This window comes from Dunckerocampus dactyliophorus, chromosome 12 (genome assembly GCF_027744805.1).
Source record: "Dunckerocampus dactyliophorus isolate RoL2022-P2 chromosome 12, RoL_Ddac_1.1, whole genome shotgun sequence".
Classification (NCBI taxonomy): Eukaryota; Metazoa; Chordata; class Actinopteri; order Syngnathiformes; family Syngnathidae; genus Dunckerocampus; species Dunckerocampus dactyliophorus.
The window spans coordinates 11,700,323-11,772,411 of NC_072830.1; the positions used below are offsets into that span (position 1 = coordinate 11,700,323).

The 72,089-nt window shown below is 41.2% G+C and overlaps 2 protein-coding genes across 2 annotated transcripts; both read left to right on the forward strand.

Annotated features, from left to right (window-relative positions):
- The first annotated feature begins 2,983 nt into the window (after window positions 1-2,983).
- On the forward strand, window positions 2,984-8,210 carry linc.pou2af1 (lnc RNA pou2af1). The gene is made up of 5 exons (XM_054794566.1): window positions 2,984-3,063; window positions 4,446-4,546; window positions 4,717-4,768; window positions 5,833-6,086; window positions 7,638-8,210. The coding sequence occupies exons 1-5, from the start codon at window positions 3,057-3,059 to the stop codon at window positions 7,908-7,910; spliced, it is 687 nt and encodes a 228-aa protein (XP_054650541.1). The 5' UTR covers window positions 2,984-3,056; the 3' UTR covers window positions 7,911-8,210.
- An 811-nt stretch (window positions 8,211-9,021) lies between these two features.
- On the forward strand, window positions 9,022-58,382 carry LOC129191467 (POU domain class 2-associating factor 1). Its single transcript, XM_054794847.1, has 4 exons — window positions 9,022-9,052; window positions 41,961-42,047; window positions 55,970-56,250; window positions 57,739-58,382. Exons 1-4 carry the CDS (start codon window positions 9,022-9,024, stop codon window positions 58,162-58,164), a joined length of 825 nt encoding a protein of 274 aa, XP_054650822.1. The 3' UTR covers window positions 58,165-58,382.
- The last annotated feature ends 13,707 nt before the right edge of the window (window positions 58,383-72,089 follow it).

Sequence of the window (72,089 nt, forward strand, 5' to 3'; positions counted from 1 at the left end):
TGATACTCACTAAGCAAACAGCTCATTGAGATGGATGGCCCGTTGTAGCGATACATCCAGATGTGGCAGATTTGCCCCTGAAACAAATGTAAGAAAATTGATCAAACTTAGTCAAGCGACTTTCTACAAAGTTTTTGCCCTTTTGGATTGTAGAGTGAAAAACAGGATGAACGATCGGCTGCAAAAGAATGGAACAGTGTGTGGCACACCATGGAGCTGAAAGTCCGCCATGATGGGGAGCGAGAGAAGTGGGCGGGGCTAGACGAACAATAGTGTACAATGTATTCACAAGCTCTGAGCTGAGTATAAAATAAAGTCAAACGCTGTGTGTACACTTTGATCAAATGGATGAATGTTATTTCGTGAACACAATGAATATATTGTTATATATATATATATACATATATATAAATGTGTAAAAATCCAAGATACTGCAGAAATATGACCTACATATAGATAAATAAAAACAGCAGTATGACAGATTTTTTTTCCTTCATTAATTTACTTTTTTCCTTCCTTTCAGTGTAACCAACACTTAACAATCAACATTCAAAATAATAATAAATCATAATAATTGTAATTAATAAAATAAATAAATAATAAGAAATACAATTTTATTTTTACAAATATTTTTCCTCCCTTGCAGTGTTACTAAAGCTTAACAAGCAACATTATTATTATTATTATTACATATTATTTGGTATGTATATAATTAAACAAGAACATTATAACAAAATAACCTGCAAGTGTGGAAAGGACCACACATGGCATCATTCATTACCATTCCAATAATCCATTAATTACCATTCCAAATTGATTTTTACATTTTTTTTTCATGACCATAATGAACAACAGAAATTAGATTTAAAAGTACTTATATTACATGGATATTTAACTGGAAGTATTTACACAATGCAACATTTATTTCAGCAATGGCATTGCTAATACATTTGATAGACTATAGTCTAAATCATCATCATCACTCACGTATCATTAATTCAACTAATGACCCAGAGAAACAAATTAGCTTAAAGATCTATTGTGTGGGAGTCCCATACAACAAGTCTTGTCCAATGTCCTGTTAATTTACAACATGTAAATCTACAACATTTTTATCACACGTACTGGTCTTTGTTTTTGGGGAACTTGAATATTTACAAATCTGGGCTTTTGGAACGTCTATTAGAACAATTAATGGCTGAGCAGTGTGCCAAGGACATGTTGTCAATACAATGTTTCTGGATTCTGCTCTCATCATGGCGGCCAAACCCACGCAGGGTTACCAGGGTTATGGAGGTGGATGCCGAGTCGGCCCTCCTGTTTAGTCTCCTTAGTTTCTGGAGGCTGGTTTTACCGTGGGAATCCACAGCATTATGCCACAGCATTTTATGCCACACAGTCAAAAAATTGTGTTGGTAAAATTATGTCATAATGGCCAAATACAATTAAAAAAAAGGATTTTTTCAGCCTTACCTGTGAAGAGTAATCCTGTGAGATCTTGTTTGGACTGTAAACCGGTTGGTACAATTCCATGCACAACAGAATTAGGCATCTTCCCCGTTCCCTTTTGACACATTCAATATGGCGGTGAGGTCCACGTATGATTCAGCGCTCAATGCGGCCATCGACATACTGTATATAGACGCCGCATCGAGCGCTGAGTCGGAAGTCAACGTCGCCGCCATATTGGCTGTGTCAAGGCTGCGCTGTAAATGAATACAAGTAAATGTACCTACTTTCATAAAGCGCCTTTCTACAAAGAAATTTAAGTGAATTCCTCTCGTTTATACATTCACACACGCACTGATATGCTTGGGAAACAGTTAGGAAAGAACTGACGATTTTTTTTATTTTTTAAGATATTTTAATAGAGTATACAAGTTTGTAAGTGAAGTTCTCATATTGGCCAGCAGAGGGGGACAATGCATCGCCGCTGGAGTGAGATCGGCTGAACGTCAAGTAAAAGTAAGGGGGGCGGCGGCGGGTGGGACTACCTGAATGCTGCAAAGGAGAAGTTTATCAATGGAGAAAAGTTCAACAAATCTCAAAAAACAATTTTTAATGTAAAATAAAAGCAATGGAAGCAGTCACATAGTTCAAGTATATTGTTTTCTATTTGAAGTGTTGTTTTTTTAAAACGAATCATGTAATTATATAATATTGTCTATTAATAATGAAAAGTAACAAAATCATTTGTAAAGCTGTGTTAAATGGAACACGAGTGCATTGATGATGTTTTGATGTGCACTTTATGTCTTCATTCATGTTTGTGCTATTGAAAGCAATTATTGACTCATTTCTTTATAAACATAATCATAATTATCTTTTTTACCAAACGAATTAGATGTGTTTATATGTATAAATGAAAATGTATAAATAATACAACGAGTTTGAAGGTGATGGTGTTTCTGCAGGTTGAAGGCCTGTCCTTCCAAGATGGCTGCTACCTGGGCCACGCCCACCCAATTCCCAATTTCCTCGGCTTTTTCCAATATTAAAGTGTAAAAAGCATGCGATGAGTGTGCCGACGCGAGTGCAGCGAGTGTGGGGACTTATCGAACGAAGTAAACAGTCCTCAAGTTGCACACGAGACGATCTTTGGCGCAGTGCTCGACGAGGGGCTGTGCCTCTGTCATATCGCAAAAGGTGCATAAAATGAATAAAAGTAGCATTTCTTGGGCATCAAAATGTCAAAAGAGCTTGTGATGCATTAAAGTGATGTGTGTAGTAGATGTAGTAGTGGGAATATTTGCTGAAAAAGGCATATAACTTGCTTGCTTCTGAATATTCAAATTGAAAGTAACGCGCAATCAAATCATTGTCAAATCATGGACTTCTTGGCCTTTTAAATAGTCGGCATGGAGCAAGAAATTCCCAAACTAAAATCTTCCCAGCTATATTACAATATTCTTCCATGCTCTCATGCCGCTCTGACACTTTTGCCTGCACTTTTTGGGAGACTTTTGCACAATTTTCGTTCTTGTGTTTGTGTTGAGGGGCAGAGGAGGACATTCAGGAAGGTCTCCAGCAGGAAACTTCTCACCACCACCATCATCATGTCTGGTGAGTTCCCATCACGTCGAATGCACTTGCAGCTTTTCTTCTGTTCCACACAAAAAAAGACAAGATTAGTGAGGATGTGGTGGGGTGAGAGAAAAGAACAATTCGTGCAGGAGATACCATACTGTCCTTCACTTCACCACAATTCCCGTGAGGGACAATTGCTTCCCTTTAGCGGAGAAAATTCATTCCCTTTATTAACTACAAGCAATTACCAAGCTTTATTGGAAGAAATAAGAACATATCTTTGCATTTTCATGCGCGTGCATCTTCAGTGACGATTTTTTGTCATACTGAAATTGTATATACGTGTATATAAATACATATACGGATGAGGTTGTTCTTCTATATGTGTGTGATATAGAGAATCTGCTTTATAAATCGGCGTGGATGTTTGCGGCGCAGGCTGTGTTATGAAACGGGAGGACTAAAAAGGTGTGGGACGTGTCTGTAGAATTTAAGACAATGTCTGAATATGAATATGAATATTTATCAGCTTCCTGCAGGAGGGTTAGCGCTATCACCTTTTCTTGCAGGAGCACTTCTTTCCCTGCACCATTTACTTCTTTATGACACATATTTATAGACATTTACGTGTATATTTAGGGCACTTTACTACATGACATTTATATGCATGGCATTTATTGCTGACAGATCGAACATCGATGTGATTTTTTTAACGAAAGTGATCGATTAAACAACATGAATGATTAAAGTTAGGATTAAAAAAAAACTGGCGTGCGGAGGAATTCATTTCCTTTCTGCGTCTTTGTTTGGATTTGGAGGTGAAAACGCCGCGCGTCGATTTGAAAGTAAATGACCCGAGAAAACTTCAAGCACTTTCTCATGCATTATCATCCACGTCTGTCTATATTATACATATATCCATATCTATTCCAAGAAATCAATGGGATGATCGATACTTACAGCCGCGTGTGCTTTGGCGGAGGTCTTTGCGCTAGCGCGCCGATCCCACACTTTCTCTGTCGGGGGCTTGCTGCTGACTGGGCCGGAAAGGGAGAGCACAGACCCGGGAGGAGCACAATGAGGCTCCGGGTGAATAGAGCTGCGTGTTTAAGCATTATTTTACGCGCACACACGCAACTTTATTTTTATTTATTTTATTCCAACACCATTTTATGACCGAGTGTATCTCGTGTGACATCAAAAACACATTCACATTTTTCCAAACCAACAAATGAGAGAAATGACCAAAGTTTGATTATTCTTTTATTTACGGAGGTCAAAAGTGAGGAATGTGGTTGAGGCTGTGTGTTGGGGGAGGGTGTGTGTGTGGGTGTGTGTGTGTGTGTGTGTGTGTGCGTGTGTGTGTCTGTTTGTGTGATTGTCCTGTGTTGGCTAAACATGCTGTTGTCTTCATGCAGATAAAGGTCGGGTGTATCAGGGTGTGAGGGTGAAGACTACAGTCAAAGAACTCCTGCAGAGGCACAGAGCTCGAGAGGCCAACCGTAAAAAAGTCAAAACGGTATTTAATTTTTGATTTTGTTATTTTTATGTATGATTCCACAGTAAATAATTGTGACTTGTGGTATAAAGTAAATGTAATTTATTTATCCCACAATGGGACATTTAGAAAAAAAAAGTGTGCAATAAAGGTATCTCATGGAATAAAAATATATTCTTGCTGATCTTCAGATATCTCAAGCTTGTTTGGAGCTTCAGGCTCTTTGTGCGTCAACTCTTCCAAGTAAGTGTGCACCAAATCATTCCAATATTCTTAAAAATCTAGTATATTTATTAGGGGTGCACGATAATTATCGGGTTGATAGGCGGGAATTATGACGTCACACCAATAAATCCGCCAACATGAAAAATAGCTCCGATAACCGATCATTTAAAAAAACGCTCCAATGAGGCATGGGCAAATGAAGTGCTGCGTTTTTCTCCCGCCTGTGTTGTAAAATACCCTGAGCTCACTTGTGACGAGCCCAAATATAGTGCACCTTCCTGGGCCACGGCAGGGTGGCTCTCTCCGCTCTATACTCTGGTTCTCCTGATAGTAGTGATACAAATCAGCAAGTACAGCTGGTCAAATCCTAGTTTGTTCCAGTCCTTCTTACGTCCAGGTGTGCACAACATCCAGTTCAATCTACATTAAAAGAAAGTAGATATAAAAATATATTGGTTATTGGCATCGGTTTGAAAAATCGTGCATCTCTAATATTTATATTATGCTTATTATATATATTAAACATCCTTAGAATATCATTGTAAAATCTCTTAGACTGACTCCACACAGAGTGAAATATTACAATGCATTTCTGCATTTCATCATAATTTTGCTGATTACAGCTAATACAGCTAATCTTTTAAAGTGTTTAAGTTTATTATGACATTTTCGCAGAGCTGTTGGAAATGTCAATTTCTCTTGTAGATAAATAAAGTATCTATCTATCTATCTATCTATCTATCTATCTATCTATCTATCTATCTATCTATCTATCTATCTATCTGATCAAATGTGAAAAATGAAATTGAATATTGTACATTTTATGCTGGTATTTGGTGGCGCAGTTTATTGTATGTTTATAGAAACAAGCATACTTTACAATCATGCATTTTGCTTGAAATTAATGTACACTCATAAAATGAAATCAAAATGAAAATGAAAATGTTCTTAGAGGGACATTTTGTAGGCTGGTGCTGTGATGACGTCATCATCTGACATGATTGACACGTGATCCTAGCAGCCTTATTGAATCCCCACATACAGGATCATATCTGGTTGCTGACTTTTCGCCATACTTTCAGATGTTGCTCTAGAGGCTCCCCCAGTGAACCCCCCCGTGGACCCCGGCCCTCGCAGCGCTGCAGCCCACTTGCTGCGCCCCGCCTCCGATATCCAGGAGCGTCAGAGCAGCTTCTGGTGCAACCAGCAGCCTTTTGGAGACACGACGAACAACTACAACAATACCTACAACAACAACTACTACTACAACACCGACACGTGCCTGCCTGCTTTGCCGCCATGGAGCCTCCCCGCTGAGAATGACGACTTTGTGATGGTAGGTTGAAAAAAGTATTGTGTATCATCATTTACCAACACTCTTTATTGATTATATATCAGACAAGAAGAGCAATCGATGTGTTGTTGACGGTACAGCACTAGTACTACTACCACTCTACTCACAGCCATAACTACCACACCGTTCTATCGCGGTTTTTTAAAAATTAATTAAGAAATAATTGCTGTTTCGTGGTTGACTACAGCCCATTATTAATCCAAAAATGCATACTTAAGCAAATGTTAAGTATTCCTGGCCTAAATTAAGCATTTTCATTTGATGAACTGTAGTCTACTGGCCATGAGGTGTCACTAGTAAGATGCACCAGACGCCAACGACAGGTTTTTATTGTTTTATAATATTTTATCTCAGGCACAATATAATAACATAATAATAATGCAGTTGTGGCGGTACTCTACCTAAAGTTCAACTCAGAATCCCCCAACGTCGCTTCCTGTCCACATGTCAGGAAGACATTTATTGAAACACACACGAGCATGAGTCTTATTTACATTCTAAATGGCTTATTTTATCCGATTACGTCTAGTATATTGTGTACTAGATGTCTAGTAAATGTCTCGAGGTGCTCTAATGGTGTTAAAAATCATATTTAGAAAGTCATAAACAGGTTTTTCCATGCTCTAACTATGAAAATATTCCCTTTATTAATATTGAATCCTATTTGGCGGAAATTCAGTTATCATGATTGGGGTCTTGAGGCAATTAACCGCCACAAACGAGGGATTATTCGTAATGGCGGCCGAATAACTCAACGTCTGTACATCACTTTGGCCGTTTATGTGAAAAAAGCTGAGCACTCAAACTGTCTTGCGAGCAGAAGCTAGCTAGACACAGCATCAACAGTAGTGATGTGTCGGTCGTGAACAAATCGGCTCTAAGAGCCAAGGCTCTTTGAAATGAATGGCAGGAGCCGGCTTGTGTCGTTTGAAGTCAATTAGTTTTTCCTCGTCTTTTTTTCTGTTAAAGGTGGATGTCATTGGTCAAGATGTGTGGGGGCGTCTCCGTGTGCACACTGAGCAAGGGGAGGGGCGGGGTTAAACACACGTTGTGGTGCTCTTAGAGCCGATTTGTTCATGAGAAATTTGCATGAAGAGATTTGACATTTGATTTAAGACAACAAAAAAATATAAGGAGCCACTTTGGAACCGAAAGTGACAGCTCTTTTCAATGACTGAGCCAAAAGAACCGTCTATCCACAAAGAGCCGAAATTTCCATTACTAATCAACAGTGCAAAAACTTCCTGATTCTGTTATTCTACTGACTTTGTCTCCAAAAGCTTACTCTAACCAGCATGCGCAACATTACTGCCCCCTACAGCCCACACACTAAACAGCAGCTTGGAAACACAATACACTTGTCGCTACAGTATTCTACAAGTATGTATGTACTGACAGTACTTTTATTTCTACAGTGTCTTCTAAACACATTTGTATTACAATGAAAGTTTGTCTTGGAAAGCAACATTGTGATTGATGATTCTATGTCAATGAAGAAAAAATAAGTAAAATATGAATCCCTCTTCCATGCAGGCTCTTTGCTCCTCACCGGAGTCACTGAAGCTCTGCAGCCCCGCGGATTCTTTCTCCTCCTCTCCCTCTTCCTCCTGCTACGACTCTCCTCCCAGGATGGAGAGCAGCTTCAGCGGCTTCACGTCAGAAGATTGCTCCTGCCTGCCCCCCCAGGAGAGCTTCTGTGCTCCTCAGTGCTCCTCTTACTACACACAGTACACAGACTTTTACTCCTTCCCGACGGAGGAGAATTGCTACAAGATGAGCACCGACATGTGTTACAATGTCCTATGATGCATGAATGAATGAATGAATGAATTTGTTTTTTTTATACTCAGATTTATTTTCGTACACACGTGTCTTTCTTAATAAAAAGAAGCAAACACATTTTGGCTCTGTTACTTTACAAAAACAAGCTTTTTTTCTTTTTGTTTTTAAAGGAAAATGAATGAAATGCAATAATCACACACACTGCATGCTACCACATCAGTACTTCAAAGTAAATTAAGTACATTATTCGTGTAACTATACTATTTTCTGATTCATTCGTTACATTAGTATTGTTAAATATGCTATTTCATCATTCATTAATTACAATCATTAATTACCTCTTTGTTAGGGAATTATATTATTATTAGATTTTTGATGTCATTGTTTCATTGCATTATTAATCTGCAATATTTGATTTCATTTTTATTAATTCCATTATTAATCAGAAATATACAATTTGTTTATTACATATTAATATTACATATGTGTTTTGCGCTAGCCATATTAAAAATATGTATTTGTTAAAGAATTACATTATTCATATTCAATAAATTATTTCATTATTCATTAATTGTCCTGTTAATATTAGATATATGATTTCATTGTTAATGATATTAACAATTAATTAATTACGTGTATGGTTTCACCAGAGATGTCCGATAATATCGGCCTACCGATATCGGTCAATATTGGTATGAGGAATTTTCCCTATAATGAAAGCCGATGATAAACATAATGCTTTTTATAGGCCTATGGGCTCCCGTATTTTCCGGAGTGCATATGATGAAAGCCGCCTCTCAAGCGTGTAAACAACCGTGGGTGGCTAGTAGTAGCAAGCTAGCTCTCGCCTTCCATTCCATCCATCAATTTTTTATGCCACTTATCCTCACTAGTTGGAATGTTGCAATTCCTGGAAGTAAGCGACTGTAAAATCTGACACTGTGTACGTGCGCTCGATTAGGAGAGTTAGTGGGGACGTCCATGAAAACGCTGCTTTTTCATATGATATCGAGTGTATTTTCAGTTGCATACATGTTTGTTCGGTAGATTACTTCTTCCTCTTCAATTCTGTATCAGATTTGCAGAGTGTTGGACGGATTCAAATATTAAGTCCAGCTTTAAGACTTTCGAACTCATGAATCGGAGCTTCAAGACAACATTAAAAGGTATGTAGAATATAAATTCACTTTAATATCTATCTGCAGATGAAATTTCATTAAAATCTGATGGTACCAAATATGTTAATTTTGGCGCGGAATTACTGTGTACATGCAATTGTGTGGCGTGGAAACAAATACAGCGAATACAGTCCCTGGACTTTTTGATGATCAAAAAATGTAAGTGGCTACTCGCTGACTTCTAAAACAAATGTCATGTTATTCATTAATTGTAATATTTATACTAAATATATTATTTCATTGTTTGTTGTTCATTTTTAACATGAAATATTTGATTCCATTGTTAATTACCAGCCCATATACCCATCACAACTGAACTAACAGGAAGTATTATTATTATCAATGGGAAGCCTTTGAATCTTTTACTTCACAGTAGTGTAGAACGGCATTACACTTTGATATATTTGTATTATTTGAATAACAATATATATACATAACATCAAAATATATAGTACATAATAATCATACAACTCTTAAGACTGTTGTGCTTTTTGACACCACTGCAAACAATAAAAAATGCATGTGTGATAAAGTTAAGATGACTTTTCTCTTGACTTCCTCGTCCCGGGAGGGACTTTTTCTAGTTTTTGGCCCCAAGGGTGAAAGCCCAACCACCAGGCACTCGTCCATCCCCCGGGCCTGGCTCCACACGCAGGTCCAGTGTGTCCTTTGGCGTTTCTATGTGAGGACCACTTTGCCTTGGGTAGTCCTAGCAGGGCCAGACAGCGCCAGCATAAGATAGTGACTCCATAAAGCAGCCATAAAGTAGTTTTGTGTTTGTGTTGTGTGAAAAGAGAGAGAGAAGTATTTGGTGTCTTGCATGCCAGCTGCAGCTCACACCCCATTCCTCATCTTGTTTGCACTGTCAAGTTAAACATTAAGAGATTCAGTTGGAGCATGTGTGTGCATGGTTAGCATGTTAGCTTGCAAAATCCAAAGCACACGTGCATGTCCTCACATGTGCGGCTGACATTCACTTTGGCTTTCTTTCAGTCAACACTTACCAGCTATTCAAACACAATAAGTGTTTTGAGTCATACAAATTGCTATTATGGGGTGACTTGATTCTATTTGCTCTGTTCAGTCCAATCGACATCTTTCAATTCCAAGTATTGGCACTAAAAGCTAATATGTCTATGCATGTGTTTTAGTATGACTCTATTTATCTTTATGGAAATGTTGATTGATACGCCATAAAACCACTTTAGCACAGTGGGAGAGTCCCTGCATGCATGAAGGTGACACTTTAGGGAAGCTGATGTTTTCAGGAACAGTGAATGCACCTGCACACTGCTTACTTTACAAATAGGGAACTTCCACCACTTCCTGAATATAACACTACGGAGCCCCGGAGGGGACATGGAGAAAAAAAATATGATGGGTAAAAAAAAAAAAAAAAAAAAAAGAACGAACTTTTGCGTTCCCTCGCAAAACTTTTGCGAGATACGCAAAACTGTTTTGCTTCCGGGATCAATAACTCCCAAGTGAATGGTTCTAACACAGCAAACCATACCTATTTCCAACTGTGGCAACACAGACAAACAGCTACAATCCAGTTTTTATCAAAACGAGCCGTGTTCTGTGCAATCTGACTTCTATTGATCTCTAGGAGAAGCCGGCAGCGAGACCGGAGCGGAGGGACCGTCTACAAATGTCTTCTTTTTCTTCTGTATTATGGCGGTTGGCATCAATGTTGCCAACTCCTCAGTAAGACAAGTATCTATTGGCTGTTCTGAAAGGCGATATATGGCGTCATTGGCTACAAATATATTTATACGAAGCAACAAGTTTGTGAAAATGAACTTTTGCATAATTTTGGGCAATTTTTATTAGGTTGTTAATAAATTCACTTCTGGAATGTGTAGGACCACAAAACTCACCTCACACATCAACGGCATTCTTCTGTTCATACTACAGCAAAGACTTTGGGAAAATGTGCTTTTAAATAATTTTGGGGAAATGTTATTGTTTAATAAATGCAATTGTGTAACATGTCCGGTCAATAGCTTCACTTGGCCATTGATTTGTGAGGTGAATTTTGTGGTCTTACTCTTCACAGAAGTGAAGTTATTGAACGGAATTTATTAACGATAATTGTTATGAAAATTCCCCAAAATTATGTAAAAGCACATTTTCCAAACTAGTGGTCATTGTGGAGGTGTGTTTGGGCTCCTTATCATGGAGGTAAACAATCCTGCTGCTCACTCTCAAGGTCTTGGTAATCTTCTTATGGCCTAAAATGCCACTATGTAGAGCAACTTTTTTTTTTTCCCACATCCTCACGGAGTTCTTTGCAAAGAGGTGCCATGTTGAACTTCCACTGGCCGCTTGAGATAGTGTAAGAGCAATACACCTGCTCCCCATTCACACCCGACCGCCTTGTAACACTAACGATTCAAATGACCCCAGGATGAAGAAATGGCTAACTGGACCAAATTAGTACAGTTTAACATTAAGGTGTACATTTAAGGTGTACTCACCATTGGTTGCCAGCAGTTTAGACATGGATGGTTGTGTGTTATTTTGAGGGGCCAGTAAATGCACACTTTTCATGAGCTGAGCTCAAATTGGTAAAACTTTTTGTATACACTCTAAGTGACCTAGTGACCTAAGTGACCTAGTCCTAATGAGGCTTGAGTGTAATAAGTAGTAATTTAATGAAGATTAAGAAAACATTTTGTTTTAGATCCCGCTCTTCAAAACAGGGTGATGTCCACCCTCGCGAATGTGTGATTCATGGATGCATGGATCTCCACTATGCTCTCAGTGTGCCGCAGGAGCTGAGTGCAATGCTTGTGACTGCTTTGGGGAGGGGCAGTACTGCTGCTCAGTGAGAACAAACGGTACACCGCCTCTCGCCAAAAGTCAGCTGGGATAGGCTCCAGCATACCCCCGCGACCCTAATTAGGATAAGCGGCATAGAAAATAGATGAATGGATGGAATTTTACATCCATAGATTTTTGTCTGTATCCATGATAGATGTGGTAACAACAGTCAGGAGTTGACTGAAATATGCCCTGGACAGACTCGGCAGCGGGGGAAGACCGAAGAACTACAATTAATAAATGTGATGAATTAAATGTATTTTCATGATAATGTTGTTCAAAATAAAACATTGTTTTAATGTTGCAGTACAACGTTGCTTAAACGTTGCATGTCAACACTGTCTCAATGTACAATTAAAAATATTGTGCAACTAAATGATCACCATCATGAACGTTTATTCAACACTGTATCAATGTTGTGTGCCTGCTGGGATACAACTTCATGTCAAAAAAATCTATCCCTTTAAAGTGTCTGTGTAGGCTCTCAGTCGTACAGGAGTTGTCCATCGAGGGAAAGGCTTCTTGAGACGTCATCTGTACTTCTGTGAAGAAGGTGTCGGACGTTTCGCTCCTCATCCGAAGAGCTTCGTCAGCGAACTAATGAGTGCTGGTAGCCTAGGCCTTAAATACAGTAAGAGTGGGCGGAATTGGTGTGCCAACACCCTCCTCCTATTGGTTCCTTACACTAAGCCTGGGCGGAGTAGTGGTATAATCCTCTCCTGCTATTAACACCTCCGATAAAAGGGAAGTGTCGCTCCCTGAGTTGGGTATGAACGACTCTGATACTGGTTTGTTAGCATCTATTGTTCTGGCTCGGCCCTGGCTTCACCTCATTTGCAAGACTAAGAGCTGTGGGTTTTGGTCTCAGTAACCTGCTGAACACAGGGTCCAAATTAAACCTCAAACCACCATTCCGATTCAATGATGGGTTCTGTTGTTTGACAAAAATAGCTTCCTTTACTCCTCTTTCAAACCATCTGTTTTCTTTGGCCAAAATCTTTACCTCGCTGTCCTCAAAAGAGTGATTGGTTGCTTTAAGGTGTGGATGTACTGCTGATTGAGGACCACTAGAATTGTCCCTGCGATGTTGATAAAGCCTTTTTTGGAGCATTTGCTTAGTTTCTCCAATGTAGTGCTCTTTGCATTCCTCATCTTTACAGTGGATCGAATAGACCACATTGCTCTGTTTTTGGTTTGGAGCCTTGTCTTTAGGATGCACTAATTTTTGTCTCAGGGTATTTACTGGTTTGAAATAGGTAGGAATTTTGTGTTGCCATAAGATCCTCTGGAGTTTTTCAGAGACCCCCGCTACATAAGGGACTACCACTCCTCTCCTTTTTGCTTCTGTGGGTTTTTGGGTTTCTTCCCCTACTCTCTTCTTTTGACATTTGTTAAAAGCCCACCGCGGGTACCCACAGGTTGAGAGTGCTCTCTGGACATGTTGTGTCTCCTTTTTCCTTCCCTCAGCACTAGTTGGTATTTGTTCCGCTCTGTGTTGGAGGGTCCTAATAACCCCTAGTTTATGTTGTAGTGGATGGTTTGATTCAAAAAGCAGGTATTGGTCCGTGTGTGTGGCCTTTCTAAAGACCTCTGGAAGTAGCTGTCTGTCCTCTCCTATAATTACCTTGCAGTCTCAGAAGGCTAGTTGGTTTTCTTTAGTGTCCTCGCTAGTAAATTTGATATTGGTGTCCACCGCATTGATATGATCTGTGAAAGACTGAATTTCCTGTTTTTTGATTATGACAAAGGTGTCATCCACGTATCTAAACCAGTGCCTTGGTTTTGTCCCTGAGAAGGATGTGAGAGCCTGTTTCTCCATCTCTTCCATGTACAGATTCGCCACTATGGGTGAGACTGGTGAGCCCATAGCACAACCATGAATTTGTCTGTAAAGTCCCCACCTCAGCAGCAGTCTCGGTGGTGAGGAAGAGACTGCTTGAGGACTCAACTCTGCATCGGAGAACAAAACTTAGTGCTGACCACATCTGCCAATTATTGGAAATTTGCCTTAACACTACATATTTTCAGTTTCAAGGGAAATTTTACAGACAAATTCATGGTTGTGCTATGGGCTCACCAGTGACGCTGACCTCTGATGGCTCCTCAGTAGTGCGAGGAAAGCACAACAGAGTTGCAGCTTTTATTCAAGCGGAAAACACCACACCTAAAATTATCTTTCCTCATAATATAAGACTTTATTCTCATAAAATTGTGACTTTTTTTCTCTTTAGAATACAACTTTTTCTCTTAATATTTTCACTTTGTTCTCATAAAGTTACAGTTGCATTTTCCATTTATGCTGTTTTTTTTTTCAACTGTATATTTCAACTAAATATTTTCCAACTATTTAAATTTTCCACATGTACATTTTCTTGCCATAATTATGACTTATTCACATATTTTGACATTTCCTATATTATAACTTTTCCCAAACGTAATTTTCCAAAATTTACAACAAAAAAATGCATTTTTCCTTTAATATTTCAACATTATGCTAATAAAATGACATTATTTTTCCTCATGTTATAATTTATTCTCAGAAAATTGCAACTTTTGTATTTAGAATCTAACCTTTTCTCTTAATATTATGACTTTGTTCTCGTAAAATTACAAAATTACAGCTGCATTTTCCATTTCTGCTGTTGTTTTTTTTATTTCCTCCTATTTAAATTTTCTTCTTGAAATTATGACTTATTATGACTTATCCTAATATTTTGACTTCATTCAAGATTGAGCATTGATGATGTGCCTTTGATGCGAGATGTGGATTTATCTTCTTAGAACTGTATATTCTGTATATTCCACAATTTTAAGTGGTGAAGTGAAATTATATGTTAGAAATAAACATGCAATGGAAATCAATAAGGATTTATCCATCATTGCATGGCAACATCAGGCTGACTGTAGTTTCTGGACTAAAAGATACTAGCATTTTCACTCGCCTGAACTTGAAAAGGAAGAGAAGATCACAGAGGAGGCTTTATCAAATCAACTCCACTAGAATTACTTGAGTTTTATTTCACACTTCAACTATTTACAGGAGCACATGTTAGGTTGATAACCTTCGAATCAAAGAGAAATAGCATGAAATTAATACTCATTACTACAGTTTGTAAGTTAGGGACAATACTAGTTGTTACACACCAGTGGTATTTCCGGTCTTCTCTTGTTACTAACATTCAAATAGTTTTCATAGTACTTTCTTTTGTCTGCTCCCTTTACCAATTATTTACTTTGTACAACCGCCTAGTTAATGCGTGTCATAGTTATGTCACATGGGTTTTAAACAAGTCATCATAATGGGACACCACTTGATTCTCTCAAAAAAACTCAACAAATGTAATAAATTAAACAATAAAAAATCAACAAATGTATAAACCTTATCAAGCATCATTTAAGGTTTAACAACCTCCCTGTTTGGCTTGCTCTCCTCTTGTCGTTGATGTTCTCCCTCAGATTGTTTTTTAAGAAAGCCCAGAATGTCATTTTGGTACTGGAGTGCTGGATTGTGTAGCAGAGGGCTGACGTTCGGTTAGCTCAGCATCTCCTGCAGAAATGACTCTCCTGATCGAAATGTTAGGACCGGTTGAAAAATTGCTAGAATTTGCATTTTGCACATTTGGATCTTAATGAGCTACAATATGCAAAAGACAAAAACAATGTGGAGCTTGTAAATTTAAAAAAACAAAAAAAAACAACCTGAAATAGGTTGTTTATCACCTGATCAAAAGTTTAGGAACACAGGCTATAAAAGCCAAAATCTGCTCAAATTTGTCATTTTCTGTCAGCCATTCGCTCTGATGGCTAACCTGATGGCTAACGCTAAGAAGCTTTATCTTTTTGAACGTGGTCGGATTGTCGAGCTGCTTAAGCAAAGCCTCTCACAGCGTGCCATTGCTGCTGAGGTTGGGTGCAGTAAGACAGTCATTCAAAATATTTTGAAAGATCCTGAGCATTATAACCAACAGACGACATCTGCGGGAAAAGGGTTTAAAAAACAAATTCAAAGACCTCGTCCCCTTCAACGCCACAAAACTGCCTGTTTAGACTTTGCCAGGAAGCATCAAACATGGGACATTGAAAGGTGGAAAAAAGTTTTCTTCTCTGATGAGAAAAAAATGTAACCTTGACGGTCCGGATGGCTTCCAACGTTACTGGCATGACAAGGAGATCCCACCTGAGATGTTTTCTACCCAGCACAGTGGAGGGGTAGACAAATAATCATATTCTGGGGTGCTTTTTCATTCAGTGGAACACTGGAGCTTCAGGTGGTGCAGGGTCGTCAAACGGCAACTGCTTACGTGCAGATGTTGCAACGGGCATCCCTCATGACTGAGGGCCCTCGTCTGTGTGGTAACAGCTGGGTTTTTCAACAGGACAACGCTGCAGTTCACAATGCTCGCCTGACCAAGGACTTCTTCAGGGAGAATAACATCACTCTTTTGGAACATCCTGCATGTTCCCCTCATTTAAATCCCATAGAGAACATTTGGGGATGGATGGCAAGGGAAGTTTATTAAAATGGCCATCAGTTCCAGAAAGTTGATGCCCTTTGTGAAGCCATCTTCACCACTTGGAGCAATGTTCCCACTAGCCTCCTGGAAACACTCACATCAAGCATGCCCAAACCAATTTTTGAAGTGATTAACAAAAACGGTGGAGCTACTCATTACTGAGTCCTACTGAGAACAATTTTTGTTCTGGTTTGGAGAGTTTTTTTGTTATTTTTTGAGCAAAGGTCTTAAACTTTTGATCAGCTGATAAACAGCCTATTTCAGTTTAATTGTTGTTTTCAATAAATTACTTTTTCAAAGTGCTTTTTGTCTCACTCCCCCTTCTTGAGGGAGGGAGGGAGGGAGAGGTTCCGCAGGTCCTTCATACCGACCGCTGTCAGGCTCTACAACACCTGCACCACCTGAACCATGTTGTAGACACTATGCTTTCTTTACACTGTTCTCTTTACTTGTCTTGCTTGCTTGCTGCTGTAACAAGTAAATTTCCCCGCTGTGGGATAAATAAAGTACATACATACATACATACATACATACATACATTGCTTTTGCATATTTTAGCGCTACTTAAAACCTCATTAAGATCCAAATGTGCAAAATGCAAATTCTAGCAATTTTTAAACTGGTCCTAAGATTTCGATCAAGATGAATGTATGATTGATGGGCTACAACTATTAACTCACAATAAATACAATAGTAATAGTAATAGTAGTAGAGTAATAGTGTGCTGAAAACAAATACATAGTGATGGTAAAATAATAGATGGAATAACATTTGTTAGATTCCAAATTTGAATAAAGTTTGATAATGTGGTGTGCTGTCCACATACGGCCATTTTGCTAATAACTAAACCTAAACATAGATTCTCCTCGCTAGTGAGTGATTTTAAAATACAACTTTACAATGAACAGGCTAATGTGGTCGCTATCTAATCATTGTCTAATCATTTATGAAATGCAGTAGATTGCAGTGAAGTTAGATATCGGTGTTAGCCGGCTAGTTATAACTAGCGAAAACCAACAATTCACGTGGATTAGCAAATGATTGAATATATAATAAGACATGAGTGACGTTACTGTGAAACTCAATAATTATGCGTAATTACTTACATTTATATGCTTCTTGACGTCTCCACGCTTCCATCTTCTTAGCGAGTGTTGTAGTTCCGCCTACACACTTGTTTTCTAGGGGTGTACACCCCGTAGCACTTACCGCTTACTCCTCAATTTAAGGAGAATTTGGACACCACTTGATTCACGTGAATGCACAAAACCTAGGGGTAAGGACTAGAATTGGGAATCAGCCTCTTGCCTTTTCCACAAATGATGGGCTTTTCTTTTGTTGCGCATTGAAATAACACACATTAGTTCCTCATAAAATAATTATAATATACCTAATACTTTGATGGTGTTGATGTCATCATTAAGTTAAATAATTAAATTAAAATATCCGCCTGGAATTACAGCAATTCATTTTCAATGTAACTTCATCCCCGTTTTCAGTCTTTGCGTCCACCTTTGCTAAGCTTATATTCATCTAAAATGTGGTATCAATTAGGAAAAATGTAGAAACATGCTCACTATAAATGGAAATGTGTGCCTTGATGTCGGACCGTTTTTTTGCCTCTGTTGGCTCTGCTCCATTCACAGCAATGGCAGCTGTCCCTCATTCTTTGTTATATGACCCTTTTCCAGTATTTCCACCTCCATTTCCTTGAAAGTCCGCTTCTTCATCCTCGTAGTCTTCCCACCAGCCGTGATTCCAATGCAATCAAGGCTCTTCAAATATGGACGCCACATTCATGAGTTACTTTGCATTTACCTGCCATGGTGAAGTGGGGCGAGGAAAGGGCGGAGTTGCGTACCTACACTTCTCCTCAAGGTGGAATCTATGAACCACAAATTGTGTGAATGTGTGCGTACACCACTTTTTTTTAGGTCTGAATATTTTTGTCCGTACACACATTTTGGGTTTTTGGCATACGTAGACTTTTAGTCAGATTTCCACGCACATTTTTACAGGTGAGGCTGATCTTTAGGCTCTCAAGTCGATTCTCAAATCAAAATATCGATACTTTGACACGTCAGTCATGTATATCATTAACAGGAACACAGTGGAAAGCAACTGAATTATTGAGACCTTGCCTAAATGATATGCAGTTGTATAAAATCAATGAATAAATTCCTCTGATGTCTTATATTGTTTATTTTATGAGCTATGCTATGATTTGAAATACACTACTTTTTGAAAATGTACCCCACATTTTTGGTGCATTTTCACAAAGTATCGGTATCGGATTGGTATCGTCTATATCAGCCTGAATTTGACTCCGTATCGAATCAGAAAAGAAATCAGTGTCACTACTCGGTAGTGGTATGAGGAGCTGTGCATGAGGTGCTGTGTCACGATGCCAGAAAAGCAGTTCTTCAGTGTTAGCTCCTACAATAACAATGTTCCTCTAGATGGTTAATATGCAGGTCATGTTAAGTAAATGGAACACAGCTGGCATTTTTGGAGACTTTTTTTTTAGAGGGCTTTAAAGGAAATCTGCACTTTCAAAAATCAAACAATGTAGAACATAATTACAAACAATATAAGATATTTAAGCAAAGTCGATAAATCATGTCAGGGACCCTTTAATGATGAATATCCATAAATGAAACCTGTTACCTATTATAACCTGTTACGACTATGAAGCCCTCTAAAAAACCTTATATACATGCTGTGATCATGCATTAAGAGGTACATTGATAATAACGTGTAATACTTACAGTATCTTGCTGTATTTTGATGATTTAAAACCGGATTTATTACCGGAACATTTTTCCTAGGCGCATTGATTTCACACAGCCCATAGGAGCTAATACTACTTCCGTCAACAGCAGCATAGAAACAGCGACACTTACAATGTCCGCTTTCATTGGGATGGCTTTGTCTATTTTAATAAGCGATATAACTTGTTATGATCTCATGTGTGATACTGGTGTAGCGACAGTTGCACGCAGGAGTCGAAGGAACTCTTCGGGAGTTTGTGTGTTTGCTCAAGCACATAAAAAATTAGAGGGAACATTAGGTTTGCACTATTGTGGTTCGATTTACTGCAGCACACAGGACCGTCTGGTGTCCACAAACACGTTGGACATTGTGATGGGGGGCAAGCAGCTGTGCAAGCATGGCCCCGCTAAAAAGCTCCAAGTGATTGTTTGCGGGCTTCTCAGCTCAAGTTTGGATCTGCTGCACAAGTCAAGGGCCAACCCGTCCTTGCGCTGAATGTCCTGAGGACAGGCAACAAGAACGTGTATTGACTGAGCTGCTGAGAGGTGAAAGTGAAGAACAGATTTGTTTGCTCTGCAGGTGGAGACACGTACCTGAACCGTACCTGCTGACATGCTCGCACAAGTCAAGACCAGGTGGAACGGCTGCAATCACACACCAACACACACACACCATTCAGTTTGCACACAGTGATATGATCATATTACAGAAAGGTGTCATACATGTTCATTCATACAATGTCTATTTCTTGTGTTGGGCAAAATGTTAAAAAAAAAAAAGATGCATGTTGGCTTCATCGGAGACTCTAAATTGTTTGTGAATGTTTGTTTGGCTATACCACACGTGTCAAACTCACTTTTATGTGGCCCTTAAAAATAAATCACTTAATCTTTCTTGCTAAATGTATTTGTTCCTTCAGTTTGCTTTCATAGGTCTTTTTTTGCCACTTTTCAAGTGTACAAAACCCCCATCCCCATTTATATCACCCAGTACCACAACCTGGGTATTGGATATAAATGTCCCAGGGTATCTTCAACTGATAAATAAATAAAAAATAAATAAAAGTATTAACTTGAAGTTGAAGTTCACTCTGACAATCGTGATACAGCCATAATACAATGATCAACAAGGATCAAAATCACCTCGCAATTTAAATTCAAATGTTGATTCTTACAGGAGCAGCACTGGGATATCTAAATGAATAAATAATAAAGAGGGAAGATTTAGATATACCGTATTTTCACGACCATAAGACGCACTGTATTAAAAGGCACAGTCTCAGTTACAGGTGCTATTTCTGTATTTAACACATACGTAAGGCACACCACACTATTGGGCGCAGGTATGGTCAAACAAACAATAGCACGTGTGCACGCTAAAACATACTGTGCCACTCAGGAATCAGTGAGGAAGCGGTTGTGCTTTATTTCTTTGGACAGATTAAGAACAGAACTCTCATTATCAAACCCACTTGAAATCAGGAAGGTCATCACTCAACATAACAGTCTCAGTCATGGTGCACAACTAAAAACATCACACAGCAACGCAGCAGATAGACAAAAACAGACAAGACATTACCGCTATTTGTGGAGAACAATAACTACCAACTATGTAGCTCAAACATGTAACTTTAAGAGCATTTGCACCAAAACAGGACCGCAAAGTACGCTGGGGAACAGGAAGTGCTCCCAGCGATGCTACAACTCGCCCGGCACTGCCTCCCAGTCTTAGTGAAGCTGTGTTCGCCATCTGTCATCCATCGCTCCCACGCCGATCGCAACTTCACTTTAAACGCCTGTTTACACCGATGTCCAGCGGTGGGAGTTCCTTCGTCAAGCCTCCCGGAATGATGGCAAGCTCTGAGTTAATTTGCTGCACTTGTTTTTTCACAGCAGCTGTGAGATGTGCGGGCATGGAGTCAGATGACGCGTGGAAAAAAACATCCGGTCTCTTTCCGCACACGTCACTCAGCCACTCCGCCATTTCCTCCTCGTCCTTCCAGCCCTTTTGATTGGTGTTAACGATGACTCCGGCTGGAAACTTTTCTTTAGGCAGTGTCTTCTACTTAAAAATCACCATAGGTGGCAGTTTCTGTCCATTACCATGGCAACCAACCACAACAGTAAAAGCTGACTTCTCGTTCCCCGTCTTGTGGTTCACCGGGATGTCGAAAGTGAGCGGCACGTCGTCCATGTTGGTGATGTAGTTGGAGGTGTTTGTCGGCAATGTTTTTATTGCAGTAGGAGCGGAAGATAGCCAGCTTTCCTTGTAATTGGATGGATAGATGGCACCGTTTTATAAAATATACCTATATAACTACTGGGGGCGTGCCTTTAGCGTCCTCTTTCACGTCCGCATGCTGTCGTCAGTCACATCCACCTTTGCTCTATATAAGCAGCATGTCGGCAGGAGATGCTCCCAGTCTGTCGAGCGGAGCGCTCACAAAGTTACACAGCAACACTTACAAATTTTGGAACTCGGTGCACACACAAGACTTTATAAGGCATTATAAGGCACCCTGTGCATTTTGTATATGTATATACAGTATATATTTATTTTGACGCAAGATTAACGTGTGCACGTCCTGTTTGACATCACATAATACAATTCACAGTTCCACATGTCCAAAAGGAGCAGGAAGAAGCAAAGCTTACTTAATTCTTAATAAATCTGTTGCTGTACATTTATTCACTTCCTGTATTTCACCATTTATTGAGAACCTACGAGGTTCCCGAGGGGACATGGAGAAAAAAAAATTGAAAAAAAGAGCATTCCCTGATGATATTACCCATCGATAAGCGAGAGAGATTTTCAGCCAAGGTAGTACGCTAGATATGCTCACGCAAGCAACAGAAATATAATATGATAGTATAATATGAAATATTAATAATTAATGTTAGCAGATGTAAATGTCAATGGAGTCCTTGTGTGGGTCCTCAGTCCATTAGTCTTCTTATATTCCAATATTTGCTGGAGGAATAAAAAAAAATTTAAAGTCTCCACAAAACATGTCGCACATAAAACACTGCTTCTAGTGGTCACAACGAGCTACAGCAGATTAAAATATTTCATGAAGCTATAACATAAAAAACTAAAGTTGTTGCTCCAATGTATTTATTTTTTTAAATGGATCAGTGTTTGTATGTCAAAGTTGTGCAATGTTGAGTATTGATAAATGAAAAGACTAGTATGGTATAGTTTTTATAATAATTAGTGTTAACTTGTGCATTCACACGCTGCATGCTGACATTCCACAGGTCCTCCCTCGCTGTATTGGCGGCGACAGTGTTGCTCTTAGCAGTCCTAATCTCATAATGCTCCGTAATGATTACGTACTCATTTTCTGTGAAATACACTGACTGGAATCGAAAGTAGAATAATATGACGTCAAACGCCCCTTTTCATGTGAATGAGCACTTAGCACAAAGCTGAAAACCGGACTTGACAAAGTAGGTTGATAAACACCATAGCAGGACCAATTAAGTTTGATTGCAGATGTTAGGTTTTGTCGAGTTGCATCTTGAGCACAGAGCCGAGGTTTGTGGAGCCACTTTCGCCGTATACCCACCAAGACTCTTCTTCCTTATGTACGCAAAATATCTACAGCATTGTACTGCCAAAAAATGTAACTCTTAAGAGCTATTTTTGTTGTCATTGTTACATTTGTCCAAACAAAGGTACCTTTAGTTGTATTAGGCATTAAAATGAACAGGAAACTAAAGAAACAAGGGGGGTCTAATAATATTTTCCATGACTGTATTTATTATGTATAGTGTAAAACTATGACAACGTCAAATTAAAAGGACGAAATGAATATAGAGCCACCATCCAGAGGGCCAGAGGTTGTGCACATTAGCACTCAATAAGGTCATCCAATGTTACCTTTATGCATTCTCACATAGTATTAGCATTTGGAACCAAATATGAGGTGAAAGAAAAATGGGAAAAATATTGTGTAGTAGTCTACCTGTGCATGGGAGAATGTTAGAAGACCGTCAAACGAAGTATTACAAATCGCTGCTCATATTACACATTCAAAAACTGGACAATTTCTAACTAATATTTACTTTATTTTAATCAAATTATATTCAGCTGTCCCCCCATTTTAATTGCATCGGTAGCTGTCATCCACATACACTCCTATCATATACATTGTAAATGCACACACATACACCCCTCAGGGACACGGAGACCAGCCCTTCAGAGCTGTCTCCTTTTATTTATTTATGTTTTAATTGCATAATAGACACGATCCCATCTTACCACATACATGGGTGGAGCGGGCTGGATTGGGGTACCTCCTGCCGATACCGTCGGTTCTGGGGGCGGGTGGGTGGCCTGGCTTCCGGTGGCTGGTGGGGTCTGGTGGGTGGTCTGCTGCTGGTCTTGCCTTCTCAGCTCTGGTGATCGGCCTCCCTGTGGCTTGGGGTCGCGGCACTCCCTCTCTGGGGATTTGCTGCCTGCGGGTGTCGGCTGGCGCTGTGTGGTGGGTTGCCTTGTTGATCGCCCGTTTGGTCTTTGCGGTCTTTGTGCTGCCTGCCACTGTGGGCCTGGTGGCTTTCTGGTGGTGGGGTATCGGCCTGGCTGTGTGGGGCGGAGGTTGCTGGGAGGCAGTCCGTCTCCTTTCATGCATTCTCAGTGACAATTACACGTTCACACATTTGCACAAGTTTATATACCTGAAGACTTGCACACATACAGAGATACCTGTACACACGTACATATGCACACTCACAGTACATACGTTCTTCCCCACATGACTCACTGATTTATCCAGGGTGTTATTATGTTGTTGGTTTTATTACAGTGACGGTGATGTCGGCAATATGATTATAGTTTTTACAATTGTGTGTATTACAGTTATTGTCATTTTGATCACTATCATAGTTATAATTTAATTACCACTATTACTACTAATATGTGTGACTGTTTCAATGCAGTATTATCATTGTGGTTGTTGATATTATTTTGTCCTTTCCGTCACAGACATTTGCTGATGTTTGTTTCTGTTGTTTTTCTTGTCACAATTGTTGTTGTTGCTGTTGTCTTGTCTCTCTCTTTTTTGTCGCCCTCTCATCCCCGCACTCCCCCCTCTCTTTTCTTTTCTCTTCTTCTCTATCGCCTCCTGCTCCGGTCTGGCCGCTCCAAATTTGTATAACAAAACATCAAAGTAAAATAAATTCTGGATAACAGGGGAAGTGTATCTCACACTTTCACTGGTAGAGCAAATCTGTTGTGCGCGTAAGGGCATTTAGATCAACAACGCTATCTGCCCTAATGGCTGGACGGGACAAGAAAAATTAAAATAATTAAAATAGTTTGAAGATAAGTTTAAACATAGAAGATAAGATTCAATGTTGCTCATATTTTTAACTAGACTCTAGACATGTTCTTTACAGATACAGTATATATTTTCATTTCTAAGTAAAACGGGACTTATATATGGATTGTAGAGTAGATCAGAGTCTGTTTCACACTCCTATTCAGAAGGTGGCGGTAATGCACACCAAAAACCTGCTTGCCAACCGCCAATAAACAAGAGATGAAGAAGAAGAAAAGATTACTTGCAAGTGACCGTTTGAGAATGAGTTACTTTCCATCCATGTCGAATTATCACACAAGAATGCCGTAAGTTTAATCATATTATAATTTATTTCGATGGTTTGGATATTAATGCCTATTTTGAGATGGAGTTTATTTTCTGACATTACAGTTTTCACCACATATCCATGAAGACAATTAAAGACTGCATTTGAACTCCAGGGTCTTCATCTGTGGTTTAAAAACATCTTTGTTGAAAACACTAGAAGCTCGTCTGTTATCCAAAGGGAAAGGTCGGGTGGGGCCGCCTCCTTCCACCTCAGAAGAATCAGACGACGTACTGATAACCTTCCCTACATCCCCCCTGCAGGTAACTGTAAGCCATTAGGTAAAACTCCAAACATGGAGATCAAAGAGTCTTGGACAGTTTTGATTCCAAAAATGGCTGAAAGAGATTCAAAAATACCCCACCCAAAAACTTCCAAGCTTGAACAGAACCAGAACCTCTGTCATCTTACTCAGTGTGCTACCTTAAGCGGGAGGTGCATCCCGACGTATGTGTTACCACACATACGGGCTCCGCAATTTTGGGAAGATTGGCTGTGGCCAGCATGTAGAGGAAGTAGGGTGTCAGAGGGGTTACAAGTGTGTTGTACTTAGGGAGCAAGTGATTTGTGACACTCACGTTCTTGCTGCTCGCCCTCCGTTGGTAGCGATGCTTGCATGCTAGGTGTGCTTATGTAAGGCTGCCGTATGTTTCACTCACTGGGGGCATCTGGTGTGTGGGCATCGTATGAGGCTCGTGAAGCCCTCTCACTTCGATTGCATGATGGGCTTACTGGCTTCCTACGGCATCTTCGGCTATCGTGACCACGAGGATCACGGGATGTAACTCCCCCTTTAAGTGTCAAGCACACATTGAAGGTGAGTGCGCCTCCTGCAGCTCCTTGGTCCACGTTCCGTCATCTAATTCATTTTAAAAAGTGAGAAGGATTCTTTATTAGAAATCATTGTCACTTTTCTAGTTGGGCCAAGAGACATAATATCATCCATGATTGTCGCCGGAGGTTTATTAAGGAACTGCGGTATAATACTTTTCATATAATTTCTAATTTGCAGTTATCTAAAATAGGAATGGGTGCCTTTCACATTTGAACCCATACAGTACCGATGCCCGGAATCAACACCAGTGCTCAACAGAATACAGTTTTGTTGGAAATATTGTAATAAATGCTAATGTACTATTTTAATGTATTTATTTTCAATATAAGATGTTTATCATTATGTTCTTTCAATTTTGACAGGAAAATTTTACTCCATGTAATTTCTAAACTTTAATATTGTCTGATCAATATATTCCAAGCATTTTTTTTTGTTATCATGAATAAATACTTGAATATCTTCTTGTAATGTTGACATGTTAAATTAAAGCAAGTTATCTATCAATTTGTTAAAAATATAATAAATAATATCTAAAAATAATAACAAGATAAATTGGCAGGCGTGGATTTAGAGGGGGCTGTGGGGGATGTACATCCCCCCGTTTTGAGGCACCCACGATTTTTTTTTGCCACAACAAAAGCTAATAAAATGATAAACCATCCTGGATTCCAGTCACCCAGTCCCAGTGAAAGTACATGTATGTCTAAACCAGTACACGTTGATTTATTAGTACTGCTACTATTACCAAGACAGACACAGGGGGTCACAGTCAGGAGGATGCTACACTGTTCTAGGCTGGCTGTGCATGTGTATGGCTTAGTACACGCTGCACTGTGTAGTGGTAGGTGGTAAGCTGCCAGCATGCAGGATAGGGTCAGCATGTATTCTTGATATCAGTTGGGCATTGGGTGGAGGGTTTATGAGGTGAAAGCAATTAAACACTCTGCTAGGGATTGCTTCCCAGTGGGAAATAGATGGGCTTTTTATCTGAATAGCCGGTCAATCTGGCTGGCGGCCGGCACACTTTGACATTGACAACCCAGATATGCCAACCATTACGATTTTGGCGTAATGATTTCAACATTTTACCCCTCATTACGCTATTAGTAATAGCGAAATGTTTTGGCTTAAATGATATATTCCAAGGATAAAAATAACAACAAACTCTTGAAATTATGGACATAAAATTGGCCTCAGATATCACCAGATTGCAGGAAATGAGGTTTAATTTTTAAAATTTCTCTGGGGTAGTGCCCCCAGATCCCCCACGCCATTTCGAGCACCTTGGCCGACGGCCACGGCCACACCCGCCCTTTCCAAAAAAGCTACATCCACCCCTGATTGGGCCAATATGAGGTAATTATAATGTCATACCGATAACTCCAATAACATGGAAAATAGCTCTGATAACTGATAATTTAAAAAAAAAACGCTCCCATGAGTAATGTAATGTGCGGTGAGCAAATCAAGCAATCCTTTTTTCTCCTGCCTGTGTTGTTAACGGCTTGTTGTAACATTCCCAGGAAGACATTTGTTGTACCAACTCCGCGATGAGGGGAAAAAACCCTTATCAGTCACCTGAAACGCCAATGCCGCGGTGTTTGAAAAGTGCAAAAGGTTCGTCAGAGACCTCCATAGCGTCACACCGGCTGCTCGAAGCGTGTGCATGAATACAGTGCACCTTGCTGGGCCACGCCAGGTGGCTTCTCCTGCTCTATACTCTGGTTTTCCTGATAGTAGTGATGTGGTAGTAGTAATGTCATGATATTTGATTAGGACAAATCATCAAATTATTTAATTCATCGGACGAGATGAGCAGCCTTCGCTAGCGGTGGAAGACTGCGCTCTCACTTTCACCAGTGATATATGTTCTCTTGAAAAAGCAAGTTAAATATGTTTTTGTCTAAATGAGGTGATTTTATGCTTCCTTTTTTTCATACTGTATCATATAGCCAATAGTCCCATGAGAAAAAAGTTTTTCTTTAATTTCTAATTGTTATTAGTAATTACCTATTTTTTTGAGGCCCCTGACAGTTAGGGGACCTTGGAATTGTCCTGACTTTTCCCCCTTACATGTCACCCCTGGCCAATAGCGACTTATAATAAATAAATTGAAAACATTATAACTCATCCATGTGATCGGTAACAGACGATTTCAGTCATGGATGATCGGTATCAGAATCGGCAGCATAAAGCCCTGATCAGAGCATTCCTAATACCTGTATACAGTATAGTCATCATTCCATCTTAGACACCCCTGGCCTATCATGTCTATGCAGAAAATCAATATTTGACTCAATGAAAGAAGTCACTGAGTCAGCAAGAAAAGCATTAGTCAGACACTTTGCTGTCATGGATTGAGATCCTGCTAAGAAGACAGATACACACCCGTCTCAACCTTTCACACCTGAGTGACACACAAGGCTTGGGAGAATGTCATGTAGATCACATGACAGCAAAATGGAGCTCCTTGCATGTATGAAGTGAACTCGGCAGCAAAAGGGTGAATATGAGTCCAACAACAGCATCTACACTGACAAACATGGAGGTGGAAACATTCTGCTTTGGTGATGTTTCTCTCACCAAAATCCCTCTTGAGATGTGTGCAACCCTGGTGAGCGATAAAGAAACATCGGACATCTTTTGTACGTATGATTCGATTTTCATCTCAAATTTTCCCTACATTTTGCCAGTTTTCATACAATGCTGCACTTAACAAAGAGTCAGTTTGACCTGCACTGTATCGTTCCGCGGAATCGGGTAGCATGATAAAGCATTTTTTGAGTGTGGCTGGTAAACAACCCGCCACGGGGCCAAAAAAAAGTTGCCAATGGCATCATTATTATCAATATTATAAACATGATAAAAAAAAAAGACCAGTGGAAACACTATAAACATGATTTAAAAAGAACTTTATGAACAGTGTAAATTAGGGGTGCACGACTAAAAATAGCTCAGATAACTGATCATTTGTAATACAATTTGATGCAATGAGGCGAGATTACTTGGACTGTGCGGGTGAGCAAATCAAGCGTTTCTAGCAATATTAATGTCATGATTAGGACAAATCAACAGGTACAGTTGGTCAATTTGTTCCAGGCCTTCTTACCTCCAAGTGTGCGCAATCTACAGTGAAATCTAAAAAAGATCTAAAAATAGATCGGTTATCTGTATCATATCAGTGTTAAGAAGCAGATAGTTGCTGGTATCGGTTTGAAAAAAAAGATGTGTATCTCCATCCATCCATTAATTTTCTATGCCGCTTATCGTCATTAGGGTCGCGGGGTATGCTGGAGCCTATCCCAGCTGACCTTTGGCGAGAGGCGGGGTAGAGTCACCAACTAACCTAACATGCATGTTTTTGGAATGTGGGAGGAAAACCGGAGTCCCCGCAGAAAACCGACGCATACACGGGGGAGAACATGCAAACTCCACACAGAGATGCCCAACGGAGATTCAAACCCAGATCTTCCCGATCTCCTGACTGTGTGGCCAACATGCTAACCACTAGGCCACCGTGCGGCTCCGTTGTGTATCTCTAAAGAAGAACTTTATAAAGAGTTCCTTTTAAGAAGAATTATATAACCATTATAAATGTTATAAATATGATTAAAAACACAACATTATAAATATTATGCATTTTTTTAACATTATAAAGAGGAAGATGATAAATATTATGAGCAAGAAAATGACAAATTACTTCAGAGTGGGTTTTTTTGCCTTTGAAAGCTTGGTATGGGTAAAAGAGGGTTGTTATTTTCACAATAGAAGAAAGAAAATCAAATACTTCTCACCTGAAAGGTAAATGTTCTTTCCTTTCATCCTGAAAATGCTACCTTTGTCACATATAATAGTGATAACAGTAATACAGTGTATAAATTCCGCAAAGGCCGTCTTGACTTTAAAAAGTCACACATGCAAAAAAAGTGCTGAAAAAAAGACACAACCTACATGTTTGCATGAATCACTACACAACACTGCACTTTATTTCTCCTTTCGTCTTACTTTACTTAACATTTATTTGCCACAGTCATTTCTATTTTGACATCAAATGCCCTATGATGAATTATTTGTGAAATATTTACTTGTTGCTTTCATTTTGCATTGCTGGCCAGTCAACCTTGAAGTGCATGCAGGTGTTTCCCCCATTTATCGTACACAAAAAGTACATGCAGGTGTTTCCCTCCTCTATCCTTTTTACCATGAAAGCTCATTTTAAATTCATTGAACAAATGCAATGCTTTCATAGGGTGTCACATATTACAATTCAACTCTTCTTAATATATATTTATGTTAAGAAGTTATATATATTTCAAGAAAAAACTGCATCTCAGCTTTGTCATAAAGGTGAAAAAGACCATTATTAATATCAACTTCACTCTTTGCTCTTTTTCCCCATTTGGTTGTTTTTTTTTCTTAAATAATCTTTGCAATTTTTTTTCTCGTAATATTAGGACTTTATTCTGATAATATGTTGACATTTCCCATAATATAATACATTTTCCAACAATTACAACTTTAAAAAAATAATGTATTTTTTTCTTTAATATTCCTATATTAGGCTACTAAAATACATTATTTTTCCTCATAATTTTAGAATTTATTCTCGTAAAATTGCGACTTTATTTCTCTTTAGAATACAACCTTTTCTCTTAATGTTTTGACTTCATTCTCATAAAATTACAACTGTTTTTCTCCATTTCTGGGGTTGTTGTTGATTTTTTTCATTTTCCAAAAATTTCAATTTTCTTCTTGTAAGTTTTCTTCTCGAAATGATGACTTTATTTTCATAATATTTTGACATTATTCTCGGAACATATTACATGTTTTTCCACCACCTAATTTTCCAAAAATATGACTTTATTCATTGTTTTGTTTGTTTTTTAATAAAAAAAGCATATCTACATGTACAGGATCTTACTGCTTCAATATTTCAGCTTTATGTTACTGAAATTAGATTTTTTTTTTTCCTCTTTAGAATGCAGCCTTTTCTCTTAATATTTTCATGTTATTCTCATAAAATTACGGCTGCTTTTTCCATTTCTGCTGGGGTTTTTTTTCCAACAATTTCAGTTTTCTTCTTGTAAATTTTCTTCTCATAATGATGACGTTAATTCCCATAATTCCCACAATACAATACGTTTTTCCCTAACCTAATTTTCCAAAAGATTACAACTTAAAAAATATGTTTTTTTTTAATTTCATCATTATGCTACTAAAATGACATTATTTTCCTCATACTATTAGAATTTATGCTCATCAAATTGTGACTTTTTTCTCTTTACTATTACTATATATAACCATTACAATACATAACCATTTTGACCTTATTCTCAGAATAATTTTCCAAAAACTACAACTTAAAATTTTTTTTTCTTTAATATTCCAACATTATGCTACTAAAATGACATAATTTTTTAGCTCACAGTCTGACAGACTTCTGGCTGCCCTTTTCCCACAAGATAGTGTTTTTTTAAACGAGTAATATCGTCATATTTTACAAGATCTTGCGACACCCCTAGTCAGAATTGTTGCAGTCAGTATTGATACCTTTTAGAGGACAGCATCACACATCAGTGAGTAACATTTGACAACAAACATAACACATATTGTGTGTGGAACATCCACCATCATTTTACTTGAAATGGCCCTGGTTCTTACAGGCTAGGTCAGGGTTCTGCAAACTTTACCATTAAAAAAAAGCCATTTTTCAAAAATAGTCTGGAGCTGCAAAACATTACACGGCTTATAAACTAGTAAAAATTGTAATCTTTTTTAAATGTTACCTGTTTCAACCACGAAATTCAACAAACAGAAGTGCGCCTCCATGTGTAGGCCTACTCTGAGATAACTACAACACGTAACTCTGTAAGTCTTACTGAGTGGATCACATATTTGTGTGAAATTAAAACAAAATGTGGCCAACTTTAACATAAAAAAGCCCATCAGAGTTCACATATCAGTGAGTCAGTGAGTCCTTGACTGTCTTTGCAAAGAGAGCTTTCATTTTCTGAATAATTTTCTGTTTATTTTTTAACGATTCGTTCATGTATTCTCCATCTGTGAATGGATTCCCCTCCTTCCCATCTCAGTGTTGCCAATTTGGCCATTTGCTTGCTAAATCTGGCAACTTTCCAAACCCTCTTGGTGACTTATTTTCTCGAAAGCGACTAGCTGCAAATGTAGGGACTTTTCCTGATGTTGTTGGGTGATTTTTCTGGTATTTGGAGATGTAAAAGTGAGAGAACATATTGTTCTGAGCGTTCTCAGCTCCCATGCCACATTATCTGCCTCTGCTGGCGTCACCACCTCAACGACGGGCGTGTCACAGGCTCAGAGCCCACAGCACCAGCGCACTTCTCTTTATAAAACTATAAAGAGATAGTAGCTGTGCTCTAACTTGCTTCAGACTCAACTCAAAACTCCCTCACCTTTTTTTCTCTCCCACGCAGGGAGACTCACTGCGTACACTAGCCTACCTCCCCCTCCCTTGCTCATCCAATCAGCAGTCAGAACGCAGTCTAGATGCATTCACGGACTTATGGTGAGTCGGATAATTCACATTCTTTTTGAAAATAATTGGGTTAAAAAACATCACCGTGCTCAGCGAAGGGAGGCTGAAGAGCCGCCGCAGCTCCGGAGCCGCGGGTTGCCGACCCCTGCTGGGCTAGGTAAACACAATTACAACAAATGAACATATGAATTATGAATGTGAGAGTGAATGGTTGTTTGTCTATAAGTGCCCTGCGATTGGCTGGTGACCAGCCCAGGGTGTACCCCGCCTCTCGCCCGAAGTCAGCTGGGATAGGCTCCAGCATACCTTCGACCCTAGTGAGGACATAGAAGATGGATGGAATATATGAATTAGAGGTGCACAATAATTATCGGAGGGTTAATTATCAAGCCAATATGAGGGAATTATTACGTCATACCGATAAATCCAATAACTGATAATTTAAAAAAAAAAACGCTCCGATGAGGTGAAATTACCGGTACTGGGTGGGTGAGCAAATCGAACACTCCTTTTTTCTCCTCCCTGTGTCGTCATTTCCCCTGAACTCACATGTAAACAAACATTCACTGTCAGAGGAAGACATTTTGTGTGCAAGTTGTACCAAACGCTCCGCAGTGAGGGGGAAAACCCCATCGAGCACACAAAAAACCTTATCAGCCACCTGATAAGGTGCCGTGTCATTGGAAAAGTGCAAAAGCTTTGCCAGAGACCGCTGTGGCGTCACCCCGGCTGCTCGGAACGTGTGCACGAAAACAGTGCACCTTGCTGGGCCACAGCAGGTGGCTCCCTGCTTTGATCAGGGCAAAACAGCAGGTACATTTGGTCAAATCCTAATCTGTTTCAGTCCTTGTTATTTCCAGGTGTGCCCAAACTGCAGTTAAATGTTAACTTTAAAAAGTAGATATAAAAATGTTCATGGTTCCATATCGGTCTTGACAAGATGAAAGTTGTTGGTATCGGTTTGAAAAAATAAAGATATTGTGCAGCTCCAATTGTAAGTGTGTGGTGTAAAGTGAAGTGTGTACAAATGGGTGCTAACGTGCTGAAACACGTCTCATCAGACACATGAGAAACAGGAGAGCATGATTCATCTGAAAGTATGGCTGATGAACAACGTTCTCGAAGCTAGTAGCTCTGCACTTCATCACCAAGATGTCGATTTCTATTGGATTCTTTCCAAACACCAAGTCAGTGATCTCTTCCTGCCAACCACTCGTCTTTTACTGACTAAATATCTCATGGTGCTTGGGAGCCTCCGTCTCAAGACTGCTCCCCACGTGAAGAGGACATCTACAGCATCTATTTCTATGCCTCCTTATAAATTAAAGCCATGTCCACCTGGGACTAGATTACTGGCGGGATTAAGTCTCTCAGATGAGGTGGTCTGGACATGACCACTTAGACTGCTCACCCCTGAACCCCTGACCCCCTGACCCCTTACCCCCGACCCATACCTGGAGAAGTGGAACAAAGTGCATTCACAGTGTGACTGCGGTCTATTTAGTGTTCCCTGCTTGAAGGGAAGCATTGGAGAATATATGAGTGCTAACATTCATATTATATACTGAATGAATAACATAATAGTTGTCTTTTGCTGCTAAAACTGCAATCAGTACTGAAACTACATGCATGACTTGCTACACAACTGCAATATCCCAGGGGGCCTCTTTGCTTGCTTTTAAGCACCTTTGTCCTTTTCTACATGCATTTCAATTTCCTTCATCATCAATAAACTATCTATCTATCTATCCAGATAGATAGATCTATCTACACGCCATTATCAGCAGCAGTATGCACTTAGACAAATGTAAGTACTTTATTCATTTACTTTTACTTATCACTACTGTCATTTTGTGTTCAATTTGTACAAATGTATTAATTTGCAAGTGTTCCTTTTTTGATAATAATAAACCCCATATAGCAAAAAATCTTATTTTGGAATAAATACTTGTAAATTATTCTATGTTTTATTTATGAAAATGATGCTATTTAATTCATATTTATAATATGTTTGTAAATATGAATATGTATAATACTTTTATTTTAAAATAACAACATATGTTGAGTATGCATACATACTTAGTGGTGATCTTCTACAAAGAGGAAAGGGATCATTTGAACAATGAGGAAAATGCTTGTCGGCGAGTGTGCAGCTTCTTCTTCTTTTTTTATTAGGCAGCTGTGAAAGGAAAAGTGCACTTTTTGGGAATTTTGCCCATCATCCACAATCCTTATGTGAGACATGAACACAGAGGCAGGTAAAAATGCACGTAATGGGACACACCTATTCCGTCTATAAAGCCTTTTGAAAAAACCTCCAAAATGCGGCAACAACGCTCCATTTAATTCATGTGACGTGCATATTAACCAAGCTAAAGCGACATTGTTATTATTATTGTTATTATCATTGTTACGCCCAAGAACTACGTTACTTGCGTAGTGACACCTTGTCCTAGCCGGCTAGTGACACACACTCGCTCACAACGCCTCAGGCCACCAGCAAAACATATTGGAGCTGCCGCCACTGCTGCTGTGTTTTTGAGGTTGTTAAATGCTAACGCTAGCTGTAGCGTTGCTTTCTATGTTGCTATGTGAAATCAAAAGGAAGTTCCGCTGATGCTGAAATTGAGCAAAATACCGTTAAGTATGACATGTTATCATGAATGTGCCTGTTACTACATGCTCGCAGCATGGATATAAAACCATAAAACCTTCTTGGAGGTTTTTGGAGGCGTTTTAATAGCAGGCTTTCTTTTTATATATTTAGAACGCACAGAAAAGAGAAAGACATGTGTGTTCATGTCACACGTAAGGATTGTGGATGAAACTCCAAAAAAAAGTGCACTTTTCCTTTAACATCAAATAACGTGACATAGCGTAATATTGTCTTATGAGGTTATGACTATATAAATTAACATATAAATTAAATTATGCAGCGGACTGCGTCAGGAGAGCGATTTCAAGAAACAGTTCAAGCAGTTGATGTTTGCAAAATACAAGAAAGAAGAGTCTTGAAGTTGTTATGTTATGTTTATTTATATGTATTATTATGTACAGTATTTATTATTATATTGATTACTATATATGATTATTATTTATTATGATTGTGGAAAAACCTTGACAATGATATTGCCATATTGTTACATTACCTTATCACTTTCCTATGTAGTAAAAAGGTCGCATATGAAATACAGGAAGTGAATGATGTGAAACGGATTGGGGGTAGGATTAAATAAACTTTGCTAATTCCTACTTCTTTTGGACATGTGGAACTGTGAATCGTATTATGTGATGAATTCCGTTGTAACTTGTATGCATGTTCAAATAAAATTAAACCATTGCCATTACTATTACCATAAAAGGCTTAACCTTTGACATTGTCCCATGACGTGTGCGGTGCTTGCCTGAAAAGTTCAAGTGTTGAGCACATTCCATTCACTCTTCACTGATCTGAGCGCGCTAACTGCTGCACTTTACATGTCGCCACCTGAGCGACGACACCAGACAGAATGTCCATCATTTTGTCTTCTCCCGATCAAGGGAGGTTAGCTTGCTTAGCGTGAGCAGCAAAACCACAGGACAATGTTTGGACTTAACAGCAAAGTGTCTTAAGTGAGGGAGAGGAACGTCACTCATTACACTTCCCAAGCAACAATCAACAAAATGATGAACTATGAAAAAAACAATAGAATATCAGTATAAAGAAATGAGATGAAAGTTGTGAAAGGTTTTTTGTATACGAGATGCATGAGAAGTTCTTGCGTGTGATGTGTGGACTGTTCTAAGTTATCAGTTATCAGATAAGTCAGCATGACAATAGACAGACTCAGTGGCACTGTGGACGACTGACGTTTACGTGCATTCCTCAAATAGTTTTATCTCTCCAATTCCCACACTTCCATGTAAAGTAGGGATGCTCCGATCAGGGTTTTATGCTGCCGATTCCGATCAGCCATGAGTGAGATTGGCTGATACCGATCACATGGATTAACTGTACATTTTTCAATTTATTTATGATGAGTGCTATCGGCCAGGGCCGCCGTTAGACAATTCCGAGGGCCCCTGGCATTATTAAAAATAAACTTTAGGGCGGATACTTTTTTGTGTATTTTGCCTTTATTTTTGTAAAGCAATTTTTGTACTATTTGACACACACCTGAATTTCATTTGATTCATGTTTTGGAGTAATACGCATCAGTATCATCATCATAAGGCTGGACACACTATGTGTTTATGTTCATGAAACAACCACACACAAATAGTGTTTGGAGGACAAGACATCATTAGTGTAATGAAAACAAGAGAGATAGTTGTTCAGCGGCACTTGAAAAAGTTAGTACGTACCCTATGAACATGATATCCACTTCCCCGTGGGCCAAAAACAAGTTCCCAAATAACCACATTGCTTGTTTGTTTTAAAAACAATATGTCACTGTCGTAAAAAGTCACATTTGTAGTCCAAAGACCAGAAGCTAGGCAGATCACTCTAGATAGCTAGCTACAGTAGCTAACTAGCTGCCAGTGACAGCTAGGCAAAGCGTGCAAACAAAGATGCAAGAAAAGTCAAATGACAATAGGTTTGATAAGGGAGTGATCAAACACGAAGGCGAATTCCTCTGTCCATTCATGCTGAAATGTACGGTTCTCCTCATCTTTCTTTCGTTTTGCTGTATTCTTCAAAAGTGTTTGCGCTAGCAACAGAATTAGGCAGGAAGTTTACTTCTTGACATTCATTTTGATCATTTTTTGACGTCTGACCCAAAAAATATCGGAAGGGCTTTTCTTGCATCTTTGTTTGCACGCTTTGCCTAGCTGTCACTGGCAGCTAGTTAGCTAGCTAGCTATCTAGAGTGATCTGCCTAGCTTCTGGTCTTCGGATTACAAATGTGACTTTTTACTACAGTGACATATTGATCAGAGCATCCCTAATGCATATGTGTATATACTGTATATATATATGTATATGTATGTATGTGTGTGTGTGTATAGGGCTGTCAAACTGTTAAATGATTGCACATTTTAATCAAAATAATCACATTTTTCAAATCATTAATCATGATTAATCACCATTTGCCACTGTGTGAAAAATGAACTGAATATGTCCATTCCATCCATCCATACATCTTCTAAGCCGCTTATCCTCACTAGGGTCGCGGGTATGCTGGAGCCTATCCCAGCGGACTTTGGGCCAGAGGCAGGGTGAACTAAATATGTCAATCAAGCTAAAAGATAGCGTACATGTCTGAACACCAGTCTCGTTAATAGTAGCAGAACATTTGAATCCCGCTTTAACTGTGTTGTTATGAGGGGTTGTGTTCAAAGACACCACGCAATCTTTGAAGTCGAATGTGGTGTTTTGTTTATAGATCTATTTTGTGTGATTTGTTGTGATTCAGCAAATTGTACTTCGGTATTAGGAGTTACGCAAGGGAGAGATAAGAACATCCATTTACTGTTTTTCATTTTCTGTTTATTTAGACCACACATATAACGATGTTATTGTGAGGTTCAAAGTGTCCTTGAATGCACCTCACTGTGGTGTAGTGACAAGGAGGAAGTGTCATTCCGAGGAGGACTAGAGACGTGTTTGTGAGTTGGAGATGCATATGGTGTGAGAATTGCACTGCTGTTGATGTGTTAAGGTCAGAATAAAGCATCATACCAGTGACTTGACATGGTGTGCATACATTAATTACGCTCAAAAGTTTAATGTAATTAATTAAATAAATGAGTTACCACTGTTAACATGCTATTTTTGACAGCCCTAATATATATATATATATATATATATATATATATATATATATATATATATATATATATATATATATATATATATGCATACACACACACACACACATTGTGTAACCTCTGCTTGACCTTTGGGACAGCAAATAGTCAGAAAGTATTGTTGTCAGAAGCAGAATGACATAAAAAGAAAAAAAAACACGTGACTGATTGATGATTTGTGAGTCACATTCCAGATTGTGTTGCCTGTGAGAACATGTTGAATTTCTCTCGACTGTTGGCCCTCACGGTCCCTCCCCAGCACCGAGGCCAGCATTAATATTGTTTTATGGATTTCAAATCAGCTTTCACAGCAAAAAAAAAAAAAAAAAACAAGCTTTGGGAAATGACACCCTGCCGTTTTGGGGAAGGCATATCCTGGGATTGTCACCTGAACCGTCCCATGACATTATTGTGTTATTATTGTCAAAGTAGCCTTACATGGATTTACTGTAATGTGGACGTGTATTTTCAACCAGTATATAAATATTAAACCATTGAACTTAAACATTAAAGTTTTTGAAGCCTCTGCAAATGTTGCACTGCGCCGACCGCTCATTTTTTTTGCAGAATTTCAGCCAGACTTTTGAGTGCCGTGGCACATTGTCCATGGTTGAAATGGATGAACAGAAATGCTTCCTGCTGCTTCTTCCTCGTCCGTCTTCGCCGGCTTCTTCTTCACTGGTTTTATGTGGCAGTTTTTTCCGGTGGGGGGCTGGTCAATCACCGAACATAGGAAACAAAATTTTAAGAGAATTGGGATGTTAGTTCTAGTTCCCATCGATGCTCGATTCCCAACCCTAGCGTGGTGTCACTACACCAGCAAGGTAGTTGTTGGGCATAACAATGCTAATAACAATAATAAAGAAGCTATAGTTTGGTTAATATGCAGGTCACGTGATGTAAATGGAGCATTGTTGCCGCTTTTGGGGTGTGTGTCCCATTACGTGCATTGTTTGCTGCCTATTTTTACCTGCTTTTATTTAGCACGTACAGAAAAGAGAGAAAGAAAGACATGTGTTGAGGATTGCAAGTGATGGGCTAAATTAAATAAAGTGCAGTTTTTCCTTAAAAAAGTGCTTCAAAGAAGGCAACTCCCACAAGGAATGAGAGGAGAACCTTTCTTTCAGTCAATCACAGCCATGGCATGTCGGCTGGGCTCTGCTGGCTCAGTAGCCAGTCTCCATGCAGTGTGGAAGGTAATGTAATGGTAATCTATAACTGACGCCTAGTGACCAATGTACACCATTTAACTTGTCTTTCAATATTTTTGGACTATAATAGGTCATAGTCAACCACAAAACAGCCATCATTTATTAATTACTTTTGGAACGTAATATAGTGAGGGACGACTGTATGCTGTATGTAATGCACCCAAAAGACACACTACTAAATAAAAATAACAGACTGGTTGGGAATAAATGAATATAATTTGAAATAATCTGAGATTTCTTCCTGACAAAAGTCCACAATCATCTCCTTGGTCTTAAAGGTGTTCAAAATGAGACCATTACTCGGACTCCAGAATGTGAAACCATCGATGAGATCTTTGTACTTCATTTCATCTGCTTCCTTTACGCATGCCATAAAAGCTGTAGCTTCATAATAGTTCTGACTGTCTCAAGATGGTGACCTCTTTGTAAGGTCAGCACTGTGGTGATGGTGATGGTTGGTCAAGAGCATGTAAGTCAAGGGTTTCCAGCCCAGGGGTCATTTGCAGTCCACGGCTGTTTTTTATTGGCCCTGGGCACATTCTAAAAATATAATTTCACATGAAAACTAAAACTAAAAAACAAAAGAAGAGCAAAAATGGAAAAATCATCAGTAATTTTACAAGAGTAAAGTGACCAAAAAAAAACCAAAATGGGGGGAAAAAAATAATAATAGGTTTTTTCACCTGTGTGACAAAGCTGAGATGCACTTTTTTATTGAAATATGTCGAACTTCTTAGGATATCTACATGTGTAGCTTTACAAAATTCAAAGTGGCCCTGTGGAAAAGAGTTTTCAGCTGTTTAAGCCTGCAGTGTGTTTTGTGTGTGTCTCTTCAGTGCTATCGCTATCACTGAAATATCAAAACAACAAACATCTTGGTGACTTTGTTGGAACTTGTTGCCTCTTAAATGGCGCCTCCCTCCACGCAACAGACTTGCAAGTTCTAATGAAGTTTGTACAATGCGTGAAAAAACTAACTCTCCACTAATTAAAGTGAAATCTTTTTGTCTTGGAAAACAACACAGGCGTGATAAAATTCTCAGAACATATAAGACAGACCTAAATAATAATATCCATCATCTACTGTATGATAGTCCTATCTGTTTATTACACAATATGTATGCCAGCTTTATCAAGCTTATTCATCAAGTTTATTTATTCTTTAATGAAGGTATTATTACACATTCTGTACTTATTTAAGACCCAACAATGTTTCTGTCAACTTGACTCCTTGATTGATGCATACTTAATGACTGTGGAAGACTATTAAAAAGGCAAGCTTGAATGCATACAAATGAACAAACAATCAGTTATTGCTGAGTCATGGAGAAGTGAGCATTGAGCAGTCAAGGTCACAACCGGACGTACGTCTTTTTGGCCATTTGTTGTGGGGTTCCCCCCCCTTTTTTTTGTTTTTGTCCGTAGAGAATGTAGTTGCGGTGACCAGGGAGAAGGATCACAGCACACCCAACGTACAGCCTGTATATCGAATGTGCGTACCACGCACGAAATCTGAGGTTGCTCTGACGTACGGCTGTTGCTTCATTCGTACAGTCAAAACACGTAAGTTAGTTGGAACGTCATACATACACAGTGGTGTGAAAAAGTGTTTGCCCCCTTCCTGATTTCGTTTGTCACACTTAAATGTTTCAAATTATCACATTAATTTAAATATCAGTCAAACGACAACACAACAAAATGCAGGTTTTAAATTAAACTTTTTATTATTAAGGGAGAAAAAAAATCCAAACCTACATGACCCTGTGTGAAAAAGTGATTAAACCTAATAACTGGTTGGTCCACCCTTAGCAGCAACAACTGCAATCAAGCATTTGTGATAACTTGCAATGAGTCTCTTAAAGCGCTGTGAAAGAATTTTGGCCCACTCATCTTTGCAGAATTGTTGTAATTCCGACACATTGGAGGGTTTTCCAGCATAAAGCGCCTTTTTAAGGTCATGCCACCGCACCTCAAGAGGATTCAGGTCAGGACTTTGACGAGGCCACTCCAAAGTCTTAATTTTGTTTTTCTTCAGCCATTCAGAGGTGGACTTGCTGGTGTGTTTTGGATCATTGTCCTGCTGCAGAACCCAAGTTGGTTTCAGCTTGAGGTCACAAACAGATGGCCGGACATTCTCCTTCAGGATTTTTTGGAAGACAGCAGAACTCCTGGTTCCATTTATCACAGCACGTCTTCCAGGTCCTGAAGCAGCAAAACAGCCCTCAGACCATCACACAACCACCGCGATATTTTACTGTTGGTATGATGTTCTTTTTCTGAAATGCGGCATTACTTTTATGCCAGGTGTAATGAGACACACACCTTCCAAAAAGTTCAACTTTTGTCTTATCAAACCACAGAGTATTTTCCCAAAGGTCTTGGGGCTCATCAAGATGGCCGTATGAATGACGCACAAAGACATATGAAGTGTGTAAGTTTTTTTTGCAACCTGGAAGAAACGTAAGTGCCCGTCGAGTTTGTTTGACATGACAAAGAATCTCTGTGGCTCGAAAATCAGCACGTCACACGCGTGGCCTCCGTGCATTTCTTTTATTTTTCGCACGTTGACCGCCTGTAGGGGCCTGTACGACTGGTTGTGACCTAGGTTTAAGCTTGGCTTCTTGCTACTTCTTTTCGTACGTTATGTGTTCCAAATGAACTATTAGCATTAGCATTAACTTTAGCATTCCCATGCCAGCAGTGTGTAAGAGATGCATTGAGTTGTCAGCTGAGATGTGAAATCTTCTTTTTGGATTAAATTCACGTGTATCCGTTACTCCTTCCAGCCCGCCCTACAGCACCCAGCAGGCCCAGACCATACCAGGGTGTTCGAGTCAAAGATCCAGTCAAAGAGCTGCTGAGAAGGAAGAGAAGTACCACGACAGCAGCAAATACTGCAGTAAGCACATTTGATTGTCTGGGTTTACACAATCCAATCCATCATGCATGATATTAAACGCTCATATGACCACATTATCATCATCCACAAAGCCTATATGAAGATAACAATCAATATACTGTATATATAACGCCCAGTGCGCCCACAATCATAATCATACATGCATATTTTTGGAATGCCGCACGGTGGGCTAGTGGTTAGCATGTTGGCTAATTACTAATAATATGAAAACAATATTTCTAAATGAATACTAATAAGAACAATAGAATATTGTAAAATAATTGCTAATATTTCAATACAATATTGTTAAATAATTACGAGGAAATACATGTAGAAAAGATGGATGCTATTGACAGGAGGTACAAGAAGGGCTAACTAAGCTTGTAAAGTCAGAGCAGAGGGGGATTTTGCTCTTATATAATCCAGGTGTTTTTCCATGGCAGTTACAAGCATTCTGTGAATGGCTCCAGGACAGGGCACAGTGCCCTATGCAAATCAGATGTACCCGTGCCAAAGAACATTCCCACATGCATTTATTATCCTCACCACACACACACACACACACACACACACACACACACACGCACACACACACACACACACACACAATATTTCAAAGCCTTCACATTGGTAACAAATGTTTTCAGCGTCAAAAGACTTGGGTGTCACTCGCTCAGGTACTAGTTTATACTCGACTAAGTTTATAACTAAGTTTATACTTGAAATGGTGCAAAAAATACCACAAAGTGGCATCACTGACAATCTGACACATAAAACAAATAAGGACATTTTTATTATCACAACCAAAATATAGACAGTATTGTGTTTGGGACATAAAGAACGTACTGCAGTGACATTTTGTTTTTAAAATATGCAGTGTGGTTAGTTCGGAGCTCGTTTGTGTCCCACGGGGAAGTGGATATCACATTCATGGGGTACGCACTAACTTTTTCAAATGTTGCTGGACAATTTTGCTGTGTCGTTGTCATTATATTAATTATGTCTTGTCCTCAAACACTATTTGTGTGTGGTTGTTAAACAAACATAAACACGTAGTGTGTCCAGCCTTATGATGGTGATACTTTCACAGGGGTCTCCTATCTCACCAGCAAATTTTGAGTAGCTCACCTCACTCCACCCCACAGGATGTTGAATTGAATTTGAATAACACAAAGTGGAATTGAATTAAATGCACCTACAAGGCCAGGACGCATATGTCAGAATGCTATTTATAGACTATAGCTCAGGATTCGATGCAGTCAGCCCCCACAGACTCACAGATAAGCTCCTCACACTTGGCCTGTCACCCTCCCTCTGTAACTGGGTGTTGAACTTTCTAACAAGCAGTCCCCAGTCAGTCAGAGTCCACAATCACGCATCCAGCTCAAGAACTGTGAGCACTGGGACCCCACAGGGGTGTGTGCTGAGTCCGCTCCTCTACATGCTCTTCACCTATGATTGCGTGGCCTCCCAGAACAACACCAGCATCATTCAATTTGCAGATGACACTACAGTCATCGGCCTGATCACTGGTGGTGTTGAAACATCATACAGAAGAGCTTGGTGTCATGACAACAATCTCCATCTCAATACAGATAAGACCAAAGAGATGATCATTGACCCAAGAATAAGGGAAAAGGAGCCGCATAAACCCTGTACATTGACGAGACTGAGGTGGAGAGGGTGAAAACCTTCAAGTTCCTTGGCACATACATCAGCGAGGACCTCACCTGGTCTCAAAATACCCAACAAGTTATTAAGAAGTCCCAAAAGAGACTGTAGGAAATGTGGCATGTCCACCAAAATCCTCAGCTGCTTGTATAGGTACACTATCGAAAGTGTCCTTAACGCCTCTATCATTGTTTGGTACGGTAACTGCACAACACGTGATAGGAAGGCACTCCAGCGGGTGATCAAGACCTCACAGCACATTGTTGGGGCAGGCCTCCCCTCACTGCAAGACATTTATAAATCTAGAGTCCTACGAAAAACACACAACCTCATCAAGGACAGCACACATCCACAACACTCATTCTTCACACTCCTACCATCAGGCAGACGCTACAGGAGTTTGAAGTCCAGGACCACAAGGCTGGCAAACAGCTTTTACCCACAGGCCATCAGGCTTCTCAACGAAGCACTCACACATGCCGCACGCAACACACGCACACACTCATAACACTTTATTTATTTATTTATGGTATTAATGTCTCTTCTGTTCTTTTTGCTTAATTTATTGGTATTAATGTTTCTTTCAAGATTCAAGAGTTTTATTGTCATGTGCATAGTAAAACAGCAGTTACTGTATACTATGCAATGAAATTCTTATTCTGTTCATTCTCCCAAGAAAAGAAAGAAAACACAAGAAAAAGAATACAAGAAATATTCTTATGTTCTTATTCATTTTCTTGTGTTTTCTTTCTTTTTGGGGGGGAGAATGAACAGAATAAGAATTTCATTGCGTAGTATAATTACCTGTTTTACTGTGCATATGACAATAGAACTCTTGAATCTTGAATTCAGAGAAATTAATTCTCATCACATATTAGTGAGAATTATATACTTTTAAAATACATTTTTCTTCCAAATGGAAGTACATTACAAGAAGTACATTAACATTAAGCATACTCCTTAATGTTGGAAAGTTTAGCAATTCATCTTCATTTCAAAGTGATCAATTGACAGTGTTTGGTAAATGCAGTACTTACTTAAGGTTACATTACAGATTAGAAATCCATAAATTTACCTGGAGGTGCCGTTTGAAATTTGTGGTAGCCTTTATGGAACCGCAGACTGGAGCACTGCAGTAATTGCAGTTTGCACCGTGGTTTCCATTTTTTTTTTTTTTGTGGGAATTGGTTCACCAAAATGAACAAGGACAGATGTCTTTTTACATATGTTATCTTTTTGCATATTGCTGCGATTACAAAAGTCAAAGTATAAACCAGCTCTGGCATTCAATTACTTATAATTATCATCAATTTATTTCACTAGAGTACTCCAAACAAAATGTCCAAAATTTTTGGACAGCCATGTTAAAGACTTGCCAAAGTATTCTGGGAGATGAAGTGCTGTTCTATCCTCCTATCCAACAATGTTGGATCTGTGTCTCCATCCACTGAGCGAGCTGTCCCTCAGGCTCTCGGAAGTTAAGAAGCCAGGTGAGCGAGACATGGTCTGTGCACAGGAGGAACCTCTGCCCATACAGGTAGAGCCGGAACCAGCGGAGTGCCAGAACAATAGCCAGCAGTTTCTCGTCGTGTGACGCAGTAGTTCCGTTCAGGTCGACTGAGGGCACGGCTGTAGTAGGCAATGACTTGCTTTCCTTGCTCTCCTTCTTGGGACAACACCGCCCCCAAGCCCACCTCACTGGCATTGCTGTCCACCATAAATGCCTGTTGGATGTCAGGGTAGGCCATCACTGGAACTTCAATTAACGCTGACTTGAGCTGGGAAAAGGCATGACCACAGTCCTCATTCCACCGAAACACTTGTCCTTTTTATGTCAGTCTTTGCAGGGGGCTGGCAATGATGGCAAAGTCCAGGATGAATCGGCCGTAGCAGGACGACAGGCCCAAGAAGCTACGCAGCTTGCTGATGTTGTTGGGCACCGGCCAGTCCTTCACGGCTGCTGTCTTTGATGGGTCGGTTCCCACTTCGGCTGCATTTATGATATGCCCCAAGAATGAAGTGGCACTTCTTGGGTTGGAGACAAAGCCCAGCTTGTCGGATGGCGTTGAATACCTCCTGCAGGTGGCTCAGCGCATTCTGGAAGTTTGCTGCATGAACCAGGAGGTTGTCATGGTAGACAACGCAGCAGTTCCATGGGATGGCAGCAAGAATTCTCTCTGTCAAGCGTTGAAAGGTGGCTGGAGCATTGCAAAGTCTGAACGGCATTAATTTAAACTGCCACAACCCTTGGTCCAGGGAAAATGCGGTCTTTGGTCACGCCTCTGGGGTTAGCTCCGTCTGCCAATATCCACTTCAAAGGTCAAGAGAGCTGAACCAACAGGACCCAGCAATGTAATCTAGAGAGTCGTCTATACGTGGCAGGGGGTAGGAGTCCTTGTGAGTGACCTTGTTGAGCCGACAGTAGTCCACACATGAGGTTCCGTTCTTTTTCTTGACCAGGACCACCGGAGCTGCCCACGGGCTGGATGATGGCTCAGTGACACCTGCTTCCAGCATCTCTCGGATTTGCTTCTCTGCGGTGGCAAGCTTGGCAAATGGGAGGCAATGAGGACGGAGTCAGATGGGGGCCGTGCTTACGGTGTCAAACTCATGCTGGACCAGACTGGTGTGCATGCCGTCTTTGTCTTTGGCAGTGAAGAAATCAGCAAAGAGGTCTCTGTGGACGGTGGCTGTGGGTCGGGCTTGCATCTTAGGCTGGATGGCAGCTGTTGGCTGGCTGGTGGCTGTGATTCTTGTGTGGTGGTCTTCGGTGCATGGTGATGGTAGCATGGAAGTGTGCCATAGTCCTTTTTCCCTAGCTGTTTGCAGGGCAACCACCATAGAGCCCAGATGCAGCATGGCTCAGGATATATCCACCACTGCCTTCCATTTTGACAGCAGGTCCAGCCTGATGATGCAGGAATCTTGGATTTTGGCCACCCAGAACTTGTGGTCCACCTGCTGTCCAGCCACGGTCACTGTTAGGGTCTTCCCCCCCAGCATCTTGGCTTGTTCTGTGATCTCCGGTGACGAAGGTGATGTGGAGTGTGGTGCTTTTCCATCCTGGAGGTTGAGTGCCAGTGGTGCCTGGCACGGTGCCAGGGCAGATTAAGGAGATAGTGGACCCCGTGTCTACTAAGGCCTTGCACTGTCTGTCATCGATGTCACAGCGCAAGTATAGTCCGTATAGTATATCTGTGAGGGCAACTTGGACAGCTGTCTCTTCTGTTGACCAGCCATTGAACTGGGCTGCCATTTGGACCTGGATGAGGTATGTCATCGGTGGTCCTTCTTGATTGTAGCGGGGTAGCTTAGTTGCTCCTCTCGGCACCTCCATGGTTTGCAACCACAATTCAAATTCAATTTCAAATTCAAGAATTTAATTGGAATTTAGAGGTCATTCTCAATTCAATTTTGTACAGCCTGATTTGATATATACACAATTATGGAAAAAATGATTAGTCAACCCTTGTTTCTTCAGTTTCTTGTTCATTTTAATGCCTGATACAACTAAAGGTGCCTTTGTTTGGACAAATGTAATATAACAATGACAACAAAAATAGCTCATAAGAGTTACATTTTTTGGCAGTACAATGCTATAGATATTCACGTAAGAACTAAGTGATTTTGGTTATTATCAAGAAAACCATGTAAGTTGCAGGATATCAGCTCTTAAACTCCCTTTGAGCTAATTTTGTTATCATCATTGAGCGAGGGGGGGCAAGACATATTGGAGCCACTCACCTGATTTCTCTCAGTGTGGAGGAGAAGCAGCTCGACTCGGAAGAGATGTCACAGATGTCTAAACTTATTGACTGACTCATCTTCTTTAGCAGAAAGCTAAAGAAGATGAGTCAGTATAAAGTATATGACAAAACAAATCCAAATCTGAGGCCATGGTTCTCAGATGGAAAAGGTTGGATTACAGCCTTTGGGATGGGAGTGAGAGCTTGCTCCAGTTGGAGGAGTTAAAGTATCAGGGGATCTTGTTGACGAGTTAGGGAAGACTGGAGCTTGAGATCGGCGAAGCGTCTGCAGTCATGTGATACTGGACCATCATCATGAATAGAGAGTTGAGATGGAAGGCAAAGATCTCGATATAGCAGTCAATCTACGTTCCTCCCCTCACCAGTGATCATGAGCTTTGGGTCATGACCAAAAGAACCAAATTGTGGATACAAGCAATTGCAATGAGTTTCCTCCGAGGGTGGCTGGACTCACCCTAAGAACCTGCTTCTTCACACGGAGAGGAGCCAGTTGAGGTGGCTCAGACATCTAATCCAGATGCCTCCTGGACACTTCCCTGGTGAGATGTTCTAGGACGAGGCCCCAGATAGATTATGTCTCACAGCTAGGAATGCTTCAGTGTCCCCCTAGTGGAGCTGGAAGAGGTGGCCCGAGACTGAGGCGCTATCCACACGGTTCAGGTCAAAAAGGCAAAGTATTTTATGGTTTCAGCCTTTCATCGACACAGAAACTGTGTTCTGGGTCACCTGAAACTGTATTTTTTGAAGACGGATTCCAGAGTGGGAAAATCTGAAAACGTTTCAGTGTAGACATCACATCAGGTAACCAGAAGTCAGTTTTGACGACAAGTCAACATAACATCTAAATATTTCAACTGACATGACTCACCCGAGTTTCCTGATATTTTGTCATCGTATTCTCCAAAATGACTCGCAGAAGTAATTCCACTTGGTCATCAGTCTAGAGAAGCCTTGGAAAGTGGAAGACAACACACTAATGCGTATGCGTTCTTCCTTCTTCTATAATTTGGTGTGTCACGTGGTTCCGTCTGCGTGTCTATTTACAGCGCAGCGCGTGTCTATTTACTGTGCCTTGTTACATCCTTTTCACCCAGTATTCTGAACTATTTACTAATCTGGCAGCGTGGATGCCAATTTTTTTCAACCCGCCAAAAAAAATCCCTGGAACGTTTCCATGTGGACAGGACCTGAGACTGCTCCCCTTCAGAGCAGAAGAAATTGGATGGATGATAAAACAAACACCTACCTATTTAAAGGAAAACTGCACTTTTTTAGGAATGTTGCCCGTCATCCACAATCCTTATGTGAAACATGAACACATTTCTTTCCCAAATTAGTACAAGCCAGCTAACATTGCATGTCATGAGAGGTACCTATTTCAATTATGAAGCCCTCTAAAAAAACCTCTAACAACGTTTTATCGTTTTATATACTGTACATGTGATCATGCATTTAACGAGTACATTGATGATAACATGTAATACTTAAAGTATCTTGCTGTATGATTATGATTTAAAACATTACCGAAACATCTTTTCTAGGCGCATTGATTTGAAATAGCTGATAGGAGCCAATGCGACTTTCGTTAACAACAGCAGCATAGAAACAGTGTCCGCTCTTGTGTATTCCAGCTCAAGACAAGCACAAGACTCCAGTCCTCAGGTAAAAAATGTTGACAGCAAACAAGTATCTTGTTGAGTCTTCATAGCAAAATTGAGAGCCAGTAGTATCCACTTTTCCATCTGTCCCCTTGCAGTGACTTGAGGCGTTGTGAGTGACACTGAGACTAGCGGCTAGCGAGGCGTCGTGTTACTCTGCCAGATAAATCTAGTTTTTCGTGTTAGCTGCTACAATGACAATATTGATGTAGCTTGGTTAATATAAAGATCAGTTATGTAAATGGAAAACTTGGGGTTTTTTTTAGAGTTTTTGTTAGGGCTTTTGCATCACATGTTGTGCATTGTTAGCTGGCTCATACTAACTTGTTTTCTCTCGTTAGAATGCACAAAAAAGGGAAATACATATGTGTTTGTGTTTCACATAAGGGTTGTGAATGATGAGCAAAATTTAAAAAAACATTCTAGAAAAAGACACTTTTAATACATGACATGATGCCTAAATAGATCCTCATTGTGTCGAAATGTATGAAAGTGGGATACGCATGAAAAGTTCATTTTTCCATTGAAATTGCATTCAAATAGAAAATAATAGGTGTGTATTTACTTTGTCAGTAGACAACAACAATAACAGTGGTAGATAGGCCTGTCACAATAATCAATAAATCAAGTAATCACACAATAAATAAAAACGCTGGCCTCGACATATTGACTGTGCATGCGTGTTTGTTTTCCTCCTCTGTACCAATCAGGCTGGATGACAAGGGTTTGACTCTGTGCATCTGTCTCAACACCTGGATGAGGAGGTTTTATAGTGGAATGAACGGAGTGAGTGAACCCTCCTGTCAGTCATTCAATCTCTTTGTTTGCAAGAGAGCAAACGCAAAAATGAATGAAGGCACAAAAGCAATGGTTCCCAAAGCGAATGCCTCAGCCCCAGTGTGAGAATATTTGGATTTTACACAGAACATCGACAAGCCGATATGTCGTGTTTGTTGGAAAGTAGGGGCGATGAAGAAGGGGAATACGATCAACTTGCATGCGACCTCAAATACAACCATCGTGTCCATTTTTCCCAACTAGGAATAAAAAAAAACCTGCCGCTGGAGGTGCAGTGCGCCTTCGTCTCGACAATCAACGCTTACTGAGGCGTTTGGTTGGCAAAGTAAATATAAACATAACAGTGAAAAATGTTGCACATTCACAGACTGTGTTGTTCGCTGTTGAGGAATAATACTCAATGTTAATTCTTAATTCAAGTGCAGTTTTCTTTGATTTGACTTTATTCTATTTATTGTTGTGTGTGCTTTTTGGAGCGCTTTTTTTTCTTAACAGATACAGGGTTTATTTCTTATTGTTTCCAGTTGCCCTCCCGTTCAAATAGTTTCTTGTAAAATTCCTACTACAGGTGACAATGGTGACGGTATCCATGCCAGGAATTTCCCTTATTTTCTGGGAAATTCCCTTTTTTTCCAAATGCAAGTGTTGACAGGTTTGTCTCTCAGTGCCCTAAATAAAGTAGACAGGACTATCGAATAGATAAATATATTTTTGTGAGTGAGAAGAGCATCCACAAGAGAGGTACAGTATAATGCTTTGCTTCATCAAACTTTGTTTATTAAAATAAGACAGAATGTTCATATACAACAATTTACACAACCTTATTGACATATCAATCCATCCATTCAAATCTTTCACTGTGCAACATAGTTTTACAATCATGCGTTCAAAAACAAACATGCTACAAAAACATCAGAACATAAAGTCAAGGTGCTTTGGTAAGAAGACTCAATATAGTACATGACTTCCATGAGCTTGGAGGACTCCATCCATACGTCTTAGCAATGACTCCAATAACTATTTGATAAAATCATCTGGAATGGCAAAGAAAGCAGTCTTGCACGACTCCCAGACTTCATGAAGATTCTTTGTTTTCATCTTCCAAGCGTCCTCCTTCATTTAACCCCAAACATGCTCAATAATGTTCATGTCTGGTGTCTGGGCTGGCCAATCCTGGAGCACCTTGACCGTCTTCACTATCAGGAACTTTGATGTTGAGGCTGAAGTATGGAAAGGAGCACCATAATGCTGAAGAATTTGCTTTCTCCTGTAATTGGAAAGTTAATGGGCAGAATGTATTTTTTTTGATACGTCAGGCTGTTGATGTTACCATCTCACTTTGCAGATTTTTTTGCTCACCCCTATAATGGATGTAACCGCAAGCCAGGATATTCCTCCACCAAACTGGACTGTTTTCTGGGTGAATCTTGGGTTCATGTGGGTTCCAACAGGTCTTTTGCAGTATTTGTGGTGATTGGGTTGCAGTTTAATGAATGATTCATCAGAAAAGTCAACCTTCTGCCACTTTTCCTCCCTTTCTGTAGGCTGTAGGGCTTTGCAAATGCAACACCATTGTTTAGTTGTCTCTAAATTCGTGTTGCCCATTACCTTCCAAATTACAACAGAAGGCAAATTCTTCAGCATCATGGTGCTCCTTCTCATACGTCAGCCTCCACATCAAAGTTCCTGATAGTGAAAAAGGTTAAGATGCTCCAGGATTGGCCAGCCCAGACACCAGACATGAACATTATTGAGCATGTTTGGGGTTAGATGAAGGAGGAGGCTTGGAAGATGAAACCAAAGAATCTTCATGAAGTCTGTGAGTCGTGCAAGACTGCTTTCTTTGCCATTCCAGGTGGTTTCAATTAGTTATTGGAGTCATTGCTGAGATGTATGGATGGAGTCCTCCAAACTCATGGAAGTCATACACAATATTCATTTTCCTTACCAAGGCGCTCTGACTTTATATGACTTTGATATTTTTGTAGCATGTTTGTGTTTTCAAAGGAAAACATAATTTCTACCGTACATTATTTTGGTACATGGCAAGACTTTTGTCCAAGCACCATCTGACCTTTTTGTCCCAATTGAATGATAGAAGTCAATGAATGATACAGAACTTTGATTGTTTGTTATAATAAGCATGTAAGCTATTTCTGATTCCAAATGAGCAACCAAAAGTGAAGTCTGTGTAGGCTCTCAGTCGTACAGGAGTTGTCCATCGAGGAAAAGGCTTCTTGAGATGTCATTTGTACTTCTGTGAAGAAGATGCTAACTGGCTCGTTCAATAGAACAATAGATGCTAACGAGCCAGTATCGGAGTCGTTCATACCCAACTACAGCTTTTATCGGAGGTGCTAATGTCAGGAGAGGATTAGACCACTACTCCGCCCAGGCTTAGTGTAAGGAACCAATAGGAGGAGGGTGTTGGCACACCAATTCCGCCCATTCTTACTGTATTTAAGGCCTAGGCTACCAGCACTTATTAGTTCGCTGACGAAGCTCTTCGGATGAGGAGCGAAACGTCCGACACCTTCTTCACAGAAGTACAGAAGACGTCTCAAGAAGCCTTTTCCTCAAACCGAAAGTGAAGTTCATTTTTTTTTAACGACAACCTGGACAAGCAACAAGACTTTTGTCAGGCACTGTATGATCAATCCATCACAATCGATGGAATCCATATACATTTACTTGGTAGTTCAAAGTAGCAGCATCAGTATTTAGGACTCTATGGGAGCAGTCGGTGACTTTTTTGTATGTCTTTGAGGCTCGGCATAACTAAAGGAAGCAAAGCAGATGTCATAGGAAGCTGTTACGTTTTGCAATTATAGCGAGTTGCATTACCGCAGGATGCAGAGGCATTGTTGCAGATAACAACAGAGATAACAAAAAGGTCTTTTGATAAATGGATCTCAGAAGGGTTAGAGTCGCAAAAGAACAAAAAACACACAAAGCTAAGGAGCGTGGACGCCTGCTTATCGGAATGCAGACGGAATACAAAATGTAGTTAGCGGGTAGTAAAGTCTGTGGCTACAAAACAGCAAACTTCCCACAAACGTCCAGCAAATGTGAAGCCATGGCAAATGGCCAGCTGGTGAGAGAAGTATGTTCGTAAACCTTTTCAAGGACATCAAGTTGACAATCCGGGGATTTTAGCTTGACGCCTAATGTTCTTGGCTCTCATTCTGCGGTCCTTGGCCAGAGCGGAACGTGGGCTGGCTGAACAGACAGGTTACAAAAAGACATGTAATTGCATTACAAACTCAGGTGCGCTGAAAGCACGCTGAACTAAAAGTAAAGTTACCCTCTATGGTAAAACAGGAAATGAAACTAGAAAATAAGAAAGAGGAAACAGCAGAAACAAGGAACACCAGACTCAAAGTCCAATCTGTGACAGAAAGATAAGTTATCCACTTCTATCACTACCACTGAGCTATTAGCATTTAGCATTAGCTTCCTCAACCCACATAGCTAAATGAGCTAAAATGACTACAATTTCCCTCTGGTGTTTAGGAGACACACAGTGTTTGTCCAGCGACTGTGACTTTACACAGGAGGGTGAAAAATGTAGAGAATGAACTACAGTGGTACCTCGGTTAACGTCCACTCCGGTTAGTGCGTATTTCGGTTAACTTCCAAAATCTTTGCTAAAATGTTGCCTTGTCTTGCGTTCGCCCGCTTGATTAGCGTCCAAAATACACGTCACCAGACACGTTATAAGGCATCCTCGCCGGTGCACCGCCACTGCCACGTCACGCACGTCACGTCACGTTTTTTTTACATTTTCTATACTCAACGGCAAGGTACATGTTTATTGGTTGTAGAACCAATCATATTTATATTATTTATTTATTTATTTATATTAACTAAATATATATATAGTTTGATATATATGTTACATTTTTGCAAATTCTGGTTGCCGCAGAATGTGTTTATTTTGTGTTATTTTGTTCATTGATAGTTTTGTGGGGGGGTTCTACCAAAAGTAGGTACAAGTGATGTTAAATGTTCACTTATCCATTCATTTGTCATTTGTAATTAATTTATTTATTAATTAATTTTCCTGCATGTAAACCTATAATTATTGTCTGTAAAATGTGTTTTGTGTGTGTCTAATGAAGCCGCGTAGCTATTTTGACTGACATATTACCAGTACTCAGGTTATGTACACAACTATTTTAAAAGTTGAACTACTTCAAAAGCAGCTCACAGGCTAAAAAAGTGTGAGCACCCCTGATTTAATGCATTAAAACGTAGCTGTTTTTTTTACTGCAAATCATTTATGCAATTACAGTCATTATTAAATTCCCTACTGAGACTGTTGCCCCCAGACAAGCGAAGGGAAATGTTCACCAAAAAAACATAGTACTGCTGTCAAATTTGACTTATGTAAAATCCACAAAAGCACCGTAAACGCACCACAACCTATGTGCAAACCTATGAGCAAGTCGGGGGGAATTTTCGAGTAGGTTCCTTGCAAATAATGGAATTAATTAATCTAAGCGTAATGCTTGCTGTTGCTTGCCGTCATGCTGGACGCAGCGGGACACAGGACATGACTGCTTCATGGATGCAGGAAGTGGTGGTGACAATGTTGTGCACAAGATGGAAACACTACTTGACGAGGCGTAAATAGGTCGTGTAAGAGCAACACAGTGCAGCCGTGTGTTGCGTACATACCTCTGAAATTTTCAAGCTGTAAAATTCGGAGGTCTTCCATTCTTGTCTCGGTACGGTCCATCGCCTTTCTCTTATGTGCGGTCCATGTGTTTGTTACATCATGTATGCTGACAAAGAAATGCTGTTGGCTTAAAAATGCTGCTCGTGGCCCACAATGCATTGCACGATCACGTGCAAGTATCGCCAGATTTCATGTGATCCAAAATGGCGACGTAAACAAACCGGTAAACAAGCCAGCAAATGCAAGCCAAGGCAAAATTTTTGCAAAAATTTGGGATGTTAACCGAAAAAACGGGGCCGATGTTAACCGAGGTACAAATTAGGATTTGACCAATTGTACCTGTTGATTTGTCCTGATCAAATATCATGACATTGCTACTACCACATCACTACTATCAGGAGAACCAGAGTATAAGTGTTGAGGGAGTCACCTGCTGTGATCCAACAAAGTGCACAACACATGCTCCGAGCAGCCGGTGTGATGCCACGGATGTCCTGGCAAACCTTTAGCACTTTCCTAACACCGCGGTGCTGTCATTTCAGGTGGCTCGTAAGGTTTTTTGTGTGCATGATGGGGGTTTTTTCACTTGATCGTGGAGCATTTGGTACAACTAGCACGCAAAATATCTCCCTTGGAGAGTAAATGTTTGTTTACAAGTGAGCTAAGAGTTATGACAGACCGTTAACATCACAGGCAGGGGAAAAAGGAGCGCTTGATTTGCCCACAGTACGGGTAATCTCGTGTCATTGGAGCAGTTTTTCAAATTATTGGTTATCGGAGCACTTCATTTCCAATATCCATGCCAACTTGCACATTTACAATCCAAAGAGCATCCTTGGAATTAATTCCAGATTGTGGCCATACTGAGCTTGTTGCTGTTTGGAGCACATCATAACTCACGTGCTAATATCATTGTCGGCAGGAAAACCAATATCACTTTTTCATAACATATTGATATTCTTTTGAAAAGTTCTCAACTTGCACTCTTTTATTCTGAATTGCTCATGATTTTGTTTTTAACCACACAAGCCATTTAATGTATATGAATAATATATGAAAATGGGCGTGGCTCAGGTGTGTGGAATACCTCGGCTCCGCCCACTTTATGCGCAGTCGCTGCAAAGATGACATTCATGTCAACATGACATGATGAGGATTCTGCTGATTGTTGCAATGTGTATTCTTTTTAGGATGTGATTACACACAATAAGCAGTCGTCATACACACAAGGTATGTTTTTTATTGTCTGCCTTCCAGTCAAATGCCTGCGTTCATGTAATGACATACAGACAACAAAACATAAACTTGTCTGTGAATTCAGGGTTATTCGATGAGGCGAGCTGCTCCGGCGACTCGCTGGCTGCAGTATGCGAAGGAGACGGGAAGAGTTCACAATGGACAGTGTCCCTTCCTGCCACCAGCACTACGTTGCAGCCTGCAGTACAAGCCTGGTCTCCATCTGATTGCCAGCAGGACGCATCCACTCAGCATCTTTCCTACACAACCACCTCCACAGTGACAGCTGATGTCTACATGCAAACTCTGTGCCCCGGTTGCACCATGCTGACGTACACGCATACGCCACTGCTCACTAACTTTGGGGTGAGTAGCTGTAAATACTGTAGTAGCGTTATTACAGACTTATTACCACTTACACTAACAAGCAACAGGTAGATGATGCAATCATAATGGCTAATTCACTATCATGATTATTAGTATCTGGCACTTTACAGTACAGCATAACAGTATATGCATTAATACAATAAGACACGTTTATAATAATGCAGCATAGACATAGTTACGATAGACACATTTATATTAATATTGGAGACTAGGGGTGCACTATAATTATCGGGCCGATATGAGGCAATTATGACGTCACACAGATATATCCAATAACATTAAGAATAGCTCCAACAACCAATAATTAAAAAAAATGCAAGAATACGTACTGCGTACTGCGTACTGTGCAGGTGAGTAAATCACAGCTCATTTTTTCTTCTGCCTGTGACATTAACGGCCTGTCGTAACTTCCTGAGCTCACTTATAAACAAATTTTTACTTTAAGAGGAAGACATTTTGCGAGCTAGTTGTACCAAATGCTCCTCGACGAGGGGAAAAAAATCCCATCAAGCTCACAAAAACCTCATCAGCCACCTGAAACGCCAGCGCTGCGGTGTTTGAAAAGTAGAAAAGGTTTTGCCAGAGACCTCCGTGGCGTCTCGCCGGCTGCTCGGAATGTGTGCCCGAATACAGTGCACCTTGCTGGGCCACAGCAGGTGGCTCCCTCCGCTCTATAAACTGGTTCTCCTGATTGTTGTAATGTCATGATATTTGATTAGGACAAATCAACAGGTACAGGTGGTCAAATGCAAATTTGTTCCAGTCCTTCTTACCTCCAGGTGTGCACAAACTACAGTTAAATCTAAATTTCAAAAGTAGATATAAAAACGTAATTTGTTATCGGTATTATATCGATCTTGAGAAGCAGAAAGTTATCGTATTGTATTGAAAAAAAGTTATTGTGCATATTGAGGCAAATTTTTTGTATTTTATGCCTAAATGAATCATTTTCAAGCATAAAAATGTTTGAATTAAGTCAAATGTGAATATATGGCATTCAGAAGACGCATTAAAAAATGTTGTGGTATGTAGTTTTGTACACTGGTCACTAGGTGTATTGGGTGTGAGACACACAATGTTGGATGAGACACACACAAGCACCAGCACCAGACTTGATGGGCGGAACATTATTAACAATTAACATTATTGTTATTTCATGTCTAGAGGGCTGAAATTATTTTAAAATTCGTATTTTGAAGGTCATAAACCGGTTTCTATGCTCCAACGAAAGAAATATTCCATTTATAAAGAAGGAATCATACTTGACGGAAATTCACTTATCACGGCCAGGACTGGAACCAATTAACGCCATAAACGAGGGATGTATTCTGTACTGTACTGTACTGTACTGTACTGTATGTCCAAGAGAGCAGATGGAAAGGCAATAAGGCTAGAAGCGTTGGAGGAGGGTAGAAGGTGTTTTACTGTGGAGTATTGTTGCTTGCTCATTTCTTTTTGTTGTTCCAGACCATACCTGTGGCCCCAGCAACATGTTCCCTTCCTCACATGGAGCTCCCAGAATCAGGGTTCGCTTATATCCCCTGGTCCCAACCCTTCACTACTCTCTCAACTATGCCGAGCTCAGGAGTCCAGTTTGGCCCAGGATCTGCAACTCTATCAGGGTCTTCTCTGGTCCATATGCCTTTGTCCACCATGTTCCCTCAGCAAGACACACAAGGTATAAATTCTCAGCCCCAGAGCCTGGAGCCCCTGCAATATTCACACCAAATCAACCCTGAACCACGCAATAAGGCATCGGATGAAGATGGAGGTGCAGAATTGGAAGCGTCAAACCTACTCGATAAAATTCTGGAGAGTCAGAGAAAAGATGATGAATTGGGAGGCAAGGAGCAGTTGTACAGTACCTCACTCTTTTTACCAAATGCTTTGTGATGGAACTTAGTCAAGGCCACATGATTACCCAAAAACCTTACATCATTCTTCATCATTCACAAAGTAGAAACCTGCAACACACAGAAAAACTATAAAAAATACGGTCATTTTTATTGGAGGATGTGATGTTTTATTTTTGCTGGATGCATGTGTAGCAGAATCAGAAATGGGAAGAACCCATCATAATACATACTCATCTGTGTATGATTGTACTTATTGACTTGCTTGTTGCTTATGTTAAGGTGTGACTTTTCACTTTTTCTTGTGTGTATGTCTCGTTCTTGTGAGTGCACGCCACTGATAAACAAGGTCTGCTCTGGACTATTAGTACGGCTACTGTTCCTGTTTTATTCACTTTCTAAAAGAAAAGCCGTTCCTACTTCAGCAGCCCACCTTGGAGTGCCCCCAGCAACCCCGGACAAGTTAAGCTGAGGTCACAACCGGACGTACGATTTTTTGCGATTTGTGGCGTTCTCCAAATAACTGCGTTTTTTTTTTTTTTTTTTTGCTCATGGAGATCGTAGTTGTGGTGACCATGAAGGACTAAGATCACCACGCACGAAATCTGCTCGGACATACAGCTGTCGCTTCATCCATAGAGCCAATGCACGTAAGTTGAAAGACCGACGTCCGTCAAACTTACAATAAAAGTACTGGCCTTGTGTTCCATGCAGCCTTGGTATGAAGGTTGCAAGGACTACGAGCGAGCTGTACGTTGTGCGTAGCAACGACGTAAGATCTGTATAGGAAACATGATTGGATCTGCACATGCAGGCTATGTCACTTCCTCCACTAGCAATTTTTGAGGACAGAGCTTCTGTGACGTCACGTGACTTGATATTTATTATTATTTTCTTCAATTTATAAACATAAATTAAATGAATTTCTCTTGGAGATTCATAAAGTATGTAATACAGTGGTGTGAAAAAGCGTTTGCCCCCTTCCTGTTTTCTTATTTTTTTTCATGTTTGTCACACTTAAATGTTTGAGATTATCAAACAAGTTTTAATATTAGTCAATGGCAACACAACTGAACACCAAATGCAGTTTTTAAATTAAACTTTTATTAAGGGAGACAAAAAATCCAAACTTACATGTCCCTCTGTGAAAAACGGATTGCCCCCCCTGTTAAAACATAACTTAAGTGAGATTAATTGAGATCTATCAGTCTGGAAACTGTTATAAAGCCATTTCTAAAGCTTTGGGACTCCAGCGAACCACAGTGAGAGCCATTATCCACATCATCGCAAGGCAATGTGGCACAAGGCACAGTGGTGAACCTTCCTAGGAGTGGCCGGCTAGCCAAAATTACCCCAAGAGCGCAGCGACTACTCATCCAGAAGGTCACAAAAGACCCCACAACAACATCCAAACTACAGGCCTCACTTGCCTCAGTTAAGGTCAGTGGTCATGACCATAAGAAAGACCTGCAAGGCAGAGTTCCATGACAAAAACCACTGCTGAACAAAAAGACCATGAAGGCTTGTCGAGATTTTTTTCAAAAAACATCTTGATGATCCCCGTTTGGGAAAATACTCTGACGAGACAAAAGTTGAGTGTGTGTTCCATTACATCTGGCGTAAAAGTAGTTAAAATAAAGTACAGGTAGTACTTGAACTAAAGTAAAAGTAATTTCTGAAAAAAGACGACTTGCTGTGATAAATGGAACCATGAATTCTGCTGTCTACCAAAAAATCCTGAAGGAGAATGTCCGGCCATCTGTTCGTAACCTCAAGCTGAAACCAACTTGGGTTCTACAGCAGGACAATGATCCAAAACACACCAGCAAGTCCACCTCTGAATGGCTGAAGAAAAACAAAATGAAGACTTTGGAGTGGCCTAATCAAAGTCCTGACCTGAATCCTATTGAGATGCTGTGGCATGAGCTTAAAAAGACGCTTCATGCTGGAAAACCCTCCATTGTGGCGGAATTACAACAATCCTGCAAAGATGAGCAAATTCCTCCACAGCGTTATAAGAGACTCATTGCAAGTTGTTGATGGCAGTTGTTGCCGCTATCGGTGGCCCAACCAGTTATTAGGTTTAGGAGGCAATCATTTTTTCACACAGAGTCATGTAATAATAAAAGTTTCATTTAAAAACTGCTTTGTGTGTTCAGTTGTGTTGTCATTGACTAATATTTAAATTTGTTTGATGATCTGAAACATTTATGTGTGACAAAGTATGATAAAGCTCCCGGGGTTATGTGTGTCACTTCAAGTATTAAGTGCTATGTTTTGTACAGTGGTACCTTGGTTAAAGTCCCCCCCGGTTAGTGTGTTTGTCAGATATCATCCAAAATTCATGCTAAAAATGTTGCCTTGGTTTGCGTTCGCCCACCTGGTTAGCGTGCAAAATGGCACACGAAACAAACTGTTGTAGTTGTGCTTGGTTTGTTTACACAGCCATCACGCGGCCAAGACGAAATCTTGCGATACTTAGTTCACCCTAGCTACGGCAGCCTGTAAGGCACATACAGACATGTAAGGCATCCGGAGTCCAATGGCTAAACAATGGACCCTCAGCGTTACTGATTCCTGTCCATTCATTTTTTCACTCTAAATAAGCCGCTATGAGTCCATAGAAGGTTGTAAGTGACAGCAACATTCCAAAGAGGGTGAAGACCACGATTGAATTCAAGAAATAAGTTATCTCAAACTTCGAAGATGGCCTCTGTGTTGCCAATCTCTCTGAGATGTACTGAAAGTCCTCATCTACAATAAGTTGAAGAAGAACACCGTAATCAAGTGAGCTAATGTTGCGAAAGGAGTAACGGTGTTAAAAAACAGAGATCACAAACCATTGAAGATGTTGAGAAGTTCTCGCTGCTGTGGATCAATGAGAACAGCAAGCGGGAGACACTGTTTCAGAGGCGAGTATGCTGGGTGCAGTTCTAACACAGAAAACGCCTGCAACGAGTGCGTTCGTTGACTAATTTAAGGCAAGCAGAGGCTGGTTTGACATTTTTTTTTCAAAGAACAGGCATACATAGTGTCGTCAGGCATGGCGAGGCGGTACATGCAGAAAAACGTGCCTCAACTCCTCCATCCCTCCTCTTTCTGGTTGTTTTTTGCCAAGGGTGTCCCCTGCAGGTAAAAATGATGTTAAATGTCCATTTCTGCATTTCATATGTCATGTTTGTGGCATTGCTTTTTCATATAAAACTGCATGTGAAAGGAAAAATATTGCCCATCATCCACAATCCTTATGTGAGACATGAACACACATCTTTCTCTTTTCTGTGCATTCTAAAGATATAAAAACAGCTAAAAAGAGGCAAATGATGGGACACACTTATTACACCTATAAAGCCTTTTGAAAAAATCTCCAGAAAACGCCAACAATGCTCCATTTACATAATGTGACCTGCATATTAACCAAGCTACAGCGATATTGTTATTATTATTGGTTTTAACATTGTTACGCCCAAGAACTACTTTACTGGCAAAGTGACACCTCGCCACACCACACCAGCTAGCTACTGGCTGTAGTGATTCGCTTCACCACACACTCGCTCACAATCACTCAGGCCAGTCGCGACAGGTAACGCTGAATATTGGAGCTGTCGCCACTGCTGCTGTGTTTTTGTTTTTGAGTTTGGAAAAGTTAAAGCTCGGTGTTGCGTTCCTTTTTATGTTGCTATGTCAAATCAAGGTGTATATATAAGGTATAATATAAGGTGTTTTTATTGCGGTCTTCCTAGGTGGAATAAGTGTGTCCCATTACGTGCAATAATTAGCTGCCTCTTTTTAGCTATTTTTATACCTTTAGAACGCACAGAAAAGAGAAAGACATGTGTTCATGTCTCACATAAGGATTGTGGATGTTGGGGAAATTCCATAAAAAGTGCACTTTTCCTTTAAAAAGTCATTAACAGACCAGGGCCCATATTCATAAAGCATCCTAAGGCTAAAAGTAGCTCTTAGAAAAATCTTAGAATTCCTTGGATTCTAAGAATCTAAGACCATTTAGGCGCTTTCACAGCCTCATATTGTTATAATAATAATATAATCACAGGAATGGCTGACAGCCGAGTCTGCGCCCACCATTAATATCTATCCATCCATCCATTTTTTATACCGCTTCTCCTCATTTGACAGACAGGGTACACCGTTCACACTCATAACATGCATGTTTTTGGAATGTGGGAGGAAACTGGAGTACCTGGAGAAAACCCACGAACGGGGAGAACATGCAAACTCCACACAGAAATGCCCAAGGGAGAATCGAACCAAGGTCTTCCCAATCTCCAGACTGTGACTGTGTGGCCAACATGCTAACCACTAGACCACCGTGCGGCCCATTAATATCTAACAGTCGTAAAATTACCAGCATGGACAGTAAACATAATAAGCATAATCTCCAAGCATAATCTCCTCTCCTCCCACTTCATCTCTGCAAAACTCCACTCCAACTGTTGTCTCGCTAGTTGTTGTTTGCAAAAAGAGTTAAATAAAGATAAAAGTGATGTTAAATGTTCAGTTGTCCATTCACTTGTCGTTTGTAATTATTTTTGCATCATTTTCTGCATGTTAAAGTATAATTATTGTAAAATGTGTTTTGCATCAAAAATTTGTAGGTGTCTGAAACGGATTCATTCATTATTTTTTATGGGAAAACTTGTCTTGTTTAGAGTCCGTTTCGGTTTGAGTCTGACCATCTGGAACGGATGAAAGACGATGAATGAATATGCAGCAGTTCAAGCCACCATAAAAATATACGGCATATAGTGTACCTATTCAAGCAGATATCAAGTCAGCCGACACACTTTTGATTGGGTGTGGTAGGTTGCGCAGTATTCAGGTTCAACCAGCAGTGACTGGCAACTCCCAAGCAGTCTTCAACAATTGAATGAATTCCTGGCGGCCCTGATAGTGATCTCGCACTGCTGATTCAGCGTTATGAGTGGATTTCCCAATCTCCTTTTTCCCCTCACTGTGCTTGCCAAAGTAAAGCTACAGCACAGTTGATAAGGGAAGCACATTGCTTTTTTGTTAGAATTGTTTGTTTTAGCTTTAATGTTCATTTAACATTCAAATGGTTTCTCCACTGAGACATAATCTGTGTTTTCAGTGTTTTTCCCCGTCATATAAGTACACAGTTGGATGATCACTACATTTGAACTTGAACGATCCCATGAGAATCAGCTCAGTTGTAAATCGGGGATGTTCTCAGAGGTTGGATTGGAGATTGGGAGGAGACTGACTGGTGCCACCAGTGCCACACATCGTCAGTCGTGTACCTCGGAGTCGTTGGGTAGTTTGGCCTTTTCTCACAAGACACCCCGAGGCTGGCCAATCGCAGGCTGATCAGGCCTAGGTGTGTGTTGCACTGTGGCCCCAAAATGTCTCCTTTCACTTCAGCCACAGCCAGTGACTCCCGACCCCTGCCTTAGACTCTTATTAACGTCCTTGCTCATTTCTTGTTTATAGCTGGCTACTCTCCTCTGTAACACGGCTCCAGCCAGACTTCAGTTCAAGTGTACTAAACTCTTTTTTTTTCTGTTTTTTTCAAACCAAACTGACAACTTTCTGCTTCTCACTTTTTAATTTTAGATGTAACTGTAGTTTGTGCACACCTGGAGGTAAGAAGGACTGGAACAAATTTGGATTTGACCAGCTGCACCTGTTGATTTGTCATAATCAAATGTAATGACATTACAACTACCACATCACTACTATCAGGACAACCAGAGTATAGAGCGGAGGCAGCCACCTGCTGTGGCCTAGCAAAGTGCACTGTATTCCAGCACATTCTCCGTGCAGCCAGTGTGACGCCATGGGGGTCTCTGGCAAACATTTTACACTTTACAAACGCCATGGCGCTGGTGTTTCAGGTGGCTGGTAAGGTTTTTGTGTGCTCGATGGTTTTTTTTCACCCAAAATGTCTTCTTCGGAAAGTGAACGTTTGTATGCAAGTAAGGTCAGGGGAAGTTACGACAGGCCGTTAACGTCACAGGCGGGAGAAAAAAGGAGGGTGTGTTGGGCATGTCTCTCACCCAGTCGGCAGTCAGGTTGGGGGCATGGTTTGTAACCCAATTTTTGGCCACGCAAGTGTTAGCGCTATAAGATATGTTCCATCTTTGTCATGGGCTTGTTGTGAGCAGTTGGAAAACAAAGCTCTGCATGAGATCAAACACTGAGTCTTTCTTGCAACTGCACATTGAACATGTTTCAAGCAGCGGATGAGTGTGATTCCTATTCAGCCATGTCGCCCCAACTCCCAACTCCAGTTGTCGCCACACCTGCGAAGCGGCTTCGACTCGGCTTCATGGTTCCAGCATATCGAGGCGATGTTCCACTTGAGGGAGATCACAACGGACACTACGGAGTACTACCTCGTTGTTGCTGCTATCGACCAGATGACCACAGATGGGACTTTGTCATTGCCTCAATAACTGTCCCTATTATCGGCACAGATTTGTTGTGTGCTAATGGACTGCTTGTTGATGTTTCTAATTGCCGCTTGATTGATGCTGTGTCTTTCACAGCATTTGCTGATTTTCCAGCTTTGAGCACACCAGCTTTTTCTACCGCGGATACTAAGCATGGTGTTGAACATTTCATTCCTACGGTGGGACCGCCGGTTTTCGCTACAATGGAGCGTTGGGGCATCGATCTAATAGCCCATGGGCCTCACCCCTATACACGATGCCTAAGGCGGATGGGTCATGGCGGCCGTGTGGTGATTTCCGCCACTTTAACAATATCACCGCACACAATTGCTACCCCATTCCGCACATCCAGGATTTTTCTGCCTGCCTGGGCGGTACAACAGTTTTTTTCCAAGGTCGACCTGGTCCGCGGTTATCACCAGGTTCCTGTGCGCGCTGACAATGTGCCGTTCGGGCTTTTTGAATTTTTGCGCATGCCTTTTGGCTTAAGCGGGTGGCGCAGGCTTTTCAGAGGCTGATGCACTCGGTGTTGCGTGACACTTTTGTGTTCGTCTATCTCAACGACATATTGGTGGCCAGTCCTTTGGCCCACCTCCTGCTACCTGTTTATGCGGCCTTGCGGCAGAAGAAGGCTAATGATCCTCTTGACTGGACCCCCGAGTGAGTCTAGGCTTTCCAGCAGGCTAGGTCAGATGCGTTTGACATTGCCGTTGGTGCAGTAGTCAAGCAGCGGGTGGCGGGGGTTTGGCAGCCATGTGCGTTTTTAGCTGTAAGCTGCGAGATAACGAGCGGAAGTATAGCGTTTATAGTGGGAGTTATTGGTGCTTTATCTTGCGTGCTGCCATTTCCGTTTTTTGTTCAAAACTCATGTTGACCTTCGCCAGTCCAAGGTGACTGAGCCGTGGTCGGCCCACCAGCAGCGCCACTTGCCGGCCATTTGAGAATTCACGACGGATATTCAGCACGAGGCGGGCAAGACCAAACCGGTGACTGATTGTCTGTCTTGTGCACTTGTGTCACCTGTGAATCTTGGGACAGATTTTTCCACAGTGGCTGTGGATCAGCTTGGTGATCTGAATATTCGCTCTCTGAGGCTAGAGGATATGGTGATTCAGGACGGCAGTCCCACGCTCCTCTGCGACATTTCTACTGGTCGCCCCCGGCCTGTGGCTCCAGCGGTTTTGGACTCAATTCACTCCCTCTTGCACGCAGGGGTTTGAGTCGGTCAAGCCGGTTGGTGCAAAGTTTGTATGGCCTGGCCTTTGGAGGGACGTCAGGGAGTGGGTGGCAGTATGTGTGGCACACTTGAAAATATAGTGTCCACATAGATTTAATTTTGTTTTATTGAGGTAAAATATGCTATATAAAGGCGCAGAATTTAATATTTCTGAAATGTGATGGTTGTATATATTGTTGACATTTATGGAATTGGATTTGTAGTTTGTGTTGTACAGCGTGAGGCGGAACCTTTGTCTCTCTTTAGTTGCGGCAGGACCCTATTACGGAGACACTTCCTGTATTGCGTCAGACGCAATCTGCAAGGGAACGCTACATGTCGTCCTCATTTTGCTGTTCTGCCTGCATTTCCATTCAGGTATTTTATCTGCCTTACGGTGCCCACGCCTGGGACCCGTAACAGATCTTGGGGGCTTGTCCGGGATCAGCACCACTTCCTGGCGGGAGCTAGAGCTGATCAATTGATGACATACGACGCTGATGCAAAGCTGATGTAAACAGAGAGCCTGAAGGAGTGAGCTGGAGCAGAGATCGCCATCGCTGGACTGCGTGATTCATCGCCAAAGATTGTGAAAAGCTATTGCCATGTCTGGGAGTGGGAGGAAAAGCCTAGTGTGGGACATTAGGAAGTCACTGCTGACTTTGTCAGAGGGAGAGCTCTTTCACATTGCCAAGGAGGTGGGTCCAGTGCCAGGGTGTGATCTGTCTGAGCTTCAGGATGGAGACTCCGGAGGATGCTTCGACTACATCAATGCTTACTTGCACAATAAACATTTGCTTGAGTCAGAGGACACAGGAATGACTGAATTGTTGATGTTAAAAGACACTATTGATGATCTTGTAAAGAACAGGCATTTGCTGCACTTGTCAGATTCAGGAATGCAACCTGCGGTGGATGATGCAACTCGCCAGATGCCACACATCGGCGAAGCAGTCAGCCATACCGTGGCGATCGAGTCTACATTGCCTGGTGGCAGGATTTCCACAAGTGACCTAGCGCCACTTTTTGTTGCATCTAATCCCAGCAACATTGAGTTACGGTCAATGCTCACCAGTTCTGAAGAGCTGGGTAAGAAGCTCAGACAAAGCATCACACCAACACAGTCACCAAAAGACACTCCTCTGTTGCCGAAACATGTCAAGTTGCACAATGAGACACTGTATGACAACCCACAAGTTTTGCCAGTTGCCCAGTCTGCCCCAGTGGGAATGATTTCCCTGAGAGACCTCTCCAACCTCCAAAGAAGAGAGTTTAAAGTGCAAGGGGGTCAGGTTGGTGATCATTCTTCAGACATCAGCTACAATAATGTCTGCAAACAAATTCAGGAAGCAATCAAAGAAGGTTTCCATGAAGCAGAAATAGTTTGTGGTGTGCTACAAATAATAAAACCTGGAACCTTTAAAGACATGCTAACACATAAAGATGACCTAACTGTGACAGAACTCAAGCTCACTTAAGAGAAAAGAATAGCACAGAGTTGTTTCAAGAGCTCATGTGTGCCAAGCAAGATGACAATGAGACTCCACAACAATTCCTGGATAGGGTGATAGGCCTGAAGCAACGTGTCCTATTCACCTCCAACCTACCAGATGCAAGAATAAAGTACAGCGCTTCAACAGTTCAAGATGTCTTCCTGCACACAGTTTATCAAGGATTAGGACACAAACACAGTGACATTCGAAGAGAACTAAAACCCCTCTTATCAAGTGGTGAGGCCAGCGACGAGGCAATACTGTGCCATGTAATGAGAATCACCAATGAAGAGAGTGAAAGGCAAAGGAGGATAGGCTCTTCCCGTTGACCAGTCCCAGCACAGGCCCACAGAGTCCAGTATGAGTCAAACGCTGTCCAAGAGCAAGGAAATAAGCTTGTGAACTCAGCACCGAAAGTAAAGACAGATCCAATTATAGACATCGCATCCAAAGTTGAAGAGCTCACCACCATCATTGAGGTCATGCGACGACAACTGCAGTCACCACCAGCAGACAGCACTAGACAGTACAGTCAAGATAAAATGAGAGTTAAAGTAGAGAAACCATATGGCTGCTGACAATGTCTTCAGCGAAACAGAACAAACTGTAATCATTGTTTCTCGTGTGTAGAAGAGGGTCACCGAGCTATCGGCTGCCTCAAAAGACGAAAGAGTCAGAGAAACGTGAGCCGGTCGCTGCAGCGGGGCGCCCAGTGACCGGATCTGAAGAACAGCCCCAAAGTCAAAATAACGCAACAGACGTAATAACGTAACGTAACGCACCTGTTCACCGTCCGAGAAGTAGACAACACAAAGGACCACCACAAGCAAAGTAAGTCAACTCAGTTCTCTTTTGAGCCACAAGGCACAAGACGTGAAGCGGTTGCCAATATAATTGCAGTGTAATCTCAGTGGATTGGCTGTTACTGCATTGCTCGACACCGGCGCACAAGTTAGCATCATTAGCCGTGCATGGAAAGATCTACATTTGCCTGATTTGAACATTCAACCGTTGTCAGAGATCATTGAGGAGCTAGATTAACTGAAGGTTTATGCAGTTACCGGAGAGCTCATTCCATTTGAGGGCTGGGTCCCAATTAAAACCAACCTTCCGGGGAATGAGGATCCAAGTCTTGCTGTCAGTGTCCCTTTCTTAGTCACTACCTTGACAATGGAAAGACCATTAATTGGCTTTAATGTTTTGGAACAAGTTGTAGAAGGTCAGCCAGAGCGACTAGTACCCACCTTGATCCACTTGCTTCAGCATACCATCAATATTTCAAGTGAGAAAGCAGAAACAGTTGTATGCTTTATTCAATCACTGGAGTCACGCCTGTCTCCTGGGCACTTAAGAACGGCTGCAAAAGACATGATTATCCCAGCCGGACAAGTAAGATAGGTGAGATGTGGTGTCCCCCCAACCATGCACCATTCTGACCGATTGTTACTGTTTGAGCCAGATGAGAGCAGTCAGCCTTCAGACCAGCTGGACATAGGTGCAGGGGTGGTTGAAATGCAAAAGCCATTAAAGCCAGATGTTACCATTGCTGTGGGGAATAACACCAACCATGACATCACCCTGCCACGCAAAACAGCATTAGGTACCCTCCAGTACATTGAAAGGCTCGTAAACGCTGACTCCCCAAGTGAAGTACCATTTGTGGCAGCTGTCACCAAGGTCAATGTTCAGCCTTCCTCGCCAACTTCATCATGGCATCCACCCATTAACCTTGATCACTTGGAAAAAGACCAACAAGAGACAGTTAGAAAAATGTTATTTGAGGAATCCAAAGCCTTTTCCAAAGACGAAAATGACATTGGATGCAACCCGAATCTGCAGATGGTGATAAATTTGAAAGACGACATACCCGTGCAGAGGGCATACCCATCAATCCCGAAACCGCTACTGAGAGAAGTAAAAGAGTATGTTCAAGACCTCATTGTAAAGGGATGGATTGTGAAATCGAAGTCTTCCTATGCTGCCCCAGGTGTATGTGTGCGGAAAAGGGATGGCACACTGCGCCTCTGCATAGATTACCGCCTATTGAACCAAAAGACTGTACCAGACAGACACCAATTGCCTCGCATAAAAGACCTGCTTGATACCCTGGGTGGCTATTCATGGTTCAGCATCCTTGACCAGGGTAAGGCGTATCACCAGGGCTTTGTGGCTGAAGGTTCACGCCATCTCACAGCCTTCATCACACCCTGGGGCCTTTATGAATGGGTCAGAATCCCATTTGGTCTGTCCAACACACCAGCAGCATTCCAGAGAAGTATGGAAGACATGTTGACTTCTCTCAGGGATGAATGCTGCATCCCTTATCTTGACGACGTCCTGTGTTATTCACGGTCATTTGAAGATCACGCAAAGTCCTCCGTGCTCTGCAAGCTCACGGGGTGAAGCTCCGTCCTGAAAAATGTGAATTATTCCGGCGAGAAGTTCGCTACGTAGGACGCCTTGTCTCTGCTGAGGGAGTGCGAATTGACCCTAAAGACTTCAATGCTGTGCTGGCTTTGAAGGACAGAACACCGCAGACCGTAGGTGACCTGAGGAGAATTCTTGGCTTCCTTAGTTACTACAGGTCATATATCCAAAACTTCTCAAAGATAGTGAGGCCATTGTATGAGATGCTTCAAGGCAAATCAACAGTGCCAGTCAAGTCTCGACAAAGTAAAGTCAAAGGTCCTCAGCTGTCACCCATGACGCCTATAGAATGTACAACCGAACATCAAAGTGTGCTCGAGAGACTCATTGACATGCTGACTCATCCTCCGGCTCTGGCATATCCGAACTTTGACCTCCCGTTCGTCTTGCATACCGACACATCAGAGCAAGGCCTGGGAGCTGTTCTCTACCAGCGGCAAGAAGGAAAACTCAGAGTCATTGGGTACGGCTCACGAACTCTTACGGGAGCTGAAAAGAATTATCATCTACAAAGTGGCAAGTTAGACTTCCTGGCTCTCAAGTGGGCGGTGTGTGAAAAATTCAGGGATTATCTCTTTTATGCTCCACACTTCACCATCTATACAGATAATAACCCACTAACATACATCATGAGCACAGCCAAATTAAACGCAGTCGGTCACCGCTGGGTAGGAGAGTTGTCGGACTTCCACTTTGACATCAGATATTGACCAGGGCGAGTCAACATTGATGCAGACACACTGTCTCGAGTCCCTCTTGACATTGACAATTACATGTCCACATGCACAGAGGAATTGTCAAAGGAAGTAGTGGACGTGGCAAGAAACCACAACAAATGGTAGTCACTAGCACATTGTGACAGTACCCCCCCCTTAATGGGCGCCACCCGGCGGCTTACCTGGCTTCTCTGGGAAACGCTTGTGAAAGTCCGAAATGAGGGTGGGGTCGAGAATGAGGGACCGGGAAATCCATGAACGATCCTCGGGGCCGTACCCCTCCCAGTCAACCAAATACTGGAAACCCCTGCCCCTTCTTCTCACGTCCAAAATGGCCTTGACCGTGAATGCTGGGTGGCCTTCAATCATCCTGGGGGGAGGGGGAGGTACCTCCGGAGGGCTGAGGTTGCTGGTGGTAACTGGTTTAAGGAGTGAAACATGAAAAACCGGATGTATCCTGAGGGATTCTGGCAGACGGAGTCGAACAGCGGAGGGGTTCAGGACACGATCCACGGGGTAAGGGCCGATGAATCTGGGCTGGAGCTTCTTTGAGTCAACATGGAGGGGTAAATCACGGGAAGAAAGCCACACCCTCTGTCCTGGCTTGTAATCAGGGGCGACTGAGCGGTGGCGGTTGGCTAGGCGTTGGTTGCGCTCTGATGTCCGACCAAGGGCTGCCCGTGTGTTGCGCCAGGCCCGGCGGGCCCGTTGTAGGTGGGCGGCCACGGAGGGGACTGTCACCTCTGATTCCAGGGATGGGAATGCCGGAGGCTGGTAACCATAGGCGACGTGGAACGGGGACAGGCCCGTGGCGGAGCAGACCAAGGTGTTGCGAGCATACTCGATCCACGGCAGGTTGAGGGACCAGGAGGCGGGCTGTTGATGGCAAACACAGCGGATGGCCGCCTCCAGGTCCTGATTGGCTCTCTCGGTTTGACTGTTGCTCTGTGGATGATAGCCCGAGGACAGACTGGGTGATGCTCCGAGGGCTTTGCAGAACGCCTTCCAGACAGCAGATGTAAATTGTGGTCCCCTGTCTGAGACCACATCCAGGGGGATTCCATGCAGTCTCAAGGCGTGAGAGACTAGTAAGTCTGCCGTCTCCAGGGCCGAGGGGAGCTTCGGGAGTGCTATAAAGTGAGCCATTTTCGAAAAGCGATCCACTATGGTGAGGACGACTGTATTTCCATTAGATGGTGGAAGTCCTGTCACGAAGTCCAGTGCTATGTGGGACCATGGGCGGGAGGGGATGGGGAGCGGTCGCAGGAAGCCCGCTGGAGCCAGATGAGATGGCTTGTTCCGCGCGCAGACTGGGCAGGCGGCCACGAACTTCTGTACGTCCGCTCGGAATGACGGCCACCAGAACCGTTGCGCCAGGAGGAAAGCGGTGCAGGAGACTCCGGGGTGGCATGCTACCTTGGACTCATGGGCCCACCGGAGGACCTCGGAGCGGAGTCCCGGGACGACAAACAGCCGTGCCGCCGGACAACCTTCAGGGGTGGAGATTTCTTCAGCAGCGTTGGCCACCCGCCGCTCGATATCCCACTGAAGGGCACCCAGGATCCGGGACTGGGGGACGATGTATTCCTGGCGGGGTTGCTCCGGGGCCGGTGCGTGTAGTCGGGAGAGGGCGTCGGGCTTGGTGTTTTGGGAGCCCGGGCGGTAGGTCAGGGTGAAAT

Coding starts and splice junctions, on each gene's coding strand:
- linc.pou2af1 (XM_054794566.1), top strand. Junction 4,769..5,832: donor TTGTGCGTCAACTCTTCCAA/GTAAGTGTGCAC, acceptor CCATACTTTCAG/ATGTTGCTCTAGAGGCTCCC. Junction 6,087..7,637: donor AGAATGACGACTTTGTGATG/GTAGGTTGAAAA, acceptor TCTTCCATGCAG/GCTCTTTGCTCCTCACCGGA.
- LOC129191467 (XM_054794847.1), top strand. CDS start 9,022: ATGAATCGGAGCTTCAAGACAACATTAAAAG. Junction 9,053..41,960: donor CTTCAAGACAACATTAAAAG/GTATGTAGAATA, acceptor TACTCCTTCCAG/CCCGCCCTACAGCACCCAGC. Junction 42,048..55,969: donor GCTGCTGAGAAGGAAGAGAA/GTACCACGACAG, acceptor CTGTGAATTCAG/GGTTATTCGATGAGGCGAGC.